The 72089-nt window shown below is 45.6% G+C and overlaps 5 non-coding genes and 1 pseudogene across 5 annotated transcripts; all 6 read right to left on the reverse strand.

Annotated features, from left to right (window-relative positions):
- Positions 1-2219: 2219 nt before the first annotated feature.
- Positions 2220-2338, reverse strand: LOC140491672 (5S ribosomal RNA). The gene has a single exon (XR_011963353.1). It is a non-coding gene; the product is annotated as a 5S ribosomal RNA (ribosomal RNA).
- A 19880-nt stretch (positions 2339-22218) lies between these two features.
- LOC140491749 (5S ribosomal RNA) lies at positions 22219-22337 on the reverse strand. Its single transcript, XR_011963420.1, has one exon. It is a non-coding gene; the product is annotated as a 5S ribosomal RNA (ribosomal RNA).
- A 9431-nt stretch (positions 22338-31768) lies between these two features.
- LOC140491713 (5S ribosomal RNA) lies at positions 31769-31887 on the reverse strand. The gene has a single exon (XR_011963385.1). It is a non-coding gene; the product is annotated as a 5S ribosomal RNA (ribosomal RNA).
- A 20225-nt stretch (positions 31888-52112) lies between these two features.
- Positions 52113-52221, reverse strand: LOC140491683 (5S ribosomal RNA; annotated as a pseudogene).
- A 9821-nt stretch (positions 52222-62042) lies between these two features.
- LOC140491743 (5S ribosomal RNA) lies at positions 62043-62161 on the reverse strand. Its single transcript, XR_011963414.1, has one exon. It is a non-coding gene; the product is annotated as a 5S ribosomal RNA (ribosomal RNA).
- Positions 62162-68642: 6481 nt separating this feature from the next.
- On the reverse strand, positions 68643-68761 carry LOC140491671 (5S ribosomal RNA). The gene has a single exon (XR_011963352.1). It is a non-coding gene; the product is annotated as a 5S ribosomal RNA (ribosomal RNA).
- Positions 68762-72089: the final 3328 nt, after the last annotated feature.

Below are 72089 nucleotides of genomic sequence, written 5' to 3' on the forward strand. Positions count from 1 at the left end.
ACACCCCCCTACGACCCACCCTCCCATCCTGGCACTTTCCCCTGCCACCGCAGGAACTGTAAAACCTGTGCCCACACCTCCTCCCTCACCTCTATCCAAGACCCTAAAGGAGCCTTCCACATCCATCAAAGTTTCACCTGCACATCCACTAATATCACTTATTGTATCCGTTGCTCCCGATGTGGTCTCCTCTACATTGGGGAGACTGGGCGCCTCCTAGTAGAGCGCTTTAGGGAACATCTCCGAGACGCCCGCACCAAACAACCAAACCGCCCCGTGGCCCAACATTTCAACTCCCCCTTCCACTCTGCCGAGGACATGGAGGTCCTGGGCCTCCTTCACCGCCGTTCCCTCACCACCAGACGCCTGGAGGAAGAACGCCTCATCTTCCGTCTCGGAACAATTCAACCCCAGGGCATCAATGTGGACTTCAAAAGCTTCCTCATTTCCCCTTCCCCCACCTCACCCTAGTTCTAAACTTCCAGCTCAGCACTGTCTCCTTGACTTTTCCGGACTTGTCCGACCTGCCTATCTTCTTTTCCACCTATCCACTCCACCCTCTCCTCCTTGACCTATCACCTTCATCTCCTCCGAAACGTCGACTTCGCTGCTCGTTGGATGCTGCCTGAACTGCTGTGCTCTTCCAGCACCACGAATCCAGTATTTGGTTTTCAGCATCTGCAGTCATTGTTTTTACTTTGTTACATATTGCCTAGTTTTGTGCATTTTTACCATCCAGGACTTCAGAGCTGCTACCAGGCGGTCTGTACATAACACCTATTCCAATTTTAGGATTTCGACTATTCCTCAGTTCCACCCACACGGTCTCCACTGAATGCGTTTCCTTCATTATGTCCTCCCTCATCATTGACAGAATTTTGTTTCTCATCATGGAGGCTACTCCACCACCTCTGCCATTTTCCATATCCGTCCTATACCACTATCCTATAACCTCGGTCTTCACAATTATCCTTCTGGAGACCACCTTTTGCTTTGCTCAATCTGCAGCACACTCTCCGCGGTCAATATCTCACACCAGAGAGCTCCACCATTCAAACTGATGACCATCGATCCACCTCAACTGCACCTCCCTTTCAGAATTCCCTGAGATATCAAAACCCCATCCACTGACACTGAAGTCTCCTCAACAGTAGAACCCACACCACACTCTGGAGAATATCATTCTAAAGATTAACAACACAATAACTGTCGAAAGTTCACCTCATCTCAGTCTGAAATTATCGGAAATACAGTCTGAAAATCCAAGTCATTGGCACCTATTGCTTCTGCCTTTATCCACCCGACTGTTAATGAACACAACATTCTCTTGCATTTAGTCCAACAGGAGTTCCCTTTCCTCAAAGCATCTTGACAGTGCCTTCAAATGGTATGATTATCTTAGTGCACGGTTAAGATTTCCAAAGTAATATCCTTACTCACTAATGTCCTTCTGTCATCCTTAAATGTCAGGGGCTACTCCTCTTTCCAAATCCCACCTTACTATTGTTAATAGTCTGCACTCTGGAAATGTTATTTCTCTACCTTGGTCAACTTGTAACTAAGGCACAGTGATGTCAATTAGATCGAAATATTCATCACCATTTGTGCCATTATTAGGCCGATCTGTTTGTGAAGGCTTCGGCTGTTAGAGAATAAGCCTTGATTTTTGTACCTGGCATTTTAAATACTCCCTCTTTACACTTATCTTATTATTTGCTGCTGATGTGTAATAATAATCATTACAAGGATTGAACTTGCTGTGTTTGCTGACCCATTCTTCCTGCCTTAACCATATCGATCCACCGTTGTATGAACTCGACCGGTGAGTGCAGATATTGTAAAACACCCTTCACCTGACAAGCCCTCACCACAACGTTGTTGCTTTCAGACCCTATCCACACCACTAGTTAGACGATTGTTAGAAAACAGGGGAACGCTGACAGCGATCAGGGAAGTGTGATCACCGAAAGTGAGGCATCACTTAATAAAAACCACGGTTTGTGCTCTTCAATAAAATACTTGCTGCTTTGGTGTTCCAGGTGCGTTTGCTCCAATCTCAAGCAGTAATGATGTGTTTGTGTACTGGGGGAAGAAGTTGAACAATGAAATTGGGCAAGAAAAAGTGAGGCCGAGAGACTGAGTGAGTAGTTAAAAGGACGTTGCTTGATGAATGGGAGTGTGTGAGTGCCAAGCTGTGAGCAACCTCTGGTGGCTGCAAAAGCCTACTGCACCTGGTATTCCCAGGCGGTCTCCCATCCAAGTACTAACCAGGCCTGAGTCTGCTTAGCTTCCGAGATCAGACGAGATTGGGCGTTTTCAGACTAGTATGGCCGTAGGCACAGACTGCTTCCATTTCTGCTTCCTTAAAGGCGCACACTGCTGCATTTACAACAACATTTTGCCATTCAATCATACTGCACAAAAACATTTCTTTTTCCTTTGCCTTTCTATTCTCCCATCTCCATCTTCAGTTCCTCTACTTCACCCTAGACACACACACACACACACGTTTATTACACAACAGGATCAACTCTTTCACACTCACTCCACTCCATTTCATTACATGCCCATCCAAACTGCTTCACAAATAAACTCCTTTCCAAATTATAACCACAGCAACATACACACACCACAACGCTGTTTAGCCCCTACAACCTCTGCCTCCATTCAAACATCATGGCTCAGCTCTTGCCCAACTTCATATACAAGCCTCTGGCCCTTGGTCCTGTGAGAAACAAAGCTCACACACCTCAATAATTGCAGTCCGAGACAAAATCTGAATCAGCAGTGTCCTTTATTTTACACTTGCAAGTGGGTGAGATGTCCACTGCCTATAAGGTAGAGGACATACACACCAAGTTGAATTCATATAAATATTATGTATGATTTGATGTCTTTTGTTTTACATTGCTCCTCCCCTGCTTACATCTTCCACTTCCCTAAGACCGGCCCCCATTACCCCGTTTATCTCTTGCCTTATCCGGCCTTGTCTGTGACAAAATGCTTATTCCTGGCCTCACAAGCCTGTTTGACTTCATCCTGCTGTAGGTCATTGTTAGGCATATTCTTTCTTCATCATTATCTACCCCCTTCATCTGTGCCTTTCCCAAGGCCGTTCTGATCCCTATGACCCTTTTAATTGGGGTTTGTTCCTGTGTTTTTGTAAAAGTGGGAAGCAGATGTTTATACCTACTGTTTGTACAGGCGTACCTAGCTTAACTTCATCCCCTCACAACATCTTATCTATTTGTCCGTAATGTTTTAATGGCACATCTCATTCTAACATACAATTTTAGCTAATACAAAAACAATTATATATTTCCTCCACATCGTTTCCATTCTTGTTTACTCAGCTCGTGGCAAAAACAATTACACGCTGGTGTGAGTTCACTTTACTTTGGAAAATGGAATTGCAGAAGTAACGTTAATTTACCTATATCTCACAATTTCCCCCTTTTCTTTTAATTACTATTTGTTATCTTCTGCATTTTTCTTTTAGGGGCACCTGTTTCATCAAGGCTGTTTCAATCAGTCTTTGGGTGAGCCCTCGTATACAGGGTATGATACAACAGCCAATGGCCACCAATACCCCGACTACTACTATCAGGGAAGGAAGGATAGAAACCACCATCCCCTTCTACCTTCCAATCCAGGACTCGAGCCATCCTGTGAGAGATGTGTCTACTCCTGGATTCTCAGCCAATTGCTCTGCTAAGGTAGTCAATCCTCTTAAGACCCGAGTAATTGAACCATCAGGTGCAGTGTTATTAGGAATAAAAGGTACAACAGCTTCCTCCTAACATCACACACACACACACCCCCTTTTTCTGCTAAAACCCTATCAAGGGCCATTCTATTTTCCTATGCCATCGTACTGGTCGCATCAAGCTGGTCTGATATTCCTTTAACCGCATCTCTTGTATAATGTATAAATCGCTGTTGATTATTGAAAATGTAATTTATCCAATCTACATTTTTATTAATTGTTACCCACCAGAAGAGAGCTGACTCAAAGCCTGCTGCAATCTGGTTACGAGCCTTGGATTCATCAGGTACCCCCCCTAGGGACTCCTACCGAATCGAGATAAATCCTATCATCGAAAGAAGTGTCTAACAGTAATCTCTTACCCCTTCCCTTTTTCCCTCCTATCTTCTCCTTCTCAAATGCCAGGGTAAATGGAATTGCCAATTGTACAATTGCACATATCCCTCTCCAATCTGGAGGGAGGGTGGGTCTCAATATTTTGCCTCCACAGTCCCACCACAGATCCGCTCGGGGAACCTTCAATGCTGAGTAGTTCCCTCCCTTCTCCGTTTCGGTAACATTCTTAATTTCTGTACATAATTTCTGCTCCCCCAAATCTTTCGACCGACTTGTACCTCGTCTACACACACACGATGTGTGATTTCCAACTGCGGCAGAAAACAGGGGGGGAGCTTTTGCATCTTTCTTCTCCAAGGGAGGGAACATCAGAGATAGGGGAGGTACAATTCCTATCATTCCATGCAGTCTCATCCTGATACAGGGCTCTCATACATTTCATGCCCTTCCTGTCCCCCTTCCACCCGAGCGGAAAGGGAACCACCTGGGCCACTGGCCGACCGGAGGCACATGCAGAGCAATTGCTTTTGTTCAGACTTTTCACAGTATACTTTACCCATTCAACCCAGGCATTTGCATCCCCGTACCCAGTTTCTATTTCAATGGTCTGTTTCAAGTCCTTTACCTCTATAAATTTTACTACTTTAGGATCATCAGGAGGGGTGAAAGATTGTATCTTCTTACCCAGTAGTTCTACCCGTTTTCCCTGTCCTGCACTAATTCAAAAACAATAGCCCAAGAAATCCTTCCCATTTGCTTTCATTTCTATCCCAAACGTTTCATTTCATTGTATCTCATAGGTGCCCCCCCCCCCCCCCACCCCAGGATTGTTTTGTGCCATTTGGTTTTCCTTATCGTTAGGTATATTGGGTTACACTTTTTATCAGGACAATCACGAGCTGGTCGGAAGGGGGCCCGTTGTACTGTGACGAGACCATTATACTAAGTACTGTCCCCAAGGCCATCCCCATAGGACTTTAGATGTATCTCAGAGCTGCGGTACTGTCTCTGATTACTACATCCCCACAATTTACTCAGCTGCATACATCAGCGTCTATTACTTGTGGATTAACAGATTCAGGAACCGTTAATAATACATATGAAAATGATATTTGACGAAATCCCAATACTAAAAGGGCTAGCATCATAATTCTAGCAGCATTCCCAGTATTCTAAACATCATGCTGAAGCACAAAAAAGACTTAATATACAATCTTACAGAAATAATCCCACGCTCGCATCGCCACTGTAAAATCAGTTACTCAAAGTCTCTTTAGTCTGAGTTTCAGCGGGTCTTGCGTTGATTCGGCTGTCCAGACTTCTTCCTCAACTGGAGATTCCACTGGCCCTTTGATCCGAGTGTAGTGAGTCCAGCCTTTCCCCACCGTCCTTATTGCCGTTTCGGTCGTCAAAAGAGCCTGGTACGGCCCTTCCCAGTCCGGCTGCAATTTAGTCTCTGTCCATGATTTTACTGAGATTCAATCGCCCGGCTAGATGGGATGAACGGTGAATTCAAGGGGTGGAGTCTGTGCCAATAAACCCTGTTTCCTGAGGAAAGACAAAGAGGAGGACAAGCACAGTATATACTTCTTTAAGAACAACTCTTTAGTTTCGGGAATTGGCAATTCTCCATTCGTTCCCAATTAGGTAATGCAAATAAGATTTCATAGGGGGATAGTCCCAAATCTTTCCTTGGGGTTGTTCGTACTCGCAAGAGAGCTATAGGTCAACATTTGGTCCAAGGGAGTGTGGTTTCTATGATCAATTTAGAGAGCTGTCGTTTGAGTGTTTGGTTCATTCTCTCAACCCTTCCCGATGATGGCGGGTGCCACAGAGTATGGAACTCCCAGGAAATTCCCAACCCTTTCATTACCCCCGTAACACTTTAGAGGTAAAGTGAGTTCCTTGGTCGGAATCAATATGGTTCACGAGCCCATATCGGGGAATTATGTGCTCCAATATTGTTTTAGACACTCCACTCACAGTGATGGTAGCTAGGGGGTATGCCTCAACCCAACCAGATAGATGATCTACTATGACTAGCATATATTTTAGTCTTCCTACCCTGGGGAGTTCAGTATAATCTACTTGTATACTCTGGAAAGGTCTCAATCCTGGGTCTCTTCCTCCCGGGGTCTGTTTTCTCAAGACTTTCTTATTTACCTTTCTGCATATTATACATCCCTCACATATTTGTTTAGCAATTGTATATATTTCTTTACATCCATATTCCCTAAGAACTAAATCACACATTGCTTGTACTCCCCAATGGCTGCCTTGCTGTAGGACAGCCATAATCTCTCCCATCATCATTTTGTTTAACATTCTCCTTCCATCAGGTAACATCCAATGCCCGTCTGCTGTTTTTACAGCCCCTAAATCTCTCAATTCATTTTCTTCGCTTTCAGTAAATATAGGAGCTTCCCTCGGACTTGGGACAGTAGGTATTAGGGAATGAATCACCACTTCTTGTGGGTTCAGGGCTGCTTCCTCAGCCACTTCATCGGCTAATCCATTTCCCCTAACTTCTAGTTCATTTCCTTTCTGATGACCATTTACATGCACTACTGCTATTTCTCAGGGAAGTAATAGGGACTCCAAGACTCGTTTAATCAATTCTTCATGACTAATTCTTTCCCTCGGCTATTGATCAGCCGTCGTTCCTGCCATATCTTACCGAAGGTGTGCACAACACCAAATGCATATTTAGAGTCAGTGTATACTGTTCCCTCTTTATTCTCTAATGTCCTAAGGGCTCTTTCCAATGCATAGAGTTCACAGGTCTGAGCTGACCACCCATTTGGCAACCGTCCTGCCTCCACCACACTACTGTTTGCCCCGTCTACGACTGCATACCCATTATGTCTTTTCCCTTCAGTCACCCGGGATGATCCGTCTATAAAAAGTCTAGCCCCTGCATGAAGTGGAACATCTCTCAGGTCCATGCGGACCTTAGTTTGGTATTCTATAATGTCAAGGCAATCGTGCCCTGGATTCTGAGGAGAGTCTCCTTCCCCTTTCCAATGAAAGGCAGCTGGATTTAAATAATTGTCAGTGACCAACACTAGATCATCCTTTTCTATTAATATTGCCTCGTATTTCAGAATCCGTGAGTCTGTCAACCATCGCCCAGCTTTTTGGTTTAGGATTGTTCTCACTTGGTGTGGAGTGCTTACTATTAGGGCTCCCCCAAATGTAAGCTTTCTGCTTTCCTCCACCAACAGTGCAGTTGCAGCCACGGCCTGCACACATTCAGGCCACCCCCGGGATACTGGATCCAGTAGCTTCGAAAGATATGCTACTGGTTGTCTCATTCCTCCCCACCTCTGGGTCAATACTCCCAAAGCTGCTCCCTTATCCACGGTAGCAAAGAGGTGGAAAGGTTTATCTAGAGAAGGTAAGGCTAACACAGGGGCATGGATCAGATCTCTTTTGAGTTTCTCAACTAGTTCTTTTTCCTCATCATCCCAACTTAGACATTTTGGTTCCCCCTCTAATAGTTTGAGATATAATTTCTTAGTCTTCTGTGCATAGGAATCAATCCACAATCTGCAATATCCCGTTAGACCCAAAAATTTGCGTAACTCCCGTTTAGTGCTGGGCAGTGGCATTCCCAGTATTCCCTCTATCCGTTCCGGGCTTATCTTTCCCTTTCCCTCACTAACTAAATGTCCCAAGTATTTCACTTCTTGCTCCACATATTGTAGTTTGTTTTTAGATACTCTCAGTCCCTGCTGACCCAGGAAATTCAATAATTTGTTAGTGGCTTCTACTACTCTTTCTCTTCTTTTTCCTGATAATGTCTACCATTGTTTTACTGGCACATCTCATTCTAACATACAATTTTAGCTAATACAAAAACAATTATATATTTCCTCCACATCGTTTCCATTCTTGTTGACTCAGCTCGTGGGTAAAACAATTACACACTGGTGTGAGTTCATTTTACTTTGTAAAATGGAATTGCAGAAGTAACATTAATTTACCTGTATCCCACAGTACATTTCACCGGGACTTCTGGCAAGCTATCCTCCTTTTCTACTGAAAATACTGAGGTAAGGGTAATGATGGAACATCTCTGCCATTTACAATGCCCCCACCTTCTCTTGATCACCCGCTTTCCCTTTAGGCCAGCGGAACATTTCTTCTTGATTTTGATGTCCCTGGAAAGATTCCGTTCAAAATTCCTTTTGGTAGCTCTTTTAGACAATAGACAATAGATGCAGGAGTAGGCCATTCAGCCCTTCGAGCCTGCACCGCCATTCAATATGATCATGGCTGATCATTCCCAATCAGTATCCTGTTCCAGCCTTATCTCCATAACCCTTGACTCCACTATCTTTAAGAGCTCTATCCAATTCTTTCTTAAATGAATCCAGAGACTGGGCCTCCACTGCCCTCTGGGGCAGAGCATTCCACACAGCCACCACTCTCTGGGTGAAATAGTTTCTCCTCATCTCTGTCCTAAATGGTCTACCCCGTATTTTTAAGTTGTGTCCTCTGGTTCGGCACTCCCCCATCAGCGGAAATATGTTTCCTCCTGCCAGAGTGTCCAATCCTTTCATAATCCTATACGTTTCAATCAGATCCCCTCTCAGTCTTCTAAACTCAAGGGTATACAAGCCCAGTCGCTTCAGTCTTTCAGCGTAAGGCAATCCTGCCATTCCAGGAATTGACCTCGTGAACCTACGCTGCACTCCCTCAATAGCCAGAATGTCTTTCCTCAAATTTGGAGACCAGAACTGTACACAGTACTCCAGGTGTGGTCTGCTTTGTGTCTTTCCTGCTCTCTGGATCTTTCCCAATCAGCAGGATCTATGCTGATATTTTTGTCCATGACTGTTTTCTTCTGTGAAGCAGAGCTTTCCCTCTCAGGGGTATCAACTGGTTTCCTATTGTCTTCAATGTTTCTTTAAACATCCTCCCGTCATCTTCAGTTCTTTTAGCCATCAGCAGATTTTCCCACCTTATTGTGGACGGTCTCTGCCTCATCTCAGTCAAGGCGGCTTTTCCGAACTCTCCAACTCCAGCAGCATAGAACATAGAACAATACGGCACAGAACAGGCCCTTCGGCCCACGATGTTGTGCCGAACATTTGTCCTAGCATAAGCACCTATCCATGTACCTATCCAATTGCCGCTTAAAAGGTCACCAATGATTCTGACTCGACCACTCCCACAGGCAGTGCATTCCATGCCCCCACCACTCTCTGGGTAAAGAACCTACCCCTGACATCCCCCCTATACCTTCCACCCTTCACCTTAAATTTATGTCCCCTTGTAACACTCTGTTGTACCAGGAGAAAAAGTCTCTGACTGTCTACTCTATCTATTCCTCTGATCATCTTATAAACCACTATCAAGTCACCCCTCATCCTTCGCCGTTCCAATGAGAAAAGGCCTAGCACTCTCAACCTATCCTCGTACGACCTATTCTCCATTCCAGGCAACATCCTGGTAAGTCTTCTCTGCACTCTCTCCAAAGCTTCCACATCTTTCCGAAAGTGAGGCGACCAGAACTGCACACAGTACTCCAAAAGTGGCCTAACCAAGGTCCTGTACAGCTGCAACATCACTTCACGACTCTTGAACTCAATCCCTCTGCTAATGAACGCTAATACACCATAAGCCTTCATTCAAGACCTCTCCTATCTCTTCCAACTCAATACACAGTCTCCCACTACTGTCCTTGATCGGACCTAACCTCGTTCTCGTCATTCTCTTGTTTCTCTCATACGCATAAAAGGCCTTGGGGTTATCCTTGACCCTATATGCCAAAGACTTTTCATGCCCTCTCTTAGCTCTCCTATTCCCTTTCTTCAGCTCTCACCTGGCTATCCTGTATCCCTCCAACGCTCTCTGAACGTTGTTTCCTCATCCTTATGTAAGCCTCCTTCTTCCTCCTTCCAAGACATTCAACCTCCCTTGTCAACAAAGGTGCCCTCACACTACCATCTCTTTCCTGCCTGACAGGTACATACATATCAAGGACAAGTCGTATCTGTTCCTTGAAAAAGTTCCACATTTGCACGACATCCTTCCCTAACAGCCTATGCTCCCAACTTATGCTCCTCAGATCCTGTCTTACAACATCGTATTTACCCTTCCCACCAATTGTAAAACCTACCCTGTTGCACGCACCTCTATCTCTCCATAACCAAGCTGAAAGTCACAGAATTGTGGTCACCATCACCAAAATGTTCACCCACTAACAAGCCCATCACTTGTCCCAGTTCGTTCCCAAATGCAGCAGATACATGCTTTGTGCTTTCAAACACTGCCTTGAACTTGATAGTGCTATCATCGCTCTATGATAAGTGGCCACGCACAACTAGCTCACTCATTAATTCCATCTCATTACTCATTAATAAACCCAATACTGCTTGTCCACATGAAGCATATAGGACATAATGCAGTGAGAAACAGTACCGGCAATACACCAGACATGCACTACCTTTCTGACAAATGCTTGACTCCCTCTAAATCTGTGTTCACGTTAAAATCCTTCATGAGTAGCACTCTGGCTTTGTTCCTGTAAGACCTTGGCTCAATCTACCAATTTACTTTCTCCTATGTGTGAGCCTCGTCCTGCGTGTTCTTTTAAATGAAGCACTAGGAGAAGATATTCAGTCTCACACTCTTGATTTATTTTAAACAGTAAGGGGACAAAGCATTCAGAGCTCTGGGTCTAACCCTTTTTTCCCTGACCAACTACCACGTGTGCCAGTTCAAAAAGTAAGACCTCGTTCTGTCCCTGCCCCAGTCTTTTATACAATAAAAGACGTCATACACACACTGAGGTAGAATTATCTTCTCATTGGCTGTTGATCTGACTCCATTCTCCGCCTCCTCGCATTACCAGATGTCCGACCCCACGTGAGCTTCTTTTGTTCGCGAAACGGATCATCACGTGACCTCCTGGGCCCACTTCCTGGGCGCGAAACGGAATGTCACGTGACCGCCTCGCACTCTTCCGGGCGCGAAACGGAATGTCATGTGACCGCCTCCTGCGTGTCTTAAACAGCGTCTTCACAGGCTTCTGACTGCTGCAGAGATTCACAGTCGCAGCCAGCCTTCAGTTTTTTTTGTGTAAGCCATATATTTACAAGTCCCCCTTTTGGTCTCATAAAAATGAGACCAACCAACCAACCAGTTCTATACGTCACATTCGCTCTCCGATGCATAGTCTTCCCCTCTTGCCAAAGCCATGGTTTCTGTCTCCATCTGTGCCATCTGATAGGGCGGGGGAGCCTTTCCTTCAATTGCTGTGATAATTACCCTGTTTAACAAAGATCTAATACAGGGAATACAACAACATCCACACAACACTAACACAATAATCATACCACCGAGGGACATAAACACAGAGGCAATTAATCCTTTCCATTTCCCAAACCGAGTCAAAAATACCTCCTAAAGGATTGTCAATACCGGAATGTTCATGTATTTCTTCAGACAAAGATCTTAGACCCTCCAGGGCTCTGGTTACCAAGCCATCAGGTGCCGTATTATTGGGGATAAATGTACAGCATTGGTCCCCGAACATAGAGCACACTCCCCCCTTCTCTACTAACAACATATCTAAGGCCATTCTATTTTGTACTGTCATCAATGAAGTCGCTGCCAATTGTTCAGAGTCCCGCCACCGCATCTCTAGTTCTATTAGCTAGCCTAAGTACATTGTAATGTACAGAATTAATTTGGTCAACGTTTTTATTCGGCGTAACTGGGAATAGAACACTGATAATTGGGAGATTCTCAAATCCTGCTGCTATCTGGTCTGCCAATTTATATTCATCAGGTACACCGTGGGGAACACCTATTGCATCTATGTAAGTGGTTGAGCCGGATGTGACATCAAACAAATCCCTACGAATTCGTGTATACGGATTCATTCCTTGTCGTCGTTCTCCTAAAAGAAATAAGGGTACTCCTAACCTGACCATTGCACAGATTCCAGACCAATCTGGAGGTAGACTAATATGCAGTGTTCTACCTCCACAGTACCAAAAAAGATCAGCTCTGGCCCAAACCATTGTGCTAGCGTTCTGCCAGCCGGTTATATTAATTGTACCCTGACACCAGTCAGCAGACATGTCTCCCAAGATTATATTAGACCTTCGTACAAAACATGTATAATTGTTGGCCCTTGGTGTAAACACTGGAGGTAACGTGGAATTCTTTACAGGTGGAAAAATATCACTTAATGTGGTACAATTTGGAGGGTCTGCCTGCATAGTGAGGGCCATCATACAATGAAATCCTATTGGGTCTATATTTGGGAACAATGGAGCTGGGGTAGTAAACAGGGTCGGCCTTGCCGAAGAACACGCGACGCAATTACTCATATTCATCGAAATTGCTGTCGGTGTCACCCAGTCTAGCCATAAGTTCTTATCCCCATACCCGGTAGCTAATTTAATAATATCCCTTCTCGTAAGGTTGTTGTGGTCTATTACCACAACTCCTGAACTTGGTTCTACCTCCATGCTTGTATTTTCAGTTTGTGGCTGACGCGTAGGAGGGTCCAGTAAAGTTACCTTCACTAATCCCATGGTATCCACACCAGATTGATCTATACCTATTACAAGATAAAAACTTCTGTCATCACTCTCACAGTAAATCTGTACCTCTTTTGGACTAGGATTAATGTCAAATTTCTTCAGGGTTAACAAAAGTGGATTTCTTAACTCTGAAGAATGATCTAGTTGCCCCTTCGCCAGGCTCACATGACCTCGAATGTTCCATCTATTATCCAAAAGTGACGACCTCTTGGGGGTCCAATCCACCCCCGTCCATGTTAATAGATTATCCCACGATGGGCATGGGTCATAATAAATGGCATAGAAGCAAAGATATACATCATAATCCCTCCAGCTCCCTGTATCTTGACCACAATCAATTACTTGGCATAAATCAAACTGGTATGTTGTACCATGATTCCTATCGTGTCTGATATGTACCTGGCTCCTCGCCTCCCTTAAACATTTATCTGCCTCTTGTCCTGTTGATCTTTTACTCCTGAACCTTCCTCCCTCGCCTGTGTGTTTGTCCCTCGTGGTTAATACTCCTATTAACAGTAGCATAACACTTATACATAAAACAATAACAAAGACTCCCAACCTCCACAGCCTAAAGTAATGTGGGCTGGTTACAAAGATAGACATTATATCCCTCACACAACTTTGCTTAGAAATTTTTAGGACCTCTCCCCCCTTTTTCCAGAACCTTCTTCCTACAAACATTAGAAGTTTAAAACCCTTCTACTCTTTTTCTGTTCTTATTTGTTCTAGAGTTCTCATTGGCGGTTCCGTAGCTGCACACTGGCTCCAATGGTACCAGTTTTCTCCTTTCCCCTGTAATCTGACCGCATGCGATGTCCTCTCCACCACCTTATAAGGTCCTGTCCACCTCGGCTCCGACCACTTCCGTTTGATGACCTTCAACAGGACCCAGTCTGTAGTAGATGGTGTCTGAGTCTGTAGTTCCCCCTTTTCCGATCCAACCTGTTTGGAGAAAGCTGACACCAGAGCTGTTAGTTGGTCATACTAAGGTTTGTACCTTAGAGAGGCTCTTCCTCCCTCTAAGATCTGTTTTCCTGCTCCTGGTCCCGGGAACTGCTGCCCTGTTGTTAACTCATACGGAGTGAACCCAGTGATAGAGCTTACTGAGCTCCTAATGGACAGTAAAGCTAAAGGTAGGGCATCCACCCAGCTTAACTTTGTTTGTGCACACACTTTTCCTATTTTTTCTTTAATGGACCGATTCATTCTTTTCACTTTTCCCTGTGACTGAGGATGATACACTGTCCCAAACGCATGTTTCAGTCCTAAAGCTGCTTCAACTTCTTGCAGGTCTTTGTTCTTGAAATGTGTGCCATTATCTGACCTGACTCTCTTTGGAAACCCATGCGTTGGAATATATTGGTTTATCAAGAATTTAATCACTGTCTTTGCGTCTTCCTTTTTCACAGGTATCGCTTCTGGCCAACCAGTGTATGCATCCACTGCTACCAAAAGGTACCGGTATCCGTTTACTCTCTCTATCATATCGGTGTAGTCAATCACTATTTCCTGACCTGGCATTCTCGGGAGAGGGAATTTTCCCTCGTGTGGTTTCACTGTTGGTCTCACATTGTATTCTGTACACGTTCTACATTCCCTGATATAATTTTCAATCGTTGCTGGCAAGAACGGATGCCACCAATGTGTCAGACACCTCTGCATCTGGGTTTTTCCACAATGAGTCAACCCATGAGCCTCCTGAAGCATGAAACCTATCAAACCTGGGGGTAGAACTGGTCTACCGTCCGGCGACCTCCAAATCCCTTCTGACTCTGTGGCCCCTCTCTCTCTCCATACTGTCAATTCCTGAGGAGAGGCTTTCTGCTGCTCTTTGATTAACACGTTCGCCTCACAGGCAGGCAGTAGGTCGTACACTGTTCTCTCTGTCTGCATCATTATATACTGTGCTGTATACCCTGCTGCTTTCTTTGCTGCTGAGTCTGCTTCCTGATTGCCCTTCGCTACTACTGTGTCTGCTTTATCATGTCCTCTACACTTGACCACCGCCACTTCTGCAGGTTTCATTAGAGCCTCCGCTAATCTTTTCATATCTTTTTCATGTTTAATTGGGGTTTTTGCTGCTGTTAAGAATCCTGCTCTGATCCATTGACTGAGTTCTACCTGTATAGCCCCTACCACATATGCAGAGTCGGTGTAGATGTTTACTCTTTTTCCCTCTGACCATTCTAACGCAGCAATCATTGCCTGTAGTTCAGCCAACTGGGCTGATTCTTTGCCTGTCACTTTTCCTGTCAACACTTCCTCAAATCCCTCACTTGTCCATCGCACTACTGCATAGGCTGCTTTAAGTCCTTCAGTTGGATGTCTGTAACAACAACCATCTGTGAACAGCCCTTCTTCTGGGTCTACTAATGGAACTGCCTGTAAATCTACCCTAACTTTGGTATCTCTCTGTACCCTTTCCTCACACATGTGTGGCTCTCCTTCTCCCATGTTACCAGCCATGTTAATTCCTTCATGTGTAAAAATGATATGTGGTGCATTCAAAATTTTCTCTAACCTGGTTTGCCGCAGTGATGTCATCGTAAAGGCCGTTGAGTTCACATAGGCCACTATACTATGTGTCATCAGTACCGTTAGTGTATGGCCCATGACTATATGTGCCACCTTTTGAAGAATTTTTGCTACCCCTGCTGCATGTCTTGTACATGGTGGGTGTTTGTTCTCTATTGGGTCAAGGGTAACACTTACATACATCAGCACCTGCCTGGCTCCCCCTTTTTTCTGAAAAAGAACACCATTTATTGTGTGTAATTTTTCAGAAATATCCAGGAAAAATGGCTCTTTATAATCCGGGACCGCTAAATCAGCAGCCCGCGTTAGGGCCTGTTTAAGAGATATAAAACTTTCGTCTGCCTCCGTGGTCCACTGCAAATGGGCCGACAAATTTCTCATGCCTTGCTCATTTACCATGGCCCTGAGAGGGAAAGTGAGCTCCCCATATGATGCAACGAATTGTCTACTGTGCCCTGCCAACCCAAGAAATGAGAGCATGTCTTTTACAGTGACTGGTTTGGTATGATGCAGAATGGAGGATCTATGGGACGGAGACACACCTGTTCCCTTAGCAGAAATAACTCTACCCAAGAAAGACACCGTTTGTCTGCAGCATTGCACTTTAACCTGTGAAACTTTGAAACCGACACTATACAGGTGAAACAGCAACGACTTTGTGGCTTCCAAACAAGAAACATGGTCGGGTGCTGCCAAAAGAATGTCATCCACATACTGGATCAATACCACCCCCTTTGGGAGTGTCAGATTCTTGAGCTGCTGTTTCAATACCTGATTAAACACCCCAGGTGACAAAATAAACCCTTGAGGGACCCTTGTATAATGTAATTGTTGGCCTTTGTAAGTAAACGAAAAAATGTCCCTCAAATGATCAGCTAGGGGCAAACAGAAGAACGCGTTGGCCAGATCAATGCACGAGAACCACTTATGGTCAGGTGTCAGCACAGACATTGCAGTGTAAGAGTTTGGGACTGGAACGGTTGGAGTAGAAACGACACTATTAATCCGTCTAAGATCATGCGCCATCCTATATTTGCCTGTATTCTGTTTCTCTGCAGGCAAGATAGGGGTGTTCCAGGCTGACTGGGAGGGTTCCAGCACCCCTGCTGCTAACAATCCTTCAATTATGTCGGCGATGCCGGCTTCAGCCTCTGGTTTACGTGAATATTGTCTCTGCCAAATCGGAGTATGGTCTATTAAATCGAACGTGCTTGGTGTGACGTATTTACAGTAACCAACATCCGTTGAACTTGCTGACCACAAGGTATCTGGTAGAGTGTCAAGCATGGCTGCAGCCTGGGGATGGTCTGTTTTTTCCCTACCATGAAACCTTTCAATCTGCCTATGTTCCAGCAGTACCTTGTCAGTTGTCCTGCACATAATTCTATAGGCTTCCTCTGATGGTGAATATTGTAAACCGGGTAACTGAGTCCACATCCAGTCTGTACCACCATCAAGCATTTGCAAATAGGCCCCAAATCCTTGGCCTGATATTCTGCATGCACGGCCAATGTGACATGAGGTATGGCTTCTTCAGACATCTCATACCATTCCAACTGTTCTGTGGTTAATTCAACCACAGCCGCCACACCTTCTTTTCCGAGCAGAATGCAACTGGAGAAAATCTCCCATTGATTCCCTTCTAGATGCTGATAGAATGCAGACTGATATATTTCATTATCATCTCGATCATAATATAAGGTAACATGAAGGGGATCTGCAGGAGGAGCATAGGGGTGCAGCATCTGACCCCAGGGTCGCCATTGGCTGTATAAAGACTGTATGCCGTTATTCTGCCCATTTTCGGGTTCAAGCAGTCCCCAGTATATATCTGCCCACTGTCCTTCTGCCGTTGGTGATATGTCCGGTGATAGCATCATTTGGGATCCAGAGTGTATCATTGTCATAGAACAGTTGACAGAATGGTCATTTGGAAAGGTCACTACCAGTCCGTCTGGTCCGCACAGAACCGAGACCCCACATCTCACCAGCAAATCACGTCCCATCAGACTCACGGGGCATGCAGGTGATAAAATATACTGGTGACGAAAAGTCTGTCCGGCCACTGATGTGATCAGTGGCGATGTCAAAGGCAGATTTTCTGGTTTACCCGAGAACCCTACTAACTGAACGCTAGAGGATGACATGCTTGACCGAGGTATATCACAAGTGATGGTGGAAAATCTTGCACCTGTGTCAACCAAAAAAGACAGATTCTTGTCCATTACCCTCATTTGCATATAGGGGTCTGCCAACCCCACATGCCCCTGGGTTCTCGGGCCCTGTCAATATTCACACCCCTGTCCTTCTGGCATAGTTTGGGGGTACTGTCCTTGCACCGGGGCTACAGCTGCATTTGGGACTTGGTAAGGCTGAACAGCCTGTTGGACAGGAGGCTGACTTGTACGGACATACTGTCCTTGGATCAATCCCGGGCCTCCCTGGGGACCCCACAACAGGGGACAATTTCTTCTCCAATGCCTGGGTTGGCCACATTCAAAACAGGTGTTGGATGGCTGACCTCTGAATCACCCACGGCCCCTTCCTCTACCATGTATTCCTCCTGGAACACCTATAGGCCTGCCCCCATATTGGGGGTAGGGTGGCATCCAATCAAATGTTGGGTCTGAACTCGGCAAGTTATTTTGTGGCGACGATCGCTGAACCAACTGACTAGTCGTCTTTTGGGAGGCCTTCTTTATATCACTAGCCTTCCTTCTAGCCTCATCGAGCTGTAACTTCAACAACTGCACTTGAGCTGACTCATTACTCTGTTTATCTTCATCCTGTTTCGTCTTGTAACGCTTCATGTGGTACGTCAAGTGTTTCTCCCACTGTTCTGTAGAACAACCTGGGATATCGGGATTACTTTCCATTGCCTCTTTTACTTCCTTTGGCATCCCTGCCATAACAGCATTCCTAAATAATGTGGTCTGTAGCTGACCCGACCCTGGATGGCTCCCCGCAGTATCTGTCCACGTGTCCTTACACCTAGCCAAAAAGGTAGACATATCCTCACCCTCCTTCATTGTGAAGGTGAGTGAGTGCATCACTCCCGGTGGAATCGGGAATCTCTCCCTCATTGCCCTTCCCACACAGGTAGCATGCTGCGCAAATGGGTCTGAATCAGGTAATAAGGTGGTCCCCGCAGACACTTCAATCTGCTGTATTTCCCACATACTCAATTGCTTACCCAACAATGCTCTCCAATCACTCATAGCTAACTTGTAACCTAATGTATATTGGGAAAATTTAGTCATCCATGGGTGGGGGCGTTTTATCCAGGATGCAGTTCATATCAGTATATGTGAAAGGCTGATAAACATTCCCCAGATGAGAGCCTCTGTAAATCAATGGCATTTGGTGGTGCTGATACATTACGACAACCTATAAAGTGTCTCTTTGACGCAGGTTGTAACTTGATTCAGGTAGAGACTTCAGTGAAGGGCCATGTTCGGTATGCATTGTGAGTGAGCCTTTCAAAGTGACTGGATAGGTGTTTGGATCATCATCTGTCAGGGATTCTTCATCCTCAATATCCATACTACTTCTGGACTCCTCCCCATCCAATCTCTCTCTATCCCGTTCTTCCCTCAAATCTCTCCGTCTTCTGTCTGAGAACCCATCATCCAATAACTGACCTGAATCATGTAACCTTCCCTTCTTCTCATTCTCAGGACTATACGGTGTCGAATGAGCCTCTGGCTCCTGTACTGCTAAACATCTCCCCTGTTTTGGCTGTTCTTTATTTCTACTATGCGTCATCATCACCCTATTCGACTCCTCTACTTCCTTAACCCTCTGATCAACTTCTAATGTTAAGTTTTCTACTTTTCTGATACTTTCTTCTAGAGCTTCCGCTAGTCTCTGTTTTACTACATTATACTCTCTTGTTCCTACTTCTTGCACATCTAACACCCCTTCTTGAACATACATAAGTGGCATTTGTATTACAGGATATGGGGGTGGGGATTGTACCACAGGCAATTTAGGATATACTGGCGCAGATGGTCCTGCCTTCTCCGTCTCCTTTGTCAATTCTATTGCAGAGGTACCACCTCCTCTCTTTTGTAATATTTCTACTGCCATACAGGCTAACGTCATGTTATGCAGATGAATCCTCCTCTCTTCTTTCTCCTCACCTTCTTTTGTCCACTTTCTTCTATGTCATATGGACCCTTTCTTTCCCTTCATATGCTCTTCTTCTTCTAATTTAGCTTGCTCTTCTACTTTTCCCAAAAACAGTGACAATTTCTTCCTCTCCTCATCCTTAGGGACTTTGCCCTGTTTCTGTAATTCCTCCCAAATCTTATCATATTTCTCCATCATTGTTTTTTGCTTGTTCCTTGCAAGCCCACTGACTAACTGACTTCTGGCTTTACCCCACTGCTGTTTTACAGGCAACATTAAATCGGAAGAACACCCTCCATATTCTTCACACTCTTTATCAAACTCCCCTTCCATTTTATGTATTTTTGTTTCAATCCTCCCGTCCAGTAGTCAGTTGGTTTAGATATAAATATAACCAAGCAACCAACCCAATTCTCTCACTGACACACCACCTCCAAAACACTGACTTTTATACCACCCTCCGTAGATTCCCCAATATAATTCTTAAAACTTACAACACAATCATAAACCAAAATTTGTGAGCGTTGCTTTTATGAGATCCTGCTCAATGGACTTTAAACCTCCTCACCCATACGTACCTTGTTGCTTTTATGGGGACTCTAACCCCAAGGGACTTTAAACCTGTACGTACTATAATCAATACTTTGTCCACTTACTCTTACTAGGACACTTGCAGTATAATGACAACAATCAATTTAGTGTTTCCAATTGCAGAACTTCGATATAAACAGGCGTCTGCTCACCTTTTTTTATGCGGCGCCACTTGTTGTTGTCATCAAACGTCAGTCGTCCGTTATTTCTATTTTTCTCTCTTTACGTCACTTCTCCGTCTTCATCACGTCGGGGTCACCAAATTGTAAGACCTTGGCTCAATCTACCAATTTACTTTCTCCTATGTGTGAGCCTAGTCCTGCGTGTTCTTTTAAATGAAGCACTAGGAGAAGATATTCAGTCTCACACTCTTGATTTATTTTAAACAGTAAGTGGACAAAGCATTCAGAGCTCTGGGTCTAACCCTTTTTCCCTGACCAACTACCACGTGTGCCAGTTCAAAAAGTAAGACCTCGTTTTGTCCCTGCCCCAGTCTTTTATACAATAAAAGACATCATACACACACTGAGGTAGAATTATCTTCTCATTGGAGTCAGATCAACAGCCATTCTCCGCCTCCTCGCATTCCCGGATGTCCGACCCCACCTGAGCTTCTTTTGCCCGCGAAACGGATCATCACGTGACCTCCTGGGCCCACTGCCGAGCGCGAAACGGAATGTCATGTGACCGCCTCCTGCGTGTCTTCAACAGCGTCTCCACAGGCTTCTGACTGCTGCAGAGATTCACAGTCGCAGCCAGCCTTCAGTTTTTTTTGTGTAAGCCATATATTTACATTACATATTGCCAGGTTTTGTGCATTTTTACCATCCAGGACTTCAGAGCTGCTACCAGGCGGTCTGTACATAACACCTATTACAATTTTAGGATTTCGACTATTCCTCAGTTCCACCCACACGGTCTCCACTGAATGCGTTTCCTTCATTATGTCCTCCCTCATCATTGACAGAATTTTGTTTCTCATCATGGAGGCTACTCCACCACCTCTGCCATTTTCCATATCCGTCCTATACCACTATCCTATAACCTCGGTCTTCACAATTATCCTTCTGGAGACCACCTTTTGCTTTGCTCAATCTGCAGCACACTCTCCGCGGTCAATATCTCACACCAGAGAGCTCCACCATTCAAACTGATGACCATCGATCCACCTCAACTGCACCTCCCTTTCAGAATTCCCTGAGATATCAAAACCCCATCCACTGACACTGAAGTATCCCCAACAGTAGAACCCCCACCACACTCTGGAGAATATCATTCTAAAGATTAACAACACAATAACTGTCGAAAGTTCACCTCATCTCAGTCTGAAATTATAGGAAATACAGTCTGAAAATCCAAGTCATTGGCACCTATTGCTTCTGCTTTTTCCACCCGACTGTTAATGAACACAACATTCTCTTGCATTTAGTTCAACAGGAGTTCCCTTTCTTCAAAGCATCTTGACAGTGTCTTTAAATGGTATGATTATCTTAGTGCACGGTTAAGATTTCCAAAGTAATATCCTTACTTACTAATGTCCTTCTGTCATCCTTAAATGTCAGGGGCTACTCCTCTTTCCAAATCCCACCTTACTATTGTTAATAGTCTGCACTCTGGAAATGTTATTTCTCTACCTTGGTCAACTTGTAACTAAGGCACAGTGATGTCAATTAGATCGAAATATTCATCACCATTTGTGCCATTATTAGGCCGATCTGTTTGTGAAGGCTTCGGATGTTAGAGAATAAGCCTTGATTTCTGTACCTGGCATTTTAAATACTCACTCTTTACACTTATCTTATTATTTGCCGCTGAAGTGTAATAATCATCATTACAAGGATTGAACTTGCTGTGTTTGCTGACCCATTCTTCCTGCCGTAACCATATCGATCCACCGTTGCATGAACTCGATTGTAAAACACCATTCACCTGACAAGCCCTCACCACAACGTTGTTGCTTTCAGACCCTATCCACACCACTAGTTAGACGATTGTTAGAAAACAGGGGAACGCTGACAGCGATCAGGGAAGTGTGATCATTGAAAGTGAGGCATCACTTAACAAAAACCACGGTTTGTGCTCTTCAATAAAATACTTGCTGCTTTGGTGTTCCTGGTGCGTTTGCTCCAATCTCAAGCAGTAATGATGTGTTTGTGTATTGGGGGAAGAAGCTGAACAATGAAATTGGGCAAGAAAAAGTGAGACAGAGAGACGAAGCGAGTAGTTAAAAGGACGTTGCTTGATGAATGGGAGTGTGAGAGTGCGAAGCTGTGAGCAACCTCTGGTGGCTGCAAAAGCCTACTGCACCTGGTATTCCCAGGCAGTCTCCCATCCAAGTACTAACCAGGCCTGAGTCTGCTTAGCTTCCGAGATCAAACGAGATCGGGCGTTTTCAGACAAGTATGGCCGTAGGCACAGACTGCTTCCATTTCTGCTTCCTTAAAGGCGCACACTGCTGCATTTAAAACAACATTTTGCCATTCAATCGTACTGCACAAAAACATTTCTTTTTCCTTTGCCTTTCTATTCTCCCATCTCCATCTTCAGTTCCTCTACTTCACCCTAGACACACACACACACACGTTTATTACACAACAGGATCAACTCTTTCACACTCACTCCATTCCATTTCATTACATGCCCATCCAAACTGCTTCACAAATAAACTCCTTTCCAAATTATAACCACAGCAACAGACACACACCACAACGCTGTTTAGCCCCTACAACCTCTGCCTCCATTCAAACATCATGGCTCAGCTCTTGCCCAACTTCATATACAAGCCTCTGGCCCTTGGTACCTTTGCTTCACAAACATTTATCTCCCTCACATTTCAATAGAACAACTCATCCAGCATCCACTGCGCTTTGTCAGAAAATGATGGCTAAAATCCACCTTCTACTCCAGTCCTCTACTTAAAAAGGACAGCAATCTGTTCGCTTTCTGGATTATTTTCTGTACGTGTCCGTGACACTTTAAAGTTGTGTGCACCTGAAACCCCAAGTCTCCTTGGACATGCACTTCATACCATCCAGAAAAATACCTTGATCCGTGCCTTCTTGATCCAAAAATGGATAGCCTCACTATTGCTTTCATTCAAATGCTTTTGCCACAGTTTTGCTTATTGACTTAAAATTGCAAGGGGATATTGATAGATTATGCTGCCATCTACACTGTCTACAATGCAGCCTAACTATGTGTCATCCACAAATTAGGATAAGACTTCCTGTGCCATTATCCATTCCCTTAACAAATAACATCAATAATTGAGGCCCTAACACAAGTCCTTGTGAGACACAACTGGTTCCATCCTGCCAATTGACTACCTACCCATTATCTCTACTTTCTGTCACCTGCCACTCAAACAATCTCCTAGCCGTGTCAGGAATTTGCCCTCAATTCTCTTGGCTCCTACCTACTTAAGTGGACTTTGTCAAATGCATTCTCGAAGTCCATGTAAACAACATCTATGGACATTATTCCCTGACAGCTACCTTAGTCCCCTCTTCAAACCCTCTGCAATGAATTTATCAGGCACGACCTACCTGTCATGTGGCTCTCCCTGGTTAACTCGACAATTTGAGGTGCTCACTTATCCCAGCCTTGATTATAGACTCCAACAAATTCCCTGCCATAGGTGCTAAGCTCCATGCTCTGCAATTCCCGAGTTTTCCGGGTTCTCCTCTCTTAAAAAGCGCGACTGACACGTGCAACAATCCAATCCGGAGGGACGACTCCTGGATCTCGGGAATTCTGAACGATTACAGTTCGGGCTTCTATGAGGCGCTTGTCGATTTGTTTTAACACCCACCGATGGAACCCGCCTAATCCCAGGCATTTGTCACCCTTTGATTCCAGTCATTTCCTCATTATCGATGTTTTACTCACCTTCATTTTATTCGGTTGCTTTTCCCGATCCACTTTTCATTTCACCGGGACTTCTGGCAAGCTATCCTCCTTTTCTCCTGAAAATACCGAGGTAAGGGGAATGATGGAACATCTCGACCATTTACAATGTCCCCACCTTCTCCTGACCACCCGCTTTCCCTTTAGGGCAGCGGAACATTTCTTCTCGATTTTGATGTCCCTGGAAAGATTCCGATCAAAATTCCTTTTGGGAGCTCTTTTACACTGCTTTGTGTCTTTCCTGCTCTCTGGATCTTTCCCAATCAGCAGGATCTATGCTGATATTTTTGTCCATGACTGTTTTCTTCTGTGAAGCAGAGCTTTCCCTCTCAGGGGTATCAACTGGTTTCCTATTGTCTTCAATGTTTCTTTAAACATCCTCCCGTCATCTTCAGTTCTTTTAGCCATCAGCAGATTTTCCCACCTTATTGTGGACGGTCTCTGTCTCATCGCGGTCAAGGCGGCTTTACCGAACTCTCCAACTCCAGCAGCATAGAACATAGAACAACACAGCACAGAACAGGCTCTTCAGCCCACAATGTTGTGCCGAACATTTGTCCTAGCTTAAGCACCTATCCAATTGCCGCTTAAAGGTCACCAATGATTCTGACTCTGCCACTCCCACAGGCAGCGCATTCCATGCCCCCACCACTCTCTGGGTAAAGAACCCTCCCCTGACATCTCCCCTATACCTTCCACCCTTCACCTTAAATTTATGTCCCCTTGTAACACTCTGTTGTACCTGGGGAAAATGTCTCTGTCTACTCTATCTATTCCCCTGATCATCTCATAAATCTCTATCGAGTCACCCCTCATCCTTCACCGTTCCAATGAGAAAAGGCCTAGCACTCTCAACCTATCCTCGTACGACCTATTCTCCATTCCAGGCAACATCCTGGTAAGTCTTCTCTACACTCTCTCCAAAGCTTCCACATCTTTCCTAAAGTGAGGGGACCAGAACTGCACACAGTACTCCAAATGTGGCCTAACCAAGGTCAGCTGCAACATCACTTCACGACTCTTGAACTCAATCCCTCTGCTAATGAACGCTAATACACCATAGGCCTTCTTACAAGCTCTGTCCACCTGAGTGGCAACTTTCAAAGATCTATGAACATAGACCCCAAGATCCCTCTGCTCCTCCACCTTACTAAGAACCCTACCGTTAACCCTGTATTCCGCATTCATATTTGTCCTTCCAAAATGGACAACCTCACACTTGGCAGGGTTGAACTCCATCTGCCACTCCTCAGCCCAGCTCTGCATCATATCTAAGTCCCTTTGCAGCCGACAACAGCCCTCCTCACTGTCCACAACTCCACCAATCTTTGTATCATTTGCAAACTTATTGACCTACCCTTCGACTCCCTCTTCCAAGTCATTAATAAAAATTACAAACAGCAGAGGACCCAGAACTGATCCCTGCGGAACTCCACTTGTAACTGGGCTCCAGGCTGAATATTTACCATCTACCACCACTCTGCCTTCGACTTGTTAGCCAGTTCTCTATCCAACTGGCCAAATTTCCCTCTATCGTACCTCCTGACTTTCCGCATAAGCCTACCATGGGGAACATTATCAAATGCCTTACTAAAATCCACGTACACTACATCCACTGCTCTACCCTCATCCACATGCTTGGTGACCTCCTCAAGACCTACCCTTCACAAATCCGTGCTGGCTCTCCCTAATCAAGCAGTGTCTTTCCAGATACTCATAAATCCTATCCCTCAGTACCCTTTCCATTACTTTGCCTACCACTGAAGTAAGACTAACTGGCCTGTAATTCCCGGGGTTATCCCTATTCCCTTTTTTGAACAAGGGCACAACATTCGCCACTCTCCAGTTCCCTGGTACCACTCCCGTTGACAGCGAAGACGAAAAGATCATTGCCAAAGGCTCTGCAATTTCCTCTCTTGCTTCCCACATAATCCTAGGTTATATCCCGTCAGGCCCGGGGGACTTGTCTATCCTCAAGTTGTTCAAAATGTCCAACACATCTTCCTTCCTAACAAGTATCTCTTCTAGCTTACCAGTCTGTTTCACACACTCCTCTTCAACAATAAGGTCCCTCTCGTTTGTAAATACTGAAGAAAAGTACTCATTCAAGACCTCTCCTACCTCTTCCAACTCAGTACACAGTCTCCCACTACTGTCCTTGATTGGACCTACCCTCGTTCTCGTCATTCTCATGTTTCTCACATATGCATAAAAGGCCTTGGGGTTATCCTTGATCCTACCCGCCAAAGATTTTTCATGCCCTCTCTTAGCTCTCCTAATCCCTTTCTTCAGCTCCCGCCTGGCTATCCTGTATCCCTCCAACGCTCTCTGAACCTCGTTTCCTCAACCTTATGTAAGCCTCCTCCTTCCTCCTTCCAAGACATTCAACCTCCCTTGTCAACCAAGGATCCCTCACCCTACCATCTCTTTCCTGCCTGACAGGTACATACATATCAAGGACAAGTCGTATCTGTTCCTTGAAAAAGTTCCACATTTCCACGACATCCTTCTCTGACAGCCTATGCTCCCAACTTATGCTCCTCAGATCCTGTCTTACAACATCGTATTTACCCTTCCCTCAATTGTAAAACCTACCCTGTTGCACGCACCTATCTCTCTCCATAACCAAGGTGAAAGTCACAGAATTGTGGTCACCATCACCAAAATGTTCACCCACGAACAAGCCCATCACTTGTCCCGGTTCGTTACCGAATACAGCAGATACATGCTTTGTGCTTTCAAACACTGCCTTGAACTTGATAGTGCTATCATCGCTATATGATAAGTGGCCACGCACAACTAGCTCACTCATTAATTCCAACTCATTGCTCATTAATAAATCCAATACTGCTTGTCCACATGAAGCATATAGGACATAATGCAGTGAGAAACAGTACCGGCAATACACCAGACATGCACTACCTTTCTGACAAATGCTTGACTCCCTCTAAATCTGTGTTCACGTTAAAATCCTTCATGAGTAGCACTCTGGCTTTGTTACATATTGGATGCTGCCTGAACTGCTGTGCTCTTCCAGCACCACTAATCCAGTATTTGGGTTTCAGCATCTGCAGTCATTGTTTTTACCTTGTTGATTTTAACCCTACTGCGAATCCTCTTGCAAGGATGCCTGCCTTGAAGAAGTTTTCCTCCTCTCTCTACAAGAATCTCTGGGAGGTCCTCTCCCACTGCAACTCCCAGGTCATTTCCTCTGCTCTGAAGCTCTTCAACCATGTTGTGAAACAAACTCGGTACCACAGCCACATTTGCTTCCTCAGTGCATGCCTCCGTAACCAACTCATCCCACATGGACTCCAGACCACCTTTAAACACGCAGAGTTCGGACCCGAACAGGACAAACAGTACAGACTCCAGATTCAAAAACACCAGCAACAGTTCTCCTTTAAGATCCTCCGCTCCACGCTTACAGCAATGCGCCGTCACCTAACCCCTCTCCAGTCATCCCTGCCTCAGCTGAGGGCCACACTCTCTCAGAATTGCAAAGGACCCACTCTGTACTACATCCTCAGGAGAATTCATACTCTCAACAAACAGTATTTCAATTCCATCTCAAACATCAAAAACTGTAAGTACAACAAACTTTTATCCACCCACCTCCATAACCAGCGCTCCTCAAACATTCCAGAAGATTCCCCTGGCCTCGGAAACGCCATTAGCCATGCGGCTGACGCAGCTACCACCCCCACGCTGAGTGATGATGTCACTTCCGCCCACATCATGGCCACTCCCACAGCCCCTTCCGCCCCTCACATCATCGCTGATGCCACATGCTCAGTGACTTCCGCCACCCCTACTGCCACGATCACCACCACTTCCACCCCCACCAGCGCCACTCACTTGCATTCTGCTGACACGCCCCCCACAGACCCCACTGTCACTATCCCCACACCCCAGAACCCCGAGGGCAACATTACCCCAGCTCATGCCCAACCAGATCCCAGCTCCCGGCCCTGCCGAGTTTTCACCATCCCTCCAGACCTCCCACTCACCTGAGGACGAACGATCAGTCCTCAGCAAAGGACTCACCTTCATCCCTCTCCGTCCACGCATCAATGAATTTAATACACGCCGTGACATTGAACAATTCTTCCGTCGCCTCCGCCTCCGAGCTTACTTTCACAATCAGGACTCCCGCCCACCTTCCACAGACCCCTTCGCCCACCTCCAACACACTGCATCCACCTGGACACCCCGCACTGTCCTATTACCTGCCCTCGACCTCTTCATTTCCAACTGCCGCCGGGACATTAACCGCCTCAACCTGTCGACGCCCCTCCCCCACTCCAACCTCTCACCCTCACAACGCGCAGCCCTCCAATCCCTCTGCTCTAGTCCCAACCTCACCATTAAGCCAGCGGATAAAGGGGGCACAGTGGTAGTCTGGCGCACTGACCTCTACACCGCTCAAGCCAAAACGCCAACTCGAGGACACCTCTTCCTACTGCTCCCTCGACCATGACCCCACCCCCCATCACCAAACCATCATCTCCCAGACCATACAGAACCTCATCACCTCAGGAGATGTCCCATCCACAGCTTCTAACCTCATAGTCCGGGAATCCCGCACTGCCCGGTTCTCCCTCCTTCCCAAGATCCACAAGCCTGACCACCCTGGCCGACCCATTGTCTCAGCATGCTCCTGCTCCACTGAACTCATCTCTACCTACCTCGACACTGTCCTATCCCCCCTAGTCCAGGAACTCCCCACATACGTTCGAGACACCACCCACGCCCTCCACCTCCTCCAAGACTTCCGTTTCCCCGGCCCCCAACGCCTTATCTTCACCATGGATATCCAATCCTTCTACACCTCCATCTGCCATGACCAGGGCCTCCAAGACCTCCGTTTTTTCCTCTCCAGACGTCCCCAACAGTACCCTTCCACTGACACTCTCATTCGTTTGGCCGAACTGGTCCTCACCCTTAACAATTTCTCCTTTGAATCCTCCCACTTCCTCCAGACCAAAGGCGTAGCCATGGGCACACGTATGGGCCCCAGCTATGCCTGTCTCTTTGTTGGCTATGTAGAACAGTTGATCTTCCGTAATTACACCGGCACCACTCCCTACCTCTTCCTCTGCTACATTGATGACTGCATTGGCGCCACCTCGTGCTCCCGCGAGGAGGTTGAGCAATTTATCAACTTCACCAACACATTCCACCCTGACCTTAAATTTACCTGGACCATCTCTGACACCTCCCTCCCTTTCCTGGACCTCTCCATCTCCATTAGTGACGACCAACTTGACACTGACATTTTTTACAAACCCACCGACTCCCATAGCTACCTGGATTACACCCCTTCCCACCCTATCTCTTGCAAAAATGCCATCCCGTATTCCCAATTTCTCTGCCTCCGCCGTATCTGCTCCCAGGAGGACCAGTTCCACCATAGAACACACCAGATGGCCTCCTTCTTTAGAGACCGCAATTTCCCTTCCCGCATGGTTAAAGATGCCCTCCAACGCATCTCGTCCACATCCCGCACCTCCGCCCTCAGGCTCCACCCCTCCAACCGTAACAAGGACAGAACGGCCCTAGTGCTCACCTTCCACCCAACAAACCTTCGCATAAACCAAATCATCCACCGACATTTCCGCCACCTCCAAAAAGACCCCACCACCAGGGATATATTTCCCTCCCCACCTCTTTCCGCCTTCCGCAAAGACCGTTCCCTCCGTGACTACCTGGTCAGGTCCACACCCCCCTACGACCCACCCTCCCATCCTGGCACTTTCCCCTGCCACCGCAGGAACTGTAAAACCTGTGCCCACACCTCCTCCCTCACCTCTATCCAAGACCCTAAAGGAGCCTTCCACATCCATCAAAGTTTCACCTGCACATCCACTAATATCACTTATTGTATCCGTTGCTCCCGATGTGGTCTCCTCTACATTGGGGAGACTGGGCGCCTCCTAGTAGAGCGCTTTAGGGAACATCTCCGAGACGCCCGCACCAAACAACCAAACCGCCCCGTGGCCCAACATTTCAACTCCCCCTTCCACTCTGCCGAGGACATGGAGGTCCTGGGCCTCCTTCACCGCCGTTCCCTCACCACCAGACGCCTGGAGGAAGAACGCCTCATCTTCCGTCTCGGAACAATTCAACCCCAGGGCATCAATGTGGACTTCAAAAGCTTCCTCATTTCCCCTTCCCCCACCTCACCCTAGTTCTAAACTTCCAGCTCAGCACTGTCTCCTTGACTTTTCCGGACTTGTCCGACCTGCCTATCTTCTTTTCCACCTATCCACTCCACCCTCTCCTCCTTGACCTATCACCTTCATCTCCTCCGAAACGTCGATTTCGCTGCTCGTTGGATGCTGCCTGAACTGCTGTGCTCTTCCAGCACCACTAATCCAGTATTTGGTTTTCAGCATCTGCAGTCATGGTTTTTACTTTGTTACATATTGCCTAGTTTTGTGCATTTTTACCATCCAGGACTTCAGAGCTGCTACCAGGCGGTCTGTACATAACACCTATTACAATTTTAGGATTTCGACTATTCCTCAGTTCCACCCACACGGTCTCCACTGAATGCGTTTCCTTCATTATGTCCTCCCTCATCATTGACAGAATTTTGTTTCTCATCATGGAGGCTACTCCACCACCTCTGCCATTTTCCATATCCGTCCTATACCACTATCCTATAACCTCGGTCTTCACAATTATCCTTCTGGAGACCACCTTTTGCTTTGCTCAATCTGCAGCACACTCTCCGCGGTCAATATCTCACACCAGAGAGCTCCACCATTCAAACTGATGACCATCGATCCACCTCAACTGCACCTCCCTTTCAGAATTCCCTGAGATATCAAAACCCCATCCACTGACACTGAAGTCTCCTCAACAGTAGAACCCACACCACACTCTGGAGAATATCATTCTAAAGATTAACAACACAATAACTGTCGAAAGTTCACCTCATCTCAGTCTGAAATTATCGGAAATACAGTCTGAAAATCCAAGTCATTGGCACCTATTGCTTCTGCCTTTATCCACCCGACTGTTAACGAACACAACATTCTCTTGCATTTAGTCCAACAGGAGTTCCCTTTCCTCAAAGCATCTTGACAGTGCCTTCAAATGGTATGATTATCTTAGTGCACGGTTAAGATTTCCAAAGTAATATCCTTACTCACTAATGTCCTTCTGTCATCCTTAAATGTCAGGGGCGACTCCTCTTTCCAAATCCCACTTTACTATTGTTAATAGTCTGCACTCTGGAAATGTTATTTCTCTACCTTGGTCAACTTGTAACTAAGGCACAGTGATGTCAATTAGATCGAAATATTCATCACCATTTGTGCCATTATTAGGCCGATCTGTTTGTGAAGGCTTCGGATGTTAGAGAATAAGCCTTGATTTTTGTACCTGGCATTTTAAATACTCCCTCTTTACACTTATCTTATTATTTGCTGCTGATGTGTAATAATAATCATTACAAGGATTGAACTTGCTGTGTTTGCTGACCCATTCTTCCTGCCTTAACCATATCGATCCACCGTTGTATGAACTCGACCGGTGAGTGCAGATATTGTAAAACACCCTTCACCTGACAAGCCCTCACCACAACGTTGTTGCTTTCAGACCCTATCCACACCACTAGTTAGACGATTGTTAGAAAACAGGGGAACGCTGACAGCGATCAGGGAAGTGTGATCACCGAAAGTGAGGCATCACTTAATAAAAACCACGGTTTGTGCTCTTCAATAAAATACTTGCTGCTTTGGTGTTCCAGGTGCGTTTGCTCCAATCTCAAGCAGTAATGATGTGTTTGTGTATTGGGGGAAGAAGTTGAACAATGAAATTGGGCAAGAAAAAGTGAGGCCGAGAGACTGAGTGAGTAGTTAAAAGGACGTTGCTTGATGAATGGGAGTGTGTGAGTGCCAAGCTGTGAGCAACCTCTGGTGGCTGCAAAAGCCTACTGCACCTGGTATTCCCAGGCGGTCTCCCATCCAAGTACTAACCAGGCCTGAGTCTGCTTAGCTTCCGAGATCAGACGAGATCGGGCGTTTTCAGACTAGTATGGCCGTAGGCACAGACTGCTTCCATTTCTGCTTCCTTAAAGGCGCACACTGCTGCATTTACAACAACATTTTGCCATTCAATCATACTGCACAAAAACATTTCTTTTTCCTTTGCCTTTCTATTCTCCCATCTCCATCTTCAGTTCCTCTACTTCACCCTAGACACACACACACACACACACACACGTTTATTACACAACAGGATCAACTCTTTCACACTCACTCCACTCCATTTCATTACATGCCCATCCAAACTGCTTCACAAATAAACTCCTTTCCAAATTATAACCACAGCAACATACACACACCACAACGCTGTTTAGCCCCTACAACCTCTGCCTCCATTCAAACATCATGGCTCAGCTCTTGCCCAACTTCATATACAAGCCTCTGGCCCTTGGTCCTGTGAGAAACAAAGCTCACACACCTCAATAATTGCAGTCCGAGACAAAATCTGAATCAGCAGTGTCCTTTATTTTACACTTGCAAGTGGGTGAGATGTCCACTGCCTATAAGGTAGAGGACATACACACCAAGTTGAATTCATATAAATATTATGTATGATTTGATGTCTTTTGTTTTACATTGCTCCTCCCCTGCTTACATCTTCCACTTCCCTAAGACCGGCCCCCATTACCCCGTTTATCTCTTGCCTTATCCGGCCTTGTCTGTGACAAAATGCTTATTCCTGGCCTCACAAGCCTGTTTGACTTCATCCTGCTGTAGGTCATTGTTAGGCATATTCTTTCTTCATCATTATCTACCCCCTTCATCTGTGCCTTTCCCAAGGCCGTTCTGATCCCTATGACCCTTTTAATTGGGGTTTGTTCCTGTGTTTTTGTAAAAGTGGGAAGCAGATGTTTATACCTACTGTTTGTACAGGCGTACCTAGCTTAACTTCATCCCCTCACAACATCTTATCTATTTGTCCGTAATGTTTTAATGGCACATCTCATTCTAACATACAATTTTAGCTAATACAAAAACAATTATATATTTCCTCCACATCGTTTCCATTCTTGTTTACTCAGCTCGTGGCAAAAACAATTACACGCTGGTGTGAGTTCACTTTACTTTGGAAAATGGAATTGCAGAAGTAACGTTAATTTACCTATATCCCACAATTTCCCCCTTTTCTTTTAATTACTCTTTGTTATCTTCTGCATTTTTCTTTTAGGGGCACCTGTTTCATCAAGGCTGTTTCAATCAGTCTTTGGGTGAGCCCTCGTATACAGGGTATGATACAACAGCCAATGGCCACCAATACCCCGACTACTACTATCAGGGAAGTAAGGATAGAAACCACCATCCCCTTCTACCTTCCAATCCAGGACTCGAGCCATCCTGTGAGAGATGTGTCTACTCCTGGATTCTCAGCCAATTGCTCTGCTAAGGTAGTCAATCCTCTTAAGACCCGAGTAATTGAACCATCAGGTGCAGTGTTATTAGGAATAAAAGGTACAACAGCTTCCTCCTAACATCACACACACACACACACCCCCTTTTTCTGCTAAAACCCTATCAAGGGCCATTCTATTTTCCTATGCCATCGTACTGGTCGCATCAAGCTGGTCTGATATTCCTTTAACCGCATCTCTTGTATAATGTATAAATCGCTGTTGATTATTGAAAATGTAATTTATCCAATCTACATTTTTATTAATTGTTACCCACCAGAAGAGAGCTGACTCAAAGCCTGCTGCAATCTGGTTACGAGCCTTGGATTCATCAGGTACCCCCCCTAGGGACTCCTACCGAATCGAGATAAATCCTATCATCGAAAGAAGTGTCTAACAGTAATCTCTTACCCCTTCCCTTTTTCCCTCCCATCTTCTCCTTCTCAAATGCCAGGGTAAATGGAATTGCCAATTGTACAATTGCACATATCCCTCTCCAATCTGGAGGGAGGGTGGGTCTCAATATTTTGCCTCCACAGTCCCACCACAGATCCGCTCGGGGAACCTTCAATGCTGAGTAGTTCCCTCCCTTCTCCGTTTCGGTAACATTCTTAATTTCTGTACATAATTTCTGCTCCCCCAAATCTTTCGACCGACTTGTACCTCGTCTACACACACACGATGTGTGATTTCCAACTGCGGCAGAAAACAGGGGGGGATCTTTTGCATCTTTCTTCTCCAAGGGAGTGAACATCAGAGATAGGGAGGTACAATTCCTATCATTCCATGCAGTCTCATCCTGATACAGGGCTATCATACATTTCATGCCCTTCCTGTCTCGCTTCCACCCGAGCGGAAAGGGAACCACCTGGGCCACTGGCCGACCGGAGGCACATGCAGAGCAATTGCTTTTGTTCAGACTTTTCACAGTATACTTTACCCATTCAACCCAGGCATTTGCATCCCCGTACCCAGTTTCTATTTCAATGGTCTGTTTCAAGTCCTTTACCTCTATAAATTTTACTACTTTAGGATCATCAGGAGGGGTGAAAGATTGTATCTTCTTACCCAGTAGTTCTACCCGTTTTCCCTGTCCTGCACTAATTCAAAAACAATAGCCCAAGAAATCCTTCCCATTTGCTTTCATTTCTATCCCAAACGTTTCATTTCATTGTATCTCATAGGTGCCCCCCCCCCCCACCCCAGGATTGTTTTGTGCCATTTGGTTTTCCTTATCGTTAGGTATATTGGGTTACACTTTTTATCAGGACAATCACGAGCTGGTCGGAAGTGGGCCCGTTGTACTGTGACGAGACCATTATACTAAGTACTGTCCCCAAGGCCATCCCCATAGGACTTTAGATGTATCTCAGAGCTGCGGTACTGTCTCTGATTACTACATCCCCACAATTTACTCAGCTGCATACATCAGCGTCTATTACTTGTGGATTAACAGATTCAGGAACCGTTAATAATACATATGAAAATGATATTTGACGAAATCCCAATACTAAAAGGGCTAGCATCATAATTCTAGCAGCATTCCCAGTATTCTAAACATCATGCTGAAGCACAAAAAAGACTTAATATACAATCTTACAGAAATAATCCCACGCTCGCATCGCCACTGTAAAATCAGTTACTCAAAGTCTCTTTAGTCTGAGTTTCAGCGGGTCTTGCGTTGATTCGGCTATCCAGACTTCTTCCTCAACTGGAGATTCCACTGGCCCTTTGATCCGAGTGTAGTGAGTCCAGCCTTTCCCCACCGTCCTTATTGCCGTTTCGGTCGTCAAAAGAGCCTGGTACGGCCCTTCCCAGTCCGGCTGCAATTTAGTCTCTGTCCATGATTTTACTGAGATTCAATCGCCCGGCTGGATGGGATGAACGGTGAATTCAAGGGGTGGAGTCTGTGCCAATAAACCCTGTTTCCTGAGGAAAGACAAAGAGGAGGACAAGCACAGTATATACTTCTTTAAGAACAACTCTTTAGTTTCGGGAATTGGCAATTCTCCATTCGTTCCCAATTAGGTAATGCAAATAAGATTTCATAGGGGGATAGTCCCAAATCTTTCCTTGGGGTTGTTCGTACTCGCAAGAGAGCTATAGGTCAACATTTGGTCCAAGGGAGTGTGGTTTCTATGATCAATTTAGAGAGCTGTCGTTTGAGTGTTTGGTTCATTCTCTCAACCCTTCCCGATGATGGCGGGTGCCACAGAGTATGGAACTCCCAGGAAATTCCCAACCCTTTCATTACCCCCGTAACACTTTAGAGGTAAAGTGAGTTCCTTGGTCGGAATCAATATGGTTCACGAGCCCATATCGGGGAATTATGTGCTCCAATATTGTTTTAGACACTCCACTCACAGTGATGGTAGCTAGGGGGTATGCCTCAACCCAACCAGATAGATGATCTACTATGACTAGCATATATTTTAGTCTTCCTACCCTGGGGAGTTCAGTATAATCTACTTGTATACTCTGGAAAGGTCTCAATCCTGGGTCTCTTCCTCCCGGGGTCTGTTTTCTCAAGACTTTCTTATTTACCTTTCTGCATATTATACATCCCTCACATATTTGTTTAGCAATTGTATATATTTCTTTACATCCATATTCCCTAAGAACTAAATCACACATTGCTTGTACTCCCCAATGGCTGCCTTGCTGTAGGACAGCCATAATCTCTCCCATCATCATTTTGTTTAACATTCTCCTTCCATCAGGTAACATCCAATGCCCGTCTGCTGTTTTTACAGCCCCTAAATCTCTCAATTCATTTTCTTCGCTTTCAGTAAATATAGGAGCTTCCCTCGGACTTGGGACAGTAGGTATTAGGGAATGAATCACCACTTCTTGTGGGTTCAGGGCTGCTTCCTCAGCCACTTCATCGGCTAATCCATTTCCCCTAACTTCTAGTTCATTTCCTTTCTGATGACCATTTACATGCACTACTGCTATTTCTCAGGGAAGTAATAGGGACTCCAAGACTCGTTTAATCAATTCTTCATGACTAATTCTTTCCCTCGGCTATTGATCAGCCGTCGTTCCTGCCATATCTTACCGAAGGTGTGCACAACACCAAATGCATATTTAGAGTCAGTGTATACTGTTCCCTCTTTATTCTCTAATGTCCTAAGGGCTCTTTCCAATGCATAGAGTTCACAGGTCTGAGCTGACCACCCATTTGGCAACCGTCCTGCCTCCACCACACTACTGTTTGCCCCGTCTACGACTGCATACCCATTATGTCTTTTCCCTTCAGTCACCCGGGATGATCCGTCTATAAAAAGTCTAGCCCCTGCATGAAGTGGAACATCTCTCAGGTCCATGCGGACCTTAGTTTGGTATTCTATAATGTCAAGGCAATCGTGCCCTGGATTCTGAGGAGAGTCTCCTTCCCCTTTCCAATGAAAGGCAGCTGGATTTAAATAATTGTCAGTGACCAACACTAGATCATCCTTTTCTATTAATATTGCCTCGTATTTCAGAATCCGTGAGTCTGTCAACCATCGCCCAGCTTTTTGGTTTAGGATTGTTCTCACTTGGTGTGGAGTGCTTACTATTAGGGCTCCCCCAAATGTAAGCTTTCTGCTTTCCTCCACCAACAGTGCAGTTGCAGCCACGGCCTGCACACATTCAGGCCACCCCCGGGATACTGGATCCAGTAGCTTCGAAAGATATGCTACTGGTTGTCTCATTCCTCCCCACCTCTGGGTCAATACTCCCAAAGCTGCTCCCTTATCCACGGTAGCAAAGAGGTGGAAAGGTTTATCTAGAGAAGGTAAGGCTAACACAGGGGCATGGATCAGATCTCTTTTGAGTTTCTCAACTAGTTCTTTTTCCTCATCATCCCAACTTAGACATTTTGGTTCCCCCTCTAATAGTTTGAGATATAATTTCTTAGTCTTCTGTGCATAGGAATCAATCCACAATCTGCAATATCCCGTTAGACCCAAAAATTTGCGTAACTCCCGTTTAGTGCTGGGCAGTGGCATTCCCAGTATTCCCTCTATCCGTTCCGGGCTTATCTTTCCCTTTCCCTCACTAACTAAATGTCCCAAGTATTTCACTTCTTGCTCCACATATTGTAGTTTGTTTTTAGATACTCTCAGTCCCTGCTGACCCAGGAAATTCAATAATTTGTTAGTGGCTTCTACTACTCTTTCTCTTCTTTTTCCTGATAATGTCTACCATTGTTTTACTGGCACATCTCATTCTAACATACAATTTTAGCTAATACAAAAACAATTATATATTTCCTCCACATCGTTTCCATTCTTGTTGACTCAGCTCGTGGGTAAAACAATTACACACTGGTGTGAGTTCATTTTACTTTGTAAAATGGAATTGCAGAAGTAACATTAATTTACCTGTATCCCACAGTACATTTCACCGGGACTTCTGGCAAGCTATCCTCCTTTTCTACTGAAAATACTGAGGTAAGGGTAATGATGGAACATCTCTGCCATTTACAATGCCCCCACCTTCTCTTGATCACCCGCTTTCCCTTTAGGCCAGCGGAACATTTCTTCTTGATTTTGATGTCCCTGGAAAGATTCCGTTCAAAATTCCTTTTGGTAGCTCTTTTAGACAATAGACAATAGATGCAGGAGTAGGCCATTCAGCCCTTCGAGCCTGCACCGCCATTCAATATGATCATGGCTGATCATTCCCAATCAGTATCCTGTTCCAGCCTTATCTCCATAACCCTTGACTCCACTATCTTTAAGAGCTCTATCCAATTCTTTCTTAAATGAATCCAGAGACTGGGCCTCCACTGCCCTCTGGGGCAGAGCATTCCACACAGCCACCACTCTCTGGGTGAAATAGTTTCTCCTCATCTCTGTCCTAAATGGTCTACCCCGTATTTTTAAGTTGTGTCCTCTGGTTCGGCACTCCCCCATCAGCGGAAATATGTTTCCTCCTGCCAGAGTGTCCAATCCTTTCATAATCCTATACGTTTCAATCAGATCCCCTCTCAGTCTTCTAAACTCAAGGGTATACAAGCCCAGTCGCTTCAGTCTTTCAGCGTAAGGCAATCCTGCCATTCCAGGAATTGACCTCGTGAACCTACGCTGCACTCCCTCAATAGCCAGAATGTCTTTCCTCAAATTTGGAGACCAGAACTGTACACAGTACTCCAGGTGTGGTCTGCTTTGTGTCTTTCCTGCTCTCTGGATCTTTCCCAATCAGCAGGATCTATGCTGATATTTTTGTCCATGACTGTTTTCTTCTGTGAAGCAGAGCTTTCCCTCTCAGGGGTATCAACTGGTTTCCTATTGTCTTCAATGTTTCTTTAAACATCCTCCCGTCATCTTCAGTTCTTTTAGCCATCAGCAGATTTTCCCACCTTATTGTGGACGGTCTCTGCCTCATCTCAGTCAAGGCGGCTTTTCCGAACTCTCCAACTCCAGCAGCATAGAACATAGAACAATACGGCACAGAACAGGCCCTTCGGCCCACGATGTTGTGCCGAACATTTGTCCTAGCATAAGCACCTATCCATGTACCTATCCAATTGCCGCTTAAAAGGTCACCAATGATTCTGACTCGACCACTCCCACAGGCAGTGCATTCCATGCCCCCACCACTCTCTGGGTAAAGAACCTACCCCTGACATCCCCCCTATACCTTCCACCCTTCACCTTAAATTTATGTCCCCTTGTAACACTCTGTTGTACCAGGAGAAAAAGTCTCTGACTGTCTACTCTATCTATTCCTCTGATCATCTTATAAACCACTATCAAGTCACCCCTCATCCTTCGCCGTTCCAATGAGAAAAGGCCTAGCACTCTCAACCTATCCTCGTACGACCTATTCTCCATTCCAGGCAACATCCTGGTAAGTCTTCTCTGCACTCTCTCCAAAGCTTCCACATCTTTCCGAAAGTGAGGCGACCAGAACTGCACACAGTACTCCAAAAGTGGCCTAACCAAGGTCCTGTACAGCTGCAACATCACTTCACGACTCTTGAACTCAATCCCTCTGCTAATGAACGCTAATACACCATAAGCCTTCATTCAAGACCTCTCCTATCTCTTCCAACTCAATACACAGTCTCCCACTACTGTCCTTGATCGGACCTAACCTCGTTCTCGTCATTCTCTTGTTTCTCTCATACGCATAAAAGGCCTTGGGGTTATCCTTGACCCTATATGCCAAAGACTTTTCATGCCCTCTCTTAGCTCTCCTATTCCCTTTCTTCAGCTCTCACCTGGCTATCCTGTATCCCTCCAACGCTCTCTGAACGTTGTTTCCTCATCCTTATGTAAGCCTCCTTCTTCCTCCTTCCAAGACATTCAACCTCCCTTGTCAACAAAGGTGCCCTCACACTACCATCTCTTTCCTGCCTGACAGGTACATACATATCAAGGACAAGTCGTATCTGTTCCTTGAAAAAGTTCCACATTTGCACGACATCCTTCCCTAACAGCCTATGCTCCCAACTTATGCTCCTCAGATCCTGTCTTACAACATCGTATTTACCCTTCCCACCAATTGTAAAACCTACCCTGTTGCACGCACCTCTATCTCTCCATAACCAAGCTGAAAGTCACAGAATTGTGGTCACCATCACCAAAATGTTCACCCACTAACAAGCCCATCACTTGTCCCAGTTCGTTCCCAAATGCAGCAGATACATGCTTTGTGCTTTCAAACACTGCCTTGAACTTGATAGTGCTATCATCGCTCTATGATAAGTGGCCACGCACAACTAGCTCACTCATTAATTCCATCTCATTACTCATTAATAAACCCAATACTGCTTGTCCACATGAAGCATATAGGACATAATGCAGTGAGAAACAGTACCGGCAATACACCAGACATGCACTACCTTTCTGACAAATGCTTGACTCCCTCTAAATCTGTGTTCACGTTAAAATCCTTCATGAGTAGCACTCTGGCTTTGTTCCTGTAAGACCTTGGCTCAATCTACCAATTTACTTTCTCCTATGTGTGAGCCTCGTCCTGCGTGTTCTTTTAAATGAAGCACTAGGAGAAGATATTCAGTCTCACACTCTTGATTTATTTTAAACAGTAAGGGGACAAAGCATTCAGAGCTCTGGGTCTAACCCTTTTTTCCCTGACCAACTACCACGTGTGCCAGTTCAAAAAGTAAGACCTCGTTCTGTCCCTGCCCCAGTCTTTTATACAATAAAAGACGTCATACACACACTGAGGTAGAATTATCTTCTCATTGGCTGTTGATCTGACTCCATTCTCCGCCTCCTCGCATTACCAGATGTCCGACCCCACGTGAGCTTCTTTTGTTCGCGAAACGGATCATCACGTGACCTCCTGGGCCCACTTCCTGGGCGCGAAACGGAATGTCACGTGACCGCCTCGCACTCTTCCGGGCGCGAAACGGAATGTCATGTGACCGCCTCCTGCGTGTCTTAAACAGCGTCTTCACAGGCTTCTGACTGCTGCAGAGATTCACAGTCGCAGCCAGCCTTCAGTTTTTTTTGTGTAAGCCATATATTTACAAGTCCCCCTTTTGGTCTCATAAAAATGAGACCAACCAACCAACCAGTTCTATACGTCACATTCGCTCTCCGATGCATAGTCTTCCCCTCTTGCCAAAGCCATGGTTTCTGTCTCCATCTGTGCCATCTGATAGGGCGGGGGAGCCTTTCCTTCAATTGCTGTGATAATTACCCTGTTTAACAAAGATCTAATACAGGGAATACAACAACATCCACACAACACTAACACAATAATCATACCACCGAGGGACATAAACACAGAGGCAATTAATCCTTTCCATTTCCCAAACCGAGTCAAAAATACCTCCTAAAGGATTGTCAATACCGGAATGTTCATGTATTTCTTCAGACAAAGATCTTAGACCCTCCAGGGCTCTGGTTACCAAGCCATCAGGTGCCGTATTATTGGGGATAAATGTACAGCATTGGTCCCCGAACATAGAGCACACTCCCCCCTTCTCTACTAACAACATATCTAAGGCCATTCTATTTTGTACTGTCATCAATGAAGTCGCTGCCAATTGTTCAGAGTCCCGCCACCGCATCTCTAGTTCTATTAGCTAGCCTAAGTACATTGTAATGTACAGAATTAATTTGGTCAACGTTTTTATTCGGCGTAACTGGGAATAGAACACTGATAATTGGGAGATTCTCAAATCCTGCTGCTATCTGGTCTGCCAATTTATATTCATCAGGTACACCGTGGGGAACACCTATTGCATCTATGTAAGTGGTTGAGCCGGATGTGACATCAAACAAATCCCTACGAATTCGTGTATACGGATTCATTCCTTGTCGTCGTTCTCCTAAAAGAAATAAGGGTACTCCTAACCTGACCATTGCACAGATTCCAGACCAATCTGGAGGTAGACTAATATGCAGTGTTCTACCTCCACAGTACCAAAAAAGATCAGCTCTGGCCCAAACCATTGTGCTAGCGTTCTGCCAGCCGGTTATATTAATTGTACCCTGACACCAGTCAGCAGACATGTCTCCCAAGATTATATTAGACCTTCGTACAAAACATGTATAATTGTTGGCCCTTGGTGTAAACACTGGAGGTAACGTGGAATTCTTTACAGGTGGAAAAATATCACTTAATGTGGTACAATTTGGAGGGTCTGCCTGCATAGTGAGGGCCATCATACAATGAAATCCTATTGGGTCTATATTTGGGAACAATGGAGCTGGGGTAGTAAACAGGGTCGGCCTTGCCGAAGAACACGCGACGCAATTACTCATATTCATCGAAATTGCTGTCGGTGTCACCCAGTCTAGCCATAAGTTCTTATCCCCATACCCGGTAGCTAATTTAATAATATCCCTTCTCGTAAGGTTGTTGTGGTCTATTACCACAACTCCTGAACTTGGTTCTACCTCCATGCTTGTATTTTCAGTTTGTGGCTGACGCGTAGGAGGGTCCAGTAAAGTTACCTTCACTAATCCCATGGTATCCACACCAGATTGATCTATACCTATTACAAGATAAAAACTTCTGTCATCACTCTCACAGTAAATCTGTACCTCTTTTGGACTAGGATTAATGTCAAATTTCTTCAGGGTTAACAAAAGTGGATTTCTTAACTCTGAAGAATGATCTAGTTGCCCCTTCGCCAGGCTCACATGACCTCGAATGTTCCATCTATTATCCAAAAGTGACGACCTCTTGGGGGTCCAATCCACCCCCGTCCATGTTAATAGATTATCCCACGATGGGCATGGGTCATAATAAATGGCATAGAAGCAAAGATATACATCATAATCCCTCCAGCTCCCTGTATCTTGACCACAATCAATTACTTGGCATAAATCAAACTGGTATGTTGTACCATGATTCCTATCGTGTCTGATATGTACCTGGCTCCTCGCCTCCCTTAAACATTTATCTGCCTCTTGTCCTGTTGATCTTTTACTCCTGAACCTTCCTCCCTCGCCTGTGTGTTTGTCCCTCGTGGTTAATACTCCTATTAACAGTAGCATAACACTTATACATAAAACAATAACAAAGACTCCCAACCTCCACAGCCTAAAGTAATGTGGGCTGGTTACAAAGATAGACATTATATCCCTCACACAACTTTGCTTAGAAATTTTTAGGACCTCTCCCCCCTTTTTCCAGAACCTTCTTCCTACAAACATTAGAAGTTTAAAACCCTTCTACTCTTTTTCTGTTCTTATTTGTTCTAGAGTTCTCATTGGCGGTTCCGTAGCTGCACACTGGCTCCAATGGTACCAGTTTTCTCCTTTCCCCTGTAATCTGACCGCATGCGATGTCCTCTCCACCACCTTATAAGGTCCTGTCCACCTCGGCTCCGACCACTTCCGTTTGATGACCTTCAACAGGACCCAGTCTGTAGTAGATGGTGTCTGAGTCTGTAGTTCCCCCTTTTCCGATCCAACCTGTTTGGAGAAAGCTGACACCAGAGCTGTTAGTTGGTCATACTAAGGTTTGTACCTTAGAGAGGCTCTTCCTCCCTCTAAGATCTGTTTTCCCGCTCCTGGTCCCGGGAACTGCTGCCCTGTTGTTAACTCATACGGAGTGAACCCAGTGATAGAGCTTACTGAGCTCCTAATGGACAGTAAAGCTAAAGGTAGGGCATCCACCCAGCTTAACTTTGTTTGTGCACACACTTTTCCTATTTTTTCTTTAATGGACCGATTCATTCTTTTCACTTTTCCCTGTGACTGAGGATGATACACTGTCCCAAACGCATGTTTCAGTCCTAAAGCTGCTTCAACTTCTTGCAGGTCTTTGTTCTTGAAATGTGTGCCATTATCTGACCTGACTCTCTTTGGAAACCCATGCGTTGGAATATATTGGTTTATCAAGAATTTAATCACTGTCTTTGCGTCTTCCTTTTTCACAGGTATCGCTTCTGGCCAACCAGTGTATGCATCCACTGCTACCAAAAGGTACCGGTATCCGTTTACTCTCTCTATCATATCGGTGTAGTCAATCACTATTTCCTGACCTGGCATTCTCGGGAGAGGGAATTTTCCCTCGTGTGGTTTCACTGTTGGTCTCACATTGTATTCTGTACACGTTCTACATTCCCTGATATAATTTTCAATCGTTGCTGGCAAGAACGGATGCCACCAATGTGTCAGACACCTCTGCATCTGGGTTTTTCCACAATGAGTCAACCCATGAGCCTCCTGAAGCATGGAACCTATCAAACCTGGAGATAGAACTGGTCTACCGTCCGGCGACCTCCAAATCCCTTCTGACTCTGTGGCCCCTCTCTCTCTCCATACTGTCAATTCCTGAGGAGAGGCTTTCTGCTGCTCTTTGATTAACACGTTCGCCTCACAGGCAGGCAGTAGGTCGTACACTGTTCTCTCTGTCTGCATCATTATATACTGTGCTGTATACCCTGCTGCTTTCTTTGCTGCTGAGTCTGCTTCCTGATTGCCCTTCGCTACTACTGTATCTGCTTTATCATGTCCTCTACACTTGACCACCGCCACTTCTGCAGGTTTCATTAGAGCCTCCGCTAATCTTTTCATATCTTTTTCATGTTTAATTGGGGTTTTTGCTGCTGTTAAGAATCCTGCTCTGATCCATTGACTGAGTTCTACCTGTATAGCCCCTGCCACATATGCAGAGTCGGTGTAGATGTTTACTCTTTTTCCCTCTGACCATTCCAACGCAGCTATCATTGCCTGTAGTTCAGCCAACTGGGCTGATTCTTTGCCTGTCACTTTTCCTGTCAACACTTCCTCAAATCCCTCACTTGTCCATCGCACTACTGCATAGGCTGCTTTAAGTCCTTCAGTTGGATGTCTGTAACAACAACCATCTGTGAACAGCCCTTCTTCTGGGTCTACTAATGGAACTGCCTGTAAATCTACCCTAACTTTGGTATCTCTCTGTACCCTTTCCTCACACATGTGTGGCTCTCCTTCTCCCATGTTATCAGCCATGTTAATTCCTTCATGTGTAAAAATGATATGTGGTGCATTCAAAATTTTCTCTAACCTGGTTTGCCGCAGTGATGTCATCGTAAAGGCCGTTGAGTTCCCATAGGCCACTATACTATGTGTCGTCAGTACCGTTAGTGTATGGCCCATGACTATATGTGCCACCTTTTGAAGAATTTTTGCTACCCCTGCTGCATGTCTTGTACATGGTGGGTGTTTGTTCTCTATTGGGTCAAGGGTAACACTTACATACATCAGCACCTGCCTGGCTCCCCCTTTTTTCTGAAAAAGAACACCATTTATTGTGTGTAATTTTTCAGAAATATCCAGGAAAAATGGCTCTTTATAATCCGGGACCGCTAAATCAGCAGCCCGCGTTAGGGCCTGTTTAAGAGATATAAAACTTTCGTCTGCCTCCGTGGTCCACTGCAAATGGGCCGACAAATTTCTCATGCCTTGCTCATTTACCATGGCCCTGAGAGGGAAAGTGAGCTCCCCATATGATGCAACGAATTGTCTACTGTGCCCTGCCAACCCAAGAAATGAGAGCATGTCTTTTACAGTGACTGGTTTGGTATAATGCAGAATGGAGGATCTATGGGACGGAAACACACCTGTTCCCTTAGCAGAAATAATTCTACCCAAGAAAGACACCGTTTGTCTGCAGCATTGCAATTTAACCTGTGAAACTTTGAAACCGACACTATACAGGTGAAACAGCAACGACTTTGTGGCTTCCAAACAAGAAACATGGTCGGGTGCTGCCAAAAGAATGTCATCCACATACTGGATCAATACCACCCCCTTTGGGAGTGTCAGATTCTTGAGCTGCTGTTTCAATACCTGATTAAACACCCCAGGTGACAAAATAAACCCTTGAGGGACCCTTGTATAATGTAATTGTTGGCCTTTGTAAGTAAACGAAAAAATGTCCCTCAAATGATCAGCTAGGGGCAAACAGAAGAACGCGTTGGCCAGATCAATGCACGAGAACCACTTATGGTCAGGTGTCAGCACAGACATTGCAGTGTAAGAGTTTGGGACTGGAACGGTTGGAGTAGAAACGACACTATTAATCCGTCTAAGATCATGCGCCATCCTATATTTGCCTGTATTCTGTTTCTCTGCAGGCAAGATAGGGGTGTTCCAGGCTGACTGGGAGGGTTCCAGCACCCCTGCTGCTAACAATCCTTCAATTATGTCGGCGATGCCGGCTTCAGCCTCTGGTTTACGTGAATATTGTCTCTGCCAAATCGGAGTATGGTCTATTAAATCGAACGTGCTTGGTGTGACGTATTTACAGTAACCAACATCCGTTGAACTTGCTGACCACAAGGTATCTGGTAGAGTGTCAAGCATGGCTGCAGCCTGGGGATGGTCTGTTTTTTCCCTACCATGAAACCTTTCAATCTGCCTATGTTCCAGCAGTACCTTGTCAGTTGTCCTGCACATAATTCTATAGGCTTCCTCTGATGGTGAATATTGTAAACCGGGTAACTGAGTCCACATCCAGTCTGTACCACCATCAAGCATTTGCAAATAGGCCCCAAATCCTTGGCCTGATATTCTGCATGCACAGCCAATGTGACATGAGGTATGGCTTCTTCAGACATCTCATACCATTCCAACTGTTCTGTGGTTAATTCAACCACAGCCGCCACACCTTCTTTTCCGAGCAGAATGCAACTGGAGAAAATCTCCCATTGATTCCCTTCTAGATGCTGATAGAATGCAGACTGATATATTTCATTATCATCTCGATCATAATATAAGGTAACATGAAGGGGATCTGCAGGAGGAGCATAGGGGTGCAGCATCTGACCCCAGGGTCGCCATTGGCTGTATAAAGACTGTATGCCGTTATTCTGCCCATTTTCGGGTTCAAGCAGTCCCCAGTATATATCTGCCCACTGTCCTTCTGCCGTTGGTGATATGTCCGGTGATAGCATCATTTGGGATCCAGAGTGTATCATTGTCATAGAACAGTTGACAGAATGGTCATTTGGAAAGGTCACTACCAGTCCGTCTGGTCCGCACAGAACCGAGGCCCCACATCTCACCAGCAAATCACGTCCCATCAGACTCACGGGGCATGTAGGTGATAAAATATACCGGTGATGAAAGGTCTGTCCGGCCACTGATGTGATCAGTGGCGATGTCAAAGGCAGATTTTCTGGTTTACCCGAGAACCCTACTAACTGAACGCTAGAGGATGACATGCTTGACCGAGGTATATCACAAGTGATGGTGGAAAATCTTGCACCTGTGTCAACCAAAAAAGACAGATTCTTGTCCATTACCCTCATTTGCATATAGGGGTCTGCCAACCCCACATGCCCCTGGGTTCTCGGGCCCTGTCAATATTCACACCCCTGTCCTTCTGGCATAGTTTGGGGGTACTGTCCTTGCACCGGGGCTACAGCTGCATTTGGGACTTGGTAAGGCTGAACAGCCTGTTGGACAGGAGGCTGACTTGTACGGACATACTGTCCTTGGATCAATCCCGGGCCTCCCTGGGGACCCCACAACAGGGGACAATTTCTTCTCCAATGCCTGGGTTGGCCACATTCAAAACAGGTGTTGGATGGCTGACCTCTGAATCACCCACGGCCCCTTCCTCTACCACGTATTCCTCCTGGAACACCTATAGGCCTGCCCCCATATTGGGGGTAGGGTGGCATCCAATCAAATGTTGGGTCTGAACTCGGCAAGTTATTTTGTGGCGACGATCGCTGAACCAACTGACTAGTCGTCTTTTGGGAGGCCTTCTTTATATCACTAGCCTTCCTTCTAGCCTCATCGAGCTGTAACTTCAACAACTGCACTTGAGCTGACTCATTACTCTGTTTATCTTCATCCTGTTTCGTCTTGTAACGCTTCATGTGGTACGTCAAGTGTTTCTCCCACTGTTCTGTAGAACAACCTGGGATATCGGGATTACTTTCCATTGCCTCTTTTACTTCCTTTGGCATCCCTGCCATAACAGCATTCCTAAATAATGTGGTCTGTAGCTGACCCGACCCTGGATGGCTCCCCGCAGTATCTGTCCACGTGTCCTTACACCTAGCCAAAAAGGTAGACATATCCTCACCCTCCTTCATTGTGAAGGTGAGTGAGTGCATCGCTCCCGGTGGAATTGGGAATCTCTCCCTCATTGCCCTTCCCACACAGGTAGCATGCTGCGCAAATGGGTCTGAATCAGGTAATAAGGTGGTCCCCGCAGACACTTCAATCTGCTGTATTTCCCACATACTCAATTGCTTACCCAACAATGCTCTCCAATCACTCATAGCTAACTTGTAACGGTGGCACGGTGGCACAGTGGTTAGCACTGCTGCCTCACAGCGCCAGAGACCTGGGTTCAATTCCCGACTCAGGTGACTGACTGTGTGGAGTTTGCACGTTCTCCCTGTGTCTGCGTGGGTTTCCTCCGGGTGCTCCGGTTTCCTCCCACAGTCCAAAGATGTGCAGGGTCAGGTGAATTGACCACGCTAAATTGCCCGTAGTGTTAGGTAAGGGGTAAATGTAGGGGTATGGGTGGGTTGCGCTTCGGCGGGGCGGTGTGGACTTGTTGGGCCGAAGGGCCTGTTTCCACACTGTAAGTAATCTAAGTAATCTAATCTAATCTAATCTAATGTATATTGGGAAAATTTAGTCATCCATGGGTGGGGGCGTTTTATCCAGGATGCAGTTCATATCAGTATATGTGAAAGGCTGATAAACATTCCCCAGATGAGAGCCTCTGTAAATCAATGGCATTTGGTGGTGCTGATACATTACGACAACCTATAAAGTGTCTCTTTGACGCAGGTTGTAACTTGGTTCAGGTAGAGACTTCAGTGAAGGACCATGTTCGGTATGCATTGTGAGTGAGCCTTTCAAAGTGACTGGATAGGTGTTTGGATCATCATCTGTCAGGGATTCTTCATCCTCAATATCCATACTGCTTCTGGACTCCTCCCCATCCAATCTCTCTCTATCCCGTTCTTCCCTCAAATCTCTCCGTCTTCTGTCTGAGAACCCATCATCCAATAACTGACCTGAATCATGTAACCTTCCCTTCTTCTCATTCTCAGGACTATACGGTGTCGAATGAGCCTCTGGCTCCTGTACTGCTAAACATCTCCCCTGTTTTGGCTGTTCTTTATTTCTACTATGCGTCATCATCACCCTATTCGACTCCTCTACTTCCTTAACCCTCTGATCAACTTCTAATGTTAACTTTTCTACTTGTCTGATACTTTCTTCTAGAGCTTCCGCTAGTCTCTGTTTTACTACATTATACTCTCTTGTTCCTACTTCTTGCACATCTAACACCCCTTCTTGAACATACATAAGTGGCATTTGTATTACAGGATATGGGGGTGGGGATTGTACCACAGGCAATTTAGGATATACTGGCGCAGATGGTCCTGCCTTCTCTGTCTCCTTTGTCAATTCTATTGCAGAGGTACCACCTCCTCTCTTTTGTAATATTTCTACTGCCATACAGGCTAACGTCATGTTATGCAGATGAATCCTCCTCTCTTCTTTCTCCTCACCTTCTTTTGTCCACTTTCTTCTATGTCATATGGACCCTTTCTTTCCCTTCATAAGCTCTTCTTCTTCTAATTTAGCTTGCTCTTCTACTTTTCCCAAAAACAGTGACAATTTCTTCCTCTCCTCATCCTTAGGGACTTTGCCCTGTTTCTGTATTTCCTCCCAAATCTTATCATATTTCTCCATCATTGTTTTTTGCTTGTTTCTTGCAAGCCCACTGACTAACTGACTTCTGGCTTTACCCCACTGCTGTTTTACAGGCAACATTAAATCGGAAGAACACCCTCCATATTCTTCACACTCTTTATCAAACTCCCCTTCCATTTTATGTATTTTTGTTTCAATCCTCCCGTCCAGTAGTCAGTTGGTTTAGATATAAATATAACCAAGCAACCAACCCAATTCTCTCACTGACACACCACCTCCAAAACACTGACTTTTATACCACCCTCCGTAGATTCCCCAATATAATTCTTAAAACTTACAACACAATCATAAACCAAAATTTGTGAGCGTTGCTTTTATGAGATCCTGCTCAATGGACTTTAAACCTCCTCACCCATACGTACCTTGTTGCTTTTATGGGGACTCTAACCCCAAGGGACTTTAAACCTGTACGTACTATAATCAATACTTTGTCCACTTACTCTTACTAGGACACTTGCAGTATAATGACAACAATCAATTTAGTGTTTCCAATTGCAGAACTTCGATATAAACAGGCGTCTGCTCACCTTTTTTTATGCGGCGCCACTTGTTGTTGTCATCAAACGTCAGTCGTCCGTTATTTCTATTTTTCTCTCTTTACGTCACTTCTCCGTCTTCATCACGTCGGGGTCATCAAATTGTAAGACCTTGGCTCAATCTACCAATTTACTTTCTCCTATGTGTGAGCCTAGTCCTGCGTGTTCTTTTAAATGAAGCACTAGGAGAAGATATTCAGTCTCACACTCTTGATTTATTTTAAACAGTAAGTGGACAAAGCATTCAGAGCTCTGGGTCTAACCCTTTTTCCCTGACCAACTACCACGTGTGCCAGTTCAAAAAGTAAGACCTCGTTTTGTCCCTGCCCCAGTCTTTTATACAATAAAAGACATCATACACACACTGAGGTAGAATTATCTTCTCATTGGAGTCAGATCAACAGCCATTCTCCGCCTCCTCGCATTCCCGGATGTCCGACCCCACCTGAGCTTCTTTTGCCCGCGAAACGGATCATCACGTGACCTCCTGGGCCCACTGCCGAGCGCGAAACGGAATGTCATGTGACCGCCTCCTGCGTGTCTTCAACAGCGTCTCCACAGGCTTCTGACTGCTGCAGAGATTCACAGTCGCAGCCAGCCTTCAGTTTTTTTTGTGTAAGCCATATATTTACATTACATATTGCCAGGTTTTGTGCATTTTTACCATCCAGGACTTCAGAGCTGCTACCAGGCGGTCTGTACATAACACCTATTACAATTTTAGGATTTCGACTATTCCTCAGTTCCACCCACACGGTCTCCACTGAATGCGTTTCCTTCATTATGTCCTCCCTCATCATTGACAGAATTTTGTTTCTCATCAAGGAGGCTACTCCACCACCTCTGCCATTTTCCATATCCGTCCTATACCACTATCCTATAACCTCGGTCTTCACAATTATCCTTCTGGAGACCACCTTTTGCTTTGCTCAATCTGCAGCACACTCTCCGCGGTCAATATCTCACACCAGAGAGCTCCACCATTCAAACTGATGACCATCGATCCACCACAACTGCACCTCCCTTTCAGAATTCCCTGAGATATCAAAACTCCATCCACTGACACTGAAGTATCCTCAACAGTAGAACCCACACCACTCTCTGTAGAATATCATTCTAAAGATTAACAACACAATAACTGTCGAAAGTTCACCTCATCTCAGTCTGAAATTATAGGAAATACAGTCTGAAAATCCAAGTCATTGCCACCTATTGCTTCTGCTTTATCCACCCGACTGTTAATGAACACAACATTCTCTTGCATTTAGTCCAACAGGAGTTCCCTTTCTTCAAAGCATCTTGACAGTGCCTTCAAATGGTATGATTATCTTAGTGCACGGTTAAGATTTCCAAAGTAATATCCTTACTCACTAACGTCCTTCTGTCATCCTTAAATGTCAGGGGCGACTCCTCTTTCCAAATCCCACCTTACTATTGTTAATAGTCTGCACTCTGGAAATGTTATTTCTCTACCTTGGTCAACTTGTAACTAAGGCACAGTGATGTCAATTAGATCGAACCATTCATCACCATTTGTGCCATTATTAGGCCGATCTCTTTGTGAAGGCTTCGGATGTTAGAGAATAAGCCTTGATTTTTGTACCTGGCATTTTAAATACTCACTCTTTACACTTATCTTATTATTTGCTGCTGATGTGTAATAATCATCATTACAAGGATTGAACTTGCTGTGTTTGCTGACCCATTCTTCCTGCCTTAACCATATCGATCCACCGTTGTATGAACTCGACCGGTGAGTGCAGATATTGTAAAACACCCTTCACCTGACAAGCCCTCACCACAACGTTGTTGCTTTCAGACCCTATCCACACCACTAGTTAGACGATTGTTAGAAAACAGGGGAACGCTGACAGCGATCAGGGAAGTGTGATCATCGAAAGTGAGGCATCACTTAACAAAAACCACGGTTTGTGCTCTTCAATAAAATACTTGCTGCTTTGGTGTTCCTGGTGCGTTTGCTCCAATCTCAAGCAGTAATGATGTGTTTGTGTATTGGGGGAAGAAGCTGAACATTGAAATTGTTCAAGAAAAAGTGAGACAGAGAGACGAAGCGAGTAGTTAAAAGGACGTTGCTTGATGAATGGAAGTGTGAGTGCGAAGCTGTGAGCAACCTCTGGTGGCTGCAAAAGCCTACTGCACCTGGTATTCCCAGGCGGTCTCCCATCCAAGTACTAACCAGGCCTGAGTCTGCTTAGCTTCCGAGATCAGGCGTTTTCAGACTAGTATGGCCGTAGGCACAGACTGTTTCCATTTCTGCTTCCTTAAAGGCACACACTGCTGCATTTACAACAACATTTTGCCATTCAATCATACTGCACCAAAACATTTCTTTTTCCTTTGCCTTTCTATTCTCCCATCTCCATCTTCAGTTCCTCTACTTCACCCTAGACACACACACACACACACACACACACGTTTATTACACAACAGGATCAACTCTTTCACACTCACTCCACTCCATTTCATTACATGCCCATCCAAACTGCTTCACAAATAAACTCCTTTCCAAATTATAACCACAGCAACAGACACACACCACAACGCTGTTTAGCCCCTACAACCTCTGCCTCCATTCAAACATCATGGCTCAGCTCTTGCCCAACTTCATATACAGGCCTCTGGCCCTTGGTACCTTTGCTTCGCAAACATTTATCTCCCTCACATTTCAATAGAACAACTCATCCAGCATCCACTGCGCTTTGTTAGAAAATGATTGCTAAAATCCACCATCCGATGTGTGCACGACGGCTTCCTCACATCTCTACGCAACCCTCTGGCCCTAAGTCTCACGCTATGTTCCTTCGTTCTACAATCCCCAACCAGTAGAAATCGTTTATCGTTATCCACCTTCTCTTTTCCTATTCATGTCTTCAAGACTTTCATCACACCACCCATTAACATTCTCAATTCTACAGACCACAGCCCTAAATGATATGATCTCTCCTTCCATCTTAACCATGCAAGTCCAGGTATCATTCTTGTAAATCAATATTCTACTCCGTTCAGAAGGTGTGCGGCCCAGATCCGCTCATAGTACTCCAAGTGGGGTCTATCTCACCAGGGTTTTGTAGAACTGCAGCATAACTTCGGCATCCTTCTACTCCAGTGTTCTACTTAGAAATTTGTCTTGCAAACGTTTCGTCCCCTGTCTAGGTGACATCCTCAGTGCTTGGGAGCCTCCTGGGAAGCGCTTCTGTGCTGTTTGCTCCGGCATTTATTGTGGCCTGTCTCTGCCGCTTCCGGTTGTCAGTTCGAGCTGTCCACTGTAGTGGCCGGTATATTGGGTCCAGGTCGATGTGTTTGTTGATAGAGTCTGTGGATGAGTGCCATGCCTCTAGGAATTCCCTGGCTGTTCTCTGTTTGGCTTGCCCTATAATGGTAGTGTTGTCCCAGTCGAATTCATGTTGCTTGTCATCTGTGTGTGTTGCTACTAAGGAGAGCTGGTCATGTCGTTTCGTGGCTAGTTGGTGTTTGTGCATACGGATCGTTAGCTGTCTTCCTGTTTGTCCGATGTAGTGTTTTGTGCAGTCCTTGCATGGGATTTTGTACACTACATTGGTTTTGCTCATGTTGGGTATCGGGTCCTTTGTTCTGGTGAGTTGTTGTCTGAGCGTGGCTGTAGGTTTGTGTGCTGTTATGAGTCCTAGTGGTCGCAGTAGTCTGGCTGTCAGTTCGGAAATGCTCCTGATGTATGGTAGTGTGGCTAGTCCTTTGGGTCCACCTAGACAGGGGACGAAACGTTTGCAAGACAAATTCCCAGCTTGACGAACAGAACCACAACGAGCACCCGAGCTACAAATCTTCTCCCAAACGTTGACCTACTTAGAAAGGACAGCAATCTGTTCGCTTTCTGGATTATTTTCTGTATGTGTCCGTGACATTTTAAAGAAGTGTGCACCTGAAACCCCAAGTCTCCTTGGACATGCACTTCATACCATCCAGAAAAATACCTTGATCTGTCCCTTCTTGATCCAAAAATGGATAGCCTCACTATTGCTTTCATTGAACTGCTTTTGCCACAGTTTTGCTTATTGACTTAATCTATCAATATCCCCTTGCAATTTTATGCTGTCATCTACACTGTCTACAATGCAGCCTAACTATGTGTCATCCACAAATTAGGATAAGATTTCCTGTGCCATTATCCATTCCCTTAACAAATAACATCAATAATTGAGGCCCTAACACAAGTCCTTGTGAGACATAACTGGTTCCATCCTGCCAATTGACTACCTACCCATTCTCTCTACTTTCTGTCACCTGCCACTCAAACAATCTCCGAGCCCTGTCAGGAATTTGCCCTCAATTCTCTTGGCTCCTACCTACTTAAGTGGACTTTGTCAAATGCCTTGTAGAAGTCCATGTAAACAACATCTATGGACATTATTCCCTGACAGCTACCTTAGTCCCCTCTTCAAACCCTCTGCAATGAATTTATCAGGCACGACCTACCTGTCATGTGGCTCTCCCTGGTTAACTCAACAATTTGAGGTGCTCACTTATCCCAGCCTTGATTATAGACTCCAACAAATTCCCTGCCATAGGTGCTAAGCTCCATGCTCTGCAATTCCCGAGTTTTCCGGGTTCTCCTCTCTTAAAAAGCGCGACTGACACGTGCAACAATCCAATCCGGAGGGACGACTCCTGGATCTCGGGAATTCTGAACGATTACAGTTCGGGCTTCTATGAGGCGCTTGTCGATTTGTTTTAACACCCACCGATGGAACCCGCCTAATCCCAGGCATTTGTCACCCTTTGATTCCAGTCATTTCCTCATTATCGATGTTTTACTCACCTTCATTTTATTCGGTTGCTTTTCCCGATCCACTTTTCATTTCACCGGGACTTCTGGCAAGCTATCCTCCTTTTCTCCTGAAAATACCGAGGTAAGGGGAATGATGGAACATCTCGACCATTTACAATGTCCCCACCTTCTCCTGACCACCCGCTTTCCCTTTAGGGCAGCGGAACATTTCTTCTCGATTTTGATGTCCCTGGAAAGATTCCGATCAAAATTCCTTTTGGGAGCTCTTTTACACTGCTTTGTGTCTTTCCTGCTCTCTGGATCTTTCCCAATCAGCAGGATCTATGCTGATATTTTTGTCCATGACTGTTTTCTTCTGTGAAGCAGAGCTTTCCCTCTCAGGGGTATCAACTGGTTTCCTATTGTCTTCAATGTTTCTTTAAACATCCTCCCGTCATCTTCAGTTCTTTTAGCCATCAGCAGATTTTCCCACCTTATTGTGGAAGGTCTCTGCCTCATCTCAGTCAAGGCGGCTTTTCCGAACTCTCCAACTCCAGCAGCATAGAACATAGAACAACACAGCACAGAACAGGCCCTTCGGCCCATGATTCTGGATTAGTGGTGCTGGAAGAGCACAGCAGTTCAGGCAGCATCCAAGTAGCTTCGAAATTGACATTTCGGGCAAAAGCCCTTCATCAGGAATAAAGGCAGTGAGCCTGAAGCGTGGAGAGATAAGCTAGAGGAGGGTGTGGGTGGGGAGAAAGTAGCATAGAGTACAATGGGTGAGTGGGGGAAGAGAGGAAGGTGATAGGTCAAGGAGGAGAGGGTGGAGTGGATAGGTGGAAAAGAAGATAGACAGGTCGGACAGGTCCGGGCAGGTCAAGGGGACAGTTACTGAGCTGGAAGTTTAGAACTATGGTGAGGTGGGGGAAGGTGAAATGAGGAAACTGTTGAAGTCCACATTGATGCCCTGGGGTTGAAGTGTTCCGAGGCGGAAGATGAGGCGTTTTTCCTCCAGGCGTCTGGTGGTGAGGGAGCAGCGGTGAAGGAGGCCCAGGACCTCCATGTCCTCGGCAGAGTGGGAGGGGGAGTTGAAATGTTGGGCCACGGGGTGGTTTGGTTGATTGGTGCGGGTGTCCCGGAGATGTTCCCTGAAGCGCTCTGCTAGGAGGCGCCCAGTCTCCCCAATGTAGAGGAGACCACATCGGGAACAACGGATTCAATAAATGATATTGGTGGATGTGCAAGTAAAACTTTGGATGTGGAAGGCTCCTTTAGGGCCTTGGATAGAGGTGAGGGAGGAGGTGTGGGCACAGCTTTTACAGTTCCTGCGGTGGCAGGGGAAAGTGCCAGGATTGGAGGGTGGGTTGTTTGGGGGCGTGGACCTGACCAGGTAGTCACGGAGGGAACGGTCTTTGCGGAAGGCGGAAAGGGGTGGGGAGGGAAATATATCCCTGGTAGTGGGGTCTGTTTGGAGGTGGCGGAAATGTTGGCGGATGATTTGGTTTATGCGAACGTTTGTAGGGTGGAAGGTGAGCACCAGGGGCGTTCTGTCCTCCTGGGAGCAGATCCGGCGTAGGCGGAGGAATTGGGAATACGGGATGGCATTTTTGCAAGAGGTAGGGTGGGAAGAGGTGTAATCCAGGTAGCTGTGGGAGTTGGTGGGTTTGTAAAAAAATGTCAGTGTCAAGGCGGTCGTCATTAATGGAGATGGAGAGGTCCAGGAAGGGGAGCGAGGTGTCAGAGATGGTCCAGGTAAATTTAAGGTCAGGGTGGAATGTGTTGGTGAAGTTGATGAATTGCTCAACCTCCTCGCGGGAGCACGAGGTGGCGCCAATGCAGTCATCAATGTAGCGGAGGAAGAGGTAGGGAGTGGTGTCGGTGTAATTACGGAAGATCAACTGTTCTACATAGCCAACAAAGAGACAGGCATAGCTGGGGCCCATACGTGTGCCCATGGCTACCCCTTTGGTTTGGAGGAAGTGGGAGGATTCAAAGGAGAAATTGTTAAGGGTGAGGACCAGTTCAGCCAAATGAATGAGTGTGTCGATGGAAGGGTACTGTTGGGGACGTCTGGAGAGGAAAAAACGGAGGGCTTGGAGGCCCTGGTCGTGGCGGATGGAGGTGTAGAGGGATTGGATATCCATGGTGAAGATGAGGCGTTGGGGACCAAGGGAAACGGAAGTCTTGGAGGAGATGGAGGTCGTGGGTGGTGTCTCGAACGTATGTGGGGAGTTCCTGGACTAGGGGGGATAGGACAGTGTCGGGGTAGGTAGAGATGAGTTCAGTGGGGCAGGAACATGCTGAGACAATGGGTCGGCCAGGGTGGTCAGGCTTGTGGATCTTGGGAAGGAGGTAGAACCGGGCAGTGCGGGGTTCCTGGACTATGAGGTTGGAAGCTGTGGATGGGAGATCTCCTGCGGTGATGAGGTTCTGTATGGTCTGGGAGATGATGGTTTGGTGATGGGGGGTGGGGTTCTGGTCAAGGGGACAGTAGGAAGAGGTGTCCTTGAGTTGACGTTTGGCTTCAGCGGTGTAGAGGTCAGTGCGCCAGACTACCACTGCGCCCCCTTTATCTGCTGGCTTGATGGTGAGGTTGGGATTGGAGCAGAGGGATTGGAGGGCTGCGCGTTGTGAGGGTAAGAGGTTGGAGTGGGGGAGTGGGGTCGACAGGTTGAGGCGGTTAATGTCCCGGCGGCAGTTGGAAATGAAGAGGTCGAGGGCAGGTAATAGGCCAGCGCGGGGTGTCCAGGTGGATGCAGTGTGTTGGAGGTGGGGGAAGGGGTCCTCGGAAGGTGGGCGTGAGTCCTGATTGTGAAAGTAAGCTCGGAGGCGGAGGCGACGGAAGAATTGTTCGACATCACGGCGTGTATTACATTCATTGATGCGTGGACGGAGGGGGATGAAGGTGAGTCCTTTGCTGAGGATTGATCGTTCGTCCTCAGTGAGGGGGAGGTCTGGGGGGATGGTGAAAACTCGGCAGGGCCGGGAGCTGGGATCTGGTGTAGAGCTGGGAGTGGGGGCGGAACCTGTACCTGGAGTGGGTGTGATGGGGGGAATGGGGGTGGAGTCATGAGCAGAGGTGGTGTTCCCCTCGGGGTTCTGGGGGGTGGGGATAGTGACAGTGGAGTGTGTGGGGGGCATGTCAGCAGAATGCAGGTGAGTGGCGCTGGTGGGGGTGGAAGTGGTGGTGCCCATGGCAGTAGGGGTGGCGGAAGTCACTGAGCATGTGGCATCAGCGATGATGTGAAGGGCAGAAGTGGTGTCAGGTGTGATGCATGAGGAATTGTAAGGGGTGGAAGTGGTTGTGGGAGTGGCCATGATGGGGGCGGAAGTGACATCATCAATCAGTGTGGGGGGTGTAGTTGCATCAGCCACATGGCTAATGGTGGAATAGGTTCAGAGGCCAGGGGAATCTTCTGGAATGTTTGAGGAACGCTGGTTATGGAGGTGGGTGGATAAAAGTTTGTTGTACTTACAGTTTTTGATGTTTGAGATGGAGTTGAAATACTGTTTGTTGAGAGTATGAATTCTCCTGAGGATGTAGTACAGAGTGGGTCCTTTGCAATTCTGAGAGAGTGTGGCCCTCAGCTGAGGCAGGGCTGACTGGAGAGAGGTTAGGTGCTGGCGCATTGCTGCAAGCGTGGAGCGGAGGATGTTGTGCCGAACATTTGTCCGAGCTTAAGCACCTATCCATGTACCTATCCAATTGCCGCTTAAAGGTCACCAATGATTCTGACTCTGCCACTCCCACTCCCACTCCCACAGGCAGTGCATTCCATGCCCCCACCACTCTCTGGGTAAAGAACCTACCCCTGACAGCCCTCCTATACCTTCCACCCTTCACCTTAAAATTATGTCCCCTTGTAACACTCTGTTGTACCAGGGGAAAAAGTTTCTGACTGTCTACTCTATCTATTCCACTGATCATCTTATAAACCACTATCGAGTCACCCCTCATCCTTCGCCGTTCCAATGAGAAAAGGCCTAGCACTCACAACCTATCCTCGTACGACCTATTCTCCATTCCAGGCAACATCCTGGTAAGTCTTCTCTGCACTCTCTCCAAAGCTTCCACATCTTTCCGAAAGTGAGGGGACCAGAACTGCACACAGTCCTCCAAATGTGGCCCAACCAAGGTCCTGTACAGCTGCAACATCACTTCATGACTCTTGAATTCAATCCCTCTGCTAATCCCTCTCTATCCAACTGGCCACATTTCCCGCTATCATACCTCCTGACTTTCCGCATAAGCCTACCATGGGGAACCTTATCAAATGCTTTCTTAAAATCCATGTACACTACATCCACTGCTCTGCCCTCATCCACATGCTTGGTCACCTCCTCAAAGAATTCAATAAGACTTGTAAGGCAAGACCTACCCCTCACAAATCCGTGCTGGCTGTCCCTAATCAAGCAGTGTCTTTCCAGATACTCATAAATCCTATCCCTCAGTACCCTTTCCATTACTTTGCCTACCACTGAAGTAAGATTAACTGGCCTGTAATTCCCGGGTTATCCATATTCCCTTTTTTGAACAGGGGAACAACATTTGTCACTCGCCAGTCACCTGGTACCACCCCCGTTGACAGTGAAGATGAAAAGATCATTGCCAATGGCTCTGCAATTTCCTCTGTTGCTTCCCACATAATCCTAGGATATATCCCGTCAGGCCCGGGGGACTTGTCTATCCTGAAGTTGTTCAAAATGCCCAACACATCTTTCTTCCTAACAAGTATCTCTTCGAGCTTACCAGTCCGTTTCACATTCTCCTCTTCAACAATAAGGTCCCTCTCATTTGTAAATACTGAAGAAAAGTACTCATTCAAGACCTCTCCTATCTCTTCCGACTCAATACAGTCTCCCACTACTGTCCTGGATCAGACCTAACCTCGTTCTCGTCATTCTCATGTTTCTCACATAGGCGTAAAAGGCCTTGGGGTTATCCTTGATCCTACCCGCCAAAGATTTTTCATGCCCTCTCTTAGCTCTCCTAATCCCTTTCTTCAGCTCCGGCCTGGCTATCCTGTATCGCTCCAACGCTCTCTGAACCTTGTTTCCTCAACCTTATGTAAGCCTCCTTCCTCCTTCCAAGACATTCAACCTCCCTCGTCAACCAAGGTTCCCTCACCCTACCATCTCTTTCCTGCCTGACAGGTACATACATATCAAGGACGTGTCGTATCTGTTCCTTGAAAAAGTTCCACATTTCCACGACATCCTTCCCTAACAGCCTATGCTCCCAACTTATGCTCCTCAGATCCTGTCTTACAACATCGTATTTACCCTTCCCTCAATTGTAAAACCTACCCTGTTGCACGCACCTATCTCTCTCCATAACCAAGGTGAAAGTCACAGAATTGTGGTCACCATCACCAAAATGTTCACCCACTAACAAGCCCATCACTTGTCCCGGTTCGTTACCAAATACAGCAGATACATGCTTTGTGCTTTCAAACACTGCCTTGAACTTGATAGTGCTATCATCGCTCTATGATAAGTGGCCACGCACAACTAGCTCACTCATTAATTCCAACTCATTACTCATTACTAAACCCAATACTGCTTGTCCACATGAAGCATATAGGACATAATGCAGTGAGAAACAGTACCGGCAATACACCAGACATGCACTACCTTTCTGACAAATGCTTGACTACCTCTAAATCTGTGTTCACGTTAAAATCCCTCATGAGTAGCACTCTGGCTTTGTTACATATTGGATGCTGCCTGAACTGCTGTGCTCTTCCAGAACCACGAATCCAGTATTTGGGTTTCAGCATCTGCAGTCATTGTTTTTACTTTGTTACATATTGCCTAGTTTTGTGCATTTTTACCATCCAGGACTTCAGAGCTGCTACCAGGCGGTCTGTACATAACACCTATTACAATTTTAGGATTTCGACTATTCCTCAGTTCCACCCACACGGTCTCCACTGAATGCGTTTCCTTCATTATGTCCTCCCTCATCATTGACAGAATTTTGTTTCTCATCATGGAGGCTACTCCACCACCTCTGCCATTTTCCATATCCGTCCTATACCACTATCCTATAACCTCGGTCTTCACAATTATCCTTCTGGAGACCACCTTTTGCTTTGCTCAATCTGCAGCACACTCTCCGCGGTCAATATCTCACACCAGAGAGCTCCACCATTCAAACTGATGACCATCGATCCACCTCAACTGCACCTCCCTTTCAGAATTCCCTGAGATATCAAAACCCCATACACTGACACTGAAGTATCCTCAACAGTAGAACCCACACCACACTCTGGAGAATATCATTCTAAAGATTAACAACACAATAACTGTCGAAAGTTCACCTCATCTCAGTCTGAAATTATAGGAAATACAGTCTGAAAATCCAAGTCATTGGCACCTATTGCTTCTGCTTTATCCACCCGACTGTTAATGAACACAACATTCTCTTGCATTTAGTCCAACAGGAATTCCCTTTCTTCAAAGCATCTTGACAGTGTCTTCAAATGGTATGATTATCTTAGTGCACGGTTAAGATTTCCAAAGTAATATCCTTACTCACTAATGTCCTTCTGTCATCCTTAAATGTCAGGGGCTACTCCTCTTTCCAAATCCCACCTTACTACTGTTAGTAGTCTGCACTCTGGAAATGTTATTTCTCTACCTTGGTCAACTTGTAACTAAGGCACAGTGATGTCAATTAGATCGAAATATTCATCACCATTTGTGCCATTATTAGGCCGATCTGTTTGTGAAGGCTTCGGATGTTAGAGAATAAGCCTTGATTTTTGTACCTGGCATTTTAAATACTCCCTCTTTACACTTATCTTATTATTTGCTGCTGATGTGTAATAATCATCATTACAAGGATTGAACTTGATGTGTTTGCTGACCCATTCTTCCTGCCTTAACCATATCGATCCAGTGTTGTATGAACTCGACCGGTGAGTGCAGATATTGTAAAACACCCTTCACCTGACAAGCCCTCACCACAACGTTGTTGCTTTCAGACCCTATCCACACCACTAGTTAGACAACAGGGGAACGCTGACAGCGATCAGGGAAGTGTGATCATCGAAAGTGAGGCATCACTTAACAAAAACCACCGGTTTGTGCTCTTCAATAAAATACTTGCTGCTTTGGTGTTCCTGGTGCGTTTGCTCCAATCTCAAGCAGTAATGATGTGTTTGTGTATTGGGGGAAGAAGTTGAACAATGAAATTGGGCAAGAAAAAGTGAGACCGAGAGACTGAGTGAGTAGTTAAAAGGACGTTGCTTGATGAATGGGAGTGTGAGAGTGCCAAGCTGTGAGCAACCTCTGGTGGCTGCAAAAGCCTACTGCACCTGGTATTCCCAGGCAGTCTCCCATCCAAGTACTAACCAGGCCTGAGTCTGCTTAGCTTCCGAGATCAGACGAGATCGGGCGTTTTCAGACTAGTATGGCCGTAGGCACAGACTGCTTCCATTTCTGCTTCCTTAAAGGCGCACACTGCTGCATTTACAACAACATTTTGCCATTCAATCGTACTGCACAAAAACATTTCTTTTTCCTTTACCTTTCTATTTTCCCATCACCATCTTCAGTTCCTCTACTTCACCCTAGACACACACACACACACACACGTTTATTACACAACAGGATCAACTCTTTCACACTCACTCCACTCCATTTCATTACATGCCCATCCAAACTGCTTCACAAATAAACTCCTTTCCAAATTATAACCACAGCAACGTACACACACAACGCTGTTTAGCCCCTACAACCTCTGCCTCCATTCAAACATCATGGCTCAGCTCTTGCCCAACTTCATATACAAGCCTCTGGCCCTTGGTACCTTTGCTTCACAAACATTTATTTCCCTCACATTTCAATAGAACAACTCATCCAGCATCCACTGCGCTTTGTCAGAAAATTATGGCTAAAATCCACCATCCGATGTGTGCACGATGGCTTCCTCACATCTCTATGCAACCCTCTGGCCCTAAGTCTCACGTTATGTTCCTTCATTCTACAATCCCCAACCAGTAGAAATCATTTATCGTTATCCACCTTCTCTTTTCCTATTCATGTCTTCGAGACTTTCATCACACCACCCATTAACATTCTCAATTCTACAGACCACAGGCCTAAATGATATGATCTCTCCTTCCATCTTAACCATGCAAGTCCAGGTATCATTCTTGTCAATCAATATTCTACTCCTTTCAGAAGGTGTGCGGCCCAGATCCGCTCACAGTACTCCAAGTGGGGTCTATCTAACCAGGGTTTTGTAGAACTGCAGCATAACTTCGGCATCCTTCTACTCCAGTCCTCTACTTAAAAAGGACAGCAATCTGTTCGCTTTCTGGATTATTTTCTGTACGTGTCCGTGACATTTTAAAGTTGTGTGCACCTTAAACCCCAAGTCTCCTTGGACATGCACTTCATACCATCCAGAAAAATACCTTGATCTGTCCCTTCTTGATCCAAAAATGGATAGCCTCACTATTGCTTTCATTCAAATGCTTTTGCCACAGTTTTGCTTATTGACTTAATCTATCAATATCCCCTTGCAATTTTATGCTGTCATCTACACTGTCTACAATACAGCCTAATTTATGCAGCCACAAATTATGATATGACTTCCTGTGCCATTATCCATTCCCTCAACAAATAACATCAATAATTGAGGCCCTAACACAAGTCCGTGTGAGACATAACTGGTTCCATCCTGCCAATTGACTACCTACCCATTCTCTCTCCTTTCTGGCGCCTGCCTCTCAAACAATCTCCGAGCCCTGTCAGGAATTTGCCCTCAATTCTCTTGGCTTCTCCCTACTTAAGTGGGCTTTGTCAAATGCATTCTCGAAGTCCATGTAAACAACATCTATGGACATTATTCCCTGACAGCTACCTTAGTCCCCTCTTCAAACCCTCTGCAATGAATTTGTCAGGCACGACCTACCTGTCATGTGGCTCTCCCTGGTTAACTCAACAATTTGAGGTGCTCACTTATCCCAGCCTTGATTATAGACTCCAACAAATTCCCTGCCATAGGTGCTAAGCTCCATGCTCTGCAATTCCCGAGTTTTCCGGGTTCTCCTCTCTTAAAAAGCGCGACTGACATGTGCAACAATCCAATCCGGAGGGACGACTCCTGGATCTCGGGAATTCTGAACGATTACAGTTCGGGATTCTATGAGGCGCTTGTCGATTTGTTTTAACACCCACCGATGGAACCCGCCTAATCCCAGGCATTTGTCACCCTTTGATTCCAGTCATTTCCTCATTATCGATGTTTTATTCACCTTCATTTTATTTGGTTGCTTTTCCCGATCCACTTTTCATTTCACCGGGACTTCTGGCAAGCTATCCTCCTTTTCTCCTGAAAATACCGAGGTAAGGGGAATGATGGAACATCTCGACCATTTACAATGTCCCCACCTTCTCCTGACCACCCGCTTTCCCTTTAGGCCAGCGGAACATTTCTTCTCGATTTTGATGTCCCTGGAAAGATTCCGATCAAAATTCCTTTTGGGAGCTCTTTTACACTGCTTTGTGTCTTTCCTGCTCTCTGGATCTTTCCCAATCAGCAGGATCTATGCTGATATTTTTGTCCATGACTGTTTTCTTCTGTGAAGCAGAGCTTTCCCTCTCAGGGGTATCAACTGGTTTCCTATTGTCTTCAATGTTTCTTTAAACATCCTCCCGTCATCTTCAGTTCTTTTAGCAATCAGCAGATTTCCCACCTTATTGTGGACGGTCTCTGTCTCATCTCAGTCAAGGCGGCTTTACCGAACTCTCCAACTCCAGCAGCATAGAACATAGAACAACACAGCACAGAACAGGCTCTTCAGCCCACAATGTTGTGCCGAACATTTGTCCTAGCTTAAGCACCTATCCAATTGCCGCTTAAAGGTCACCAATGATTCTGACTCTGCCACTCCCACAGGCAGTGCATTCCATGCCCCCACCACTCTCTGGGTAAAGAACCTACCCCTGACATCCCCCCTACACCTTCCACCCTTCACCTTAAATTTATGTCGCCTTGTAACACTCTGTTGTACCTGGGGAAAATGTCTCTGTCTACTCTATCTATTCCCCTGATCATCTCATAAATCTCCATCGAGTCACCCCTCATCCTTCACCGTTCCAATGAGAAAAGGCCTAGCACTCTCAACCTATCCTCGTATGACCTATTCTCCATTCCAGGCAACATCCTGGTAAGTCTTCTCTGCACTCTCTCCGCAGCTTCCACATCTTTCCGAAAGTGAGGCGACCAGAACTGCACACAGTCCTCCAAATGTGGCCTCACCAAGGTCCTGTACAGCTGCAACATCACTTCACGACTCTTGAACTCAATCCTTCTGCTAATGAACGCTAATACACCATAGGCCTTCTTACAAGCTCTATCCACCTGAGTGGCAACTTTCAAAAGATCTATGAACATAGACCCCAAGATCCCTCTGTTCCTCCACCTTACTAAGAACCCTACCATTAACCCTGTATTCCGCATTCTTATTTGTACTTCCAAAATGGACAACCTCACACTTGACAGGGTTGAACTCCATCTGCCACTCCTCAGCCCAGCTCTGCATCATATCTAAGTCCCTTTGCAGCCGACAACAGCCCTCCTCACTATCCACAACTCCACCAATCTTCGTATCATCTGCAAATTTACTGACCCACCCATTGACTGCCTCTTCCAAGTTATTAATAAAAATTACAAACAGCAGAGGACCCAGAACTGATCCCTGCGGAACTCCACTTGTAACTAGGCTCCAGGCTGAATATTTACCATCTACCACCACTCTCTGACTTCGACCTGTTAGCCAGTTCTCTATCCAACTGGCCAAAATTTCCCTCTATCCCATGCCTCCTGACTTTCCGCATAAGCCTACCATGGGGAACATTATCAAATGCCTTACTAAAATCCACGTACACTACATCCACTGCTCTACCCTCATCCACATGCTTGGTCACCTCCTCAAAGAATTCAATAAGACTTGTAAGGCAAGACCTACCCTTCACAAATCTGTGCTGGCTGTCCCTAATCAAGCAGTGTCTTTCCAGATACTCATAAATCCTATCCTTCAGTACCCTTTCCATTACTTTGCCTACCACCGAAGTAAGACTAACTGGCCTGTAATTCCCGGGGTTATCCCTATTCCCTTTTTTGAACAAGGGCATAACATTCGCCACTCTCCAGTTCCCTGGTACCACCCCCGTTGACAGTGAAGACAAAAAGATCATTGCCAACGGTTCTGAAATTTCCTCTCTTGCTTCCCACATAATCCTAGGATATATCCCGTCAGGCCCGGGGGACTTGTCTATCCTCAAGTTGTTCAAAATGCCCAACACATCTTCCTTCCTAACAAGTATCTCCTCTAGTTTACCACTCGGTTTCACACTCTCCTCTTCAACAATATGGTCCCTCTCATTTGTAAATACTGAAGAAAAGTACTCATTCAAGAGCTCTGCTATCACTTCCGACTCAATACACAGTCTTCCACTGCTGTCCTTGATCGGACCTACCCTCGTTCTCGCCATTCTCATGTTTCTCACATACGCATAAAAGGCCTTGGGGTTATCCTTGATCCAAGCCGCCAAAGATTTTTCATGACCTCTCTTAGCTCTCCTAATCCCTTTCTTCAGCTCCCGCCTGGCTATCCTGTATCCCTCCAACGCTCTCTGAACCTCAATTCCTCAACCTTATGTAAGCCTCCTTCCTCCTTACAAGACATTCAACCTCCCTTGTCAACCAAGGTTCCCTCACACGACCATCTCTTTCCTGCCTGACAGGTACATACATGTCGTATCTGTTCCTTGAAAAAGCTCCACATTTCCACAACATCCTTCCCTGACAGCCTATGTCCCCAACTTATGCTCCTCAGATCCTGTCTTACAACATCGTATTTACCCTTCCCCCAATTGTAAAACCTACCCTGTTGCACGCACCTATCTCTCTCCATAACCAAGGTGAAAGTCACAGAACTGTGGTCACCATCACCAAAATGTTGATCCACTAACAAGCCCATCACTTGTCCCGGTTCGTTACCAAATACAGCAGATACATGCTTTGTGCTTTCAAACACTGCCTTGAACTTGATAGTGCTATCATCGCTATATGATAAGTGGGCACGCACAACTAGCTCACTCATTAATTCCAAATCATTACTCATTACTAAATCCGTTACTGCTTGTCCACATGAAGCATATAGGACATAATGCAGTGAGAAACAGTACCGGCAATACACCAGACATGCACTACCTTTCTGACAAATGCTTGACTACCTCTAAATCTGTGTTCACGTTAAAATCCCTCATGAGTAGCACTCTGGCTTTGTTACATATTGGATGCTGCCTGAACTGCTGTGCTCTTCCAGCACCACTAATCCAGTATTTGGTTTTCAGCATCTGCTGTCATTGTTTTTACTTTGTTACATATTGCCTAGTTTTGTGCATTTTTACCATCCAGGACTTCAGAGCTGCTACCAGGCGGTCTGTACATAACACCCATTACAATTTTAGGATTTTGACTATTCCTCAGTTCCACCCACACGGTCTCCACTGAATGCGTTTCCTTCATTATGTCCTCCCTCATCATTGACAGAATTTTGTTTCTCATCATGGAGGCTACTCCACCACCTCTGCCATTTTCCATATCCGTCCTATACCACTATCCTATAACCTCGGTCTTCACAATTATCCTTCTGGAGACCACCTTTTGCTTTGCTCAATCTGCAGCACACTCTCCGCGGTCAATATCTCACACCAGAGAGCTCCACCATTCAAACTGATGACCATCGATGCACCTCAACTGCACCTCCCTTTCAGAATTCCCTGAGATATCAAAACCCCATACACTGACACTGAAGTATCCTCAACAGTAGAACCCACACCACTCTCTGGAGAATATCATTCTAAAGATTAACAACACAATAACTGTCGAAAGTTCACCTCATCTCAGTCTGAAATTATAGGAAATACAGTCTGAAAATCCAAGTCATTGGCACCTATTGCTTCTGCTTTATCCACCCGACTGTTAATGAACACAACATTCTCTTGTATTTAGTCCAACAGGAGTTCCCTTTCCTCAAAGCATCTTGACAGTGTCTTCAAATTGTATGATTATCTTAGTGCACGGTTAAGATTTCCAAAGTAATATCCTTACTCACGAACGTCCTTCTGTCATCCTTAAATGTCAGGGGCTACTCCTCTTTCCAAATCCTACCTTACTATTGCTAATAGTCTGCACTCTGGAAATGTTATTTCTCTACCTTGGTCAACTTGTAACTAAGGCACAGTGATGTCAATTAGATCGAAATATTCATCACCATTTGTGCCATTATTAGGCCGATCTGTTTGTGAAGGCTTCGGCTGTTAGAGAATAAGCCTTGATTTTTGTACCTGGCATTTTAAATACTCACTCTTTACACTTATCTTATTATTTGCTGCTGATGTGTAATAATCATCATTACAAGGATTGAACTTGCTGTGTTTGCTGACCCATTCTTCCTGCCGTAACCATATCGATCCAGTGTTGTATGAACTCGACCGGTGAGTGCAGATATTGTAAAACACCCTTCACCTGACAAGCCCTCACCACAACGTTGTTGCTTTCAGACCCTATCCACACCACTAGTTAGACGATTGTTAGAAAACAGGGGAACGCTGACATCGATCAGGGAAGTGTGATCATCGAAAGTGAGGCATCACTTAATAAAAACCACGGTTTGTGCTCTTCAATAAAATACTCGCTGCTTTGGTGTTCCTGGTGCGTTTGCTCCAATCTCAAGCAGTAATGATGTGTTTGTGTATTGGGGGAAGAAGTTGAACAATGAAATTGGGCAAGAAAAAGTGAGACGAAGCGAGTAGTTAAAAGGACGTTGCTTGATGAATGGGAGTGTGAGAGTGCGAAGCTGTGAGCAACCTCTGGTGGCTGCAAAAGCCTACTGCACCTGGTATTCCCAGGCGGTCTCCCATCCAAGTACTAACCAGGCCTGAGTCTGCTTAGCTTCCGAGATCAGACGAGATCGGGTGTTTTCAGACTAGTATGGCCGTAGGCACAGACTGCTTCCATTTCTGCTTCCTTAAAGGCGCACACTGCTGCATTTACAACAACATTTTGCCATTCAATCATACTGCACCAAAACATTTCTTTTTCCTTTGCCTTTCTATTCTCCCATCTCCATCTTCAGTTCCTCTACTTCACCCTAGACACACACACACACACACACGTTTATTACACAACAGGATCAACTCTTTCACACTCACTCCACTCCATTTCATTACATGCCCATCCAAACTGCTTCACAAATAAACTCCTTTCCAAATTATAACCACAGCAACATACACACACCACAACGCTGTTTAGCCCCTACAACCTCTGCCTCCATTCAAACATCATGGCTCAGCTCTTGCCCAACTTCATATACAAGCCTCTGGCCCTTGGTACCTTTGAGAAACAAAGCTCACACACCTCAATAATTGCAGTCCGAGACAAAATCTGAATCAGCAGTGTCCTTTAGTTTACACTTGCAAGTGGGTGAGATGTCCAGTGCATATAAGGTAGAGGACATACACACCAAGTTCAATTCATATAAATATTATGTATGATTTGATGTCTTTTGTTTTACATTGCTCCTCCCCTGTTTACATCTTCCACTTCCCTAAGACCGACCCCCTTTACCCCTGTTTATCTCTTGCCTTATCCGGCCTTGTCTGTGACAAAATGCTTATTCCTGGCCTCACAAGCCTGTTTGACCTCATCCTGCTGTAGGTCATCGTTAGGCAGATTCTTTCTTCATCATTATCTACCCCCTTCATCTGTGCCTTTCCCGAGGCCGTTCTGATCCCTATGACCCTTTTAATTGGGGTTTGTTCCTGTGTTTTTGTAAAAGTGGGAAGCAGATGTTTATACCTACTGTTTGTACAGGCGTATCTAGCTTAACTTCATCCCCTCACAACATCTTATCTATTTGCCCGTAACGTTTTAATGGAACATCTCATTCTAACATACAATTTTAGCTAATACAAAAACAATTATATATTTCCTCCACATCGTTTCCATTCTTGTTTACTCAGCTCGTGGCAAAAACAATTACACGCTGGTGTGAGTTCACTTTACTTTGTAAAATGGAATTGCAGAAGTAACATTAATTTACCTATATCCCACAATTTCCCCCTTTTCTTTTAATTACTATTTGTTATCTTCTGCATTTTTCTTTTAGGGGCACCTGTTTCATCAAGGCTGTTTCAATCAGTCTTTGGGTGAGCCCTCGTATACAGGGTATGATACAACAGCCAATGGCCACCAATACCCCGACTACTACTATCAGGGAAGTAAGGATAGAAACCACCATCCCCTTCTGCCTTCCAATCCAGGACTCAAGCCATCCTGTGAGAGATGTGTCTACTCCTGCATTCTCAGCCAATTCCTCTGCTAAGGTAGTCAATCCTCTTAAGACCAGAGTAATTGAACCATCAGGTGCAGTGTTATTAGGAATAATGGTACAACAACTTCCTCCTAACATCACACACACCCCCTTTTTCTGCTAAAATCCTATCAAGGGCCATTCTATTTTCCCATGCCATCCTACTTGTCGCATCAAGCTGGTCTGATAGTCCTTTAACCACATCTCTTGTATAAGTTATAAATCGCTGTTGATTATAGAAAATGTAATTTATCCAATCTACATTTTTATTAATTGTTACCCAGCAGAAGAGAGCTGACTCAAAGCCTGCTGCAATCTGGTTACGACCCTTGGATTGATCAGGTACCCCCCTAGGGACTCCGACCGAATCGAGATAAATCCTGTCATCGAAAGAAGTGTCTAACAGTAATCTCTTACCCCTTCGCTTCTTCCCACCTATCTTTTCCTTCTCAAATGCCAGGGTAAATGGAATTGCCAATTGTACAATTGCACATATCCCTCTCCAATCTGGAGGTAGCGTGGGTCTCAATATTTTGCCTCCACAGTCCCACCACAGATCCGCTCGGGGAACCTTCAATGCTGAGTAGTTCCCTCCCTTCTCCGTTTCGGTAACACTCTTAATTTCTGTACATAATTTCAGCTCCCCCAAATCATTCGACCGACTTGTACCTCGTCTACGCACACACGAGGTGTGATTTCCAACTGTGGCAGAAAACAGGGGGGGAGCTTTTGCATCTTTCTTCTCCAAGGGAGGGAACATCAGAGATAGGGGAGGTACAATTCCTATCATTCCATGCAGTCTCATCCTGATACAGGGCTATCATACATTTCATGCCCTTCCTGTCCCCCTTCCACCCGAGCGGGAAGGGAACCCCCTGGGCCACTGGCCGACTGGAGGCGCATGCAGAGCAATTGCTTTTGTTCAGACTTTTCACAGTATACTTTACCCATTCAACCCAGGCATTTGCATCCCCGTACCCAGTTTCTATTTCAATGGTCTGTTTCAAGTCCTTTACCTCTATAAATTTTACTACTTCAGGATCATCAGGAGGGGTGAAAGATTGTATCTTCTTACCCAGTATTTCTACCCGTTTTCCCTGTCCTACGCTAATTTGAAAACAATAGCCCAAGAAATCCTTCCCATTTGCTTTCATTTCTATCCCAAACGTTTCATTTCATTGTATCTCATAGGTGCCCCCCCCCCCCAGGATTGATTCATGCCATGTGGTTTTCCTTATCGTTAGGTATATTGGGTTACACTTTTTATCAGGACAATCACGAGCTGGTCGGAAGGGGGCCCGGTGTACTGTGACGAGACCATTATACTAAGTACCATCCCCAAGGCCATCCCCATAGGACTTAAGATGTATCTCAGAGCTGCGGTACTGTCTCTGATTATCTACATCCCCACAATTTACTAACTGCATACATCAGTGTCTATTACTTGTGGATGATCAAATTCAGGAACCGTTAATAATACATATGAAAATGATATTTGACGAAATCCCAACACTAAAAGGGCTAGCATCATAATTCTAGCAGCATTCCCATTATTCTAAACATCATGCTGAAGCACCAAAAAGACTTAATATACAATCTTACAGAAATAATCCCACGCTTGCGTCGCCACTGTATAATGAGTTATTCAAAGTCTCTTTAGTCTGAGTTTCAGCGGGTCTTGCGTTGATTCGGCTGTCCAGACTTCCTCAACTGGAGATTCCACTGGCCCTTTGATCCGAGTGTAGCGAGTCCAGCCTTTCCCCACCGTCCTTATTGCCGTTTCGGTAGTCAAAAGAACCTGGTACGGCCCTTCCCAATCCGGCTGTAATTTAGTCTCTGTCCATGATTTTACTAAGATTCAATCGCCCGGCTGGTTGGGATGAACGGTGAATTCAAGGGGTGGAGTCTGTGCCAATAAACCCTGTTTCCTGAGGAAAGACAAAGAGGAGGACAAGCCCA

The sequence above is a fragment of the Chiloscyllium punctatum genome, chromosome 19, assembly GCF_047496795.1.
Source record: "Chiloscyllium punctatum isolate Juve2018m chromosome 19, sChiPun1.3, whole genome shotgun sequence".
Classification (NCBI taxonomy): Eukaryota; Metazoa; Chordata; class Chondrichthyes; order Orectolobiformes; family Hemiscylliidae; genus Chiloscyllium; species Chiloscyllium punctatum.